We start from the raw sequence: 72,089 nt of genomic DNA, 5'->3' as shown, positions 1-72,089 counted from the left end.
AAAAAAATGTCGATCATGTAATGGTTATGGGCGACTTTAGCCTACACCTGCTGAATAAGGGCAAAAGAAAAAGAACGATAGAAGAGAGAAGATGGCTTACAGTAATGGAAGACATGCAGTTATTCATGCTAAATGGGTCTGTGGAGGGGGACACGCAGGCTGCAAGCAGGTGGCACAATGGTCCATTTGAAGCCACATTAGACTATATATTCGTGAACAGTGCAATGTTGAACAAAATCCAATCCATGACGGTAAAGTCAAAAAGGGAAAGTGATCATAGCCAACTCTGTTTAGTGTGGGAAAAAGAAGAACCTCACTGTAAAAGCATTTGTGACACCTACAAGGGCGTTATAACCGTCAATAACAGGAGGAACAAAATTAAATGGTCCAATGCCTCCTTGTGGGATTTTGACAAACATTTATCCCTATGTCCAGGCTTGGTATATTTTTTCAATAATGCAAAAATATGCATATTTGAAAAACAGCTCACAAGGACATGGCTATAAACATGCTCATGTCTTTGATAATGATGTCAAAACCAAAAAAGCTAACATGAGGAAACAGATACGGTTACTAAAAGATCTAACATTGGAAGAGAAACTCCCGCAAATAAGGCACATACGGACAGTCTATAAAAACTGGCTAAGAGGAAGAAAGGCCCAATGTTATCAAAGGGACAGTGAAGAAATGTTCAAAAAGACTGCCTCCAAATCCTCAGCGGAAATCTGAAAGGTCTTGAATAATGCTTCTTATAAAGATCAGTCTTCTGTTCAAGTTAACTCCATATCGGCTAAAACCTGGTGCGATTACGTCCTGAAAATATATCAGACACCAATGATGATCCACCAAATGCCTCTTAACGGTACAAATTGGGATCACATGATACAATTTGATCAAAGTGACATCATAGATTACATCTCAAAATTAAGCTCCTCAAGGGCTCCGGGCCCGGATGGGATTCACAATAAAACCATCAAAGAAGAGATAGAAGTGTGGTTTCTAATACTGATGAAAATATTTGCGGAAGTGATGCACACCGGGCAACTTCCAGCATCATGGAAAAAATCTATATTAATTCTGCTGTTTAAGAAAGGAGACAGACTCGACCCAGGATCTTATAGGCCAATAGCCCGTCTGGACTGTCCAGAGAAAATATTTGCACGCCTCGTCTTGCGTGAATTTAACAACTGGCTAGACAGGGAGAACTTGAGGGACCCTTGGCAGACAGGTTTCCTTAAAGGTCTAAGAACAGGTATTAATTTACTTACGACAAATGCCATTATCGCAAAGCAAGCAAGCAAGAACTTAGCATTGTATATTGCATTCATCGATTTCAAAACTGCGTTTGATTCTATCTTGAGGGAGCTACTTGTGGTGAAGCTTATGAGAAACAATTGCCCCTGGAACATCCTGAAGTGGATCATTGAGCTTCATCAGGGTACCTCACTACAGATAAGATTAAACAGCGATGGATTGCTGACTGACCCCATTGATACATCGAGAGGTCTCAAGCAAGGATGTATAAAGGCCTCAAGAATCTTTAATTTTTTCATTTCTGATATGGGTAAAGAGTTCCTTAACGTCATAACTGACTCCCCAAAACTAGGCCAGCATGAGATCAAATGGCTCTTGTGTGCCGATGACCTCCTTTTGCTATCCAAGACACCGATGGGTTTACACAATATACTCAAAGTATTGGAGAAATATGCCAAATCCAATGGTATGATCATAAACATAAAAAAAACAAAAGTGATTCAATTTGGAAACTTACGACAAAGAAACAAAGAACATAGGTGGGTTTTAGACAACCAGCAGCTTGAATCAGTGTGTGAATATATCTATTTAGGAGTGAATATTAATAACAACCCACAGGACACCCCATATGATACTACGGCAATGATGAAATGGAATAGTCTAATCTCCCAATCAAGAATCATCAGCGGCAAGTATTGTAAATTCACCATCGCTCCTCTGCTGACATATTATAAGCAAAAGGCCCTCCCAATACAACTATATGGGTCAGAGACAAGAATATGTAAAATACACAACTATTGGGATAAGAATGAAGGGGCGTACTGGAAAAGTCTCTTGAAACTCCCGAGATCCACACCCATAGCCCTTATAAGGCATGAATTAGGGTTTATATAAATGCAAGCCACCTACAAATGGTGAATATGTATGCTGTATAGAAAATGCGCCCTGGAAGATCATAAGAATGGTTTGGTAAAGCATTTAGCAAACTACGTGAAATGATCAAATGATAGTTTTGCTAAACTTTGGACAACCCAAGCACAGAGTTTCATGCAAGAAGCAGACGTAGGGGATGAGCTTTTGTTACAAAATTCTGACAAAGCAAAGCAAAAGATTTGGGAAACGGCATTGGATAAGGACCAGAGAACAATGCCGAGTCTATAAATGCTTTAGACAGAATCCTTTTGCCTTAAAATCCCTTGGCTCTCCTGAAGAGTATCTCTTAAAGTCACCAAGTGTCTCGCATCGAGCACGACTTCTGCGCTTGAGGTTAAACCAATGGAAAACCAGAGAAGTTACATCCAAATGGTTTCCTGATGTTGTAGAATGCAGCTTATGTCGATTCTGTAAAAAGCATGAGGAATCACTAGAACATCTGATCACTGATTGAACACTTCAAGAACCTCTTCAAACACCAATTACACATGGAGGCGAAAGATTTAGGGAAGTTTATTTTTCATGTGCATTCAAAATCAATAGGCTATGCGACTGCAAACTTCCCAAATGAACTAAAACTAGAAAATGATGATGAGCAAAAAAGTAAGAGATAAAAGCAAACTGATCAAATCGTGTGTTAAACTACATGACATGTTAAGTTGAGATCTGCCCAAAGTACCTTGATCTGTATGCTAAACAATTGCTAATTGACTGCAACTTGAGCATTTTATTTTCTTTATTTCTACACTCTTACATTTATTCTTTGCTGTTTATTTTTAGATTTTTACGTTTTGCACATTTTTTATCATGGATCTAAATGAATGTATGTTTAGAGTAGGTTATGAGAATTGTGATTAACTAGCTGAACATTATGTTCATACAGTGTTACATGTTTTAATGAAGTAAATGAATTTTGTATTGAAAGGTTGAATTTTTCAGCCAAATCAAATAATAAAAATAAAAATAAAAAATAAACATTTTTTTTTGTCTTAGGGGCCCTTCACAGGACATGGACAGGGTCCCCTGCATTGCAGGAGGTGCGGGGGCCCCAGTTACACCAGTGCTGACAGGCTAATGGTGCCACATAATGTTATGAACTAAACTTGGCTAGACAGGCCCCTGATCACCAACCCAAAGATGGGCAGGGAGGGTTGAAGTGGTCATGGAACAGACCAGAAGGACGGGCAATGTAACCTTATGCCTACATTGAAGGGATGTCATACATGGATGATGTGGAACTTTCCAAGCCTATGATGATGTGTGAAAAGCACACTCTTGAGTTCATAACCTGGCTGGCCCCGATGAGCAGGCACGTAAATGTAGGCTGGAAAAAGGCAGTGCAAGCACTTTGGCTAACCATACCTATGGATGAGTTTTAAGTACAATCAGAGAGCGGAAAACGCAAACGGATACGATAGTATACTGTTAAAGAAGAGGCTTGGTCATACATAAGGCAGTTGTTTGGTGAAGGGCCACAATGAATTTAAGGTGCTGGCAGCATGATTATAAATATTGCACGGGATTCAGTTATCTATATCTGCAGGATAAGAGTGGATTAGGTGAGCAGGGAGGCAGTGGGGAAAAAGCAGGCAAATAACATCTTAAAAGGAAACAAAAACAGAGAAAGGATTGCAGAGGGTTGAAAATGGTTAAGGTAAGTACGTTTTTGAGTTGACCAGAATAGTGGAGAAATTGCACAGTAAATATGGAAGTGTAATGAACATTTCAATGGCCCCACTTGCTGAACCAATTGCTCCCCCACGATAAAAGGTTGTGGAAACATGTCACTTTGAGCACGATTAGGGAGAGAATATTTATCCATCCTTCAGAGTTACACATAGCAAGCAAGGTTTTGCGAATCACAGTGGCAGAAGTCGACATCTAACTCCCCATAAAATCACGCGAGAGCCAGTAGCAGCCAGGATGGGGCAAGATGGTGTGGCTTGCAGTGACAACCCACATACAGTGTCCAGGATGTGAATAGCAGGGTTGGGCAAAAACAAGAGGAGAAAAGGTCTTAAGCAAGTTGACCCTTGCAAAGGAAAATAACAAAGCCCCAAATATGTACATTTACCTGAGGGTGATAGATGGTGATTGGTTCTGTGGACCACTAGCTAAAGGCAGCGCTGTGTGTCAGGTAATATGGTGGGGAGGGTAAGCCAGGCGAAGAGGTAAAGAGGTGTTTTTCTTTGCCCTACTTACTTTGCCTGGCTCCCTGACAGCTGGATGCCTTGGTTACGTGGCCTGTGTGCGGGACAAGCAGCAGGGGTGATCAAAGGGTGGGCACCCTGAAGTCTGGCAGTGATTGGGAGCAATGGAGCAGCAGTGGATTGAGAAAGGGTGGTCCATTGCCAGATGCTCTGACCAGCCTGTGTCTTGTAGAACGTGAAAATGAGAACACAGTGGCAAAACTGGAGTATATTGGGCACAGTTAGCAAGCAAATCCTATTACAGTGGCACTACTGGCACTTATTGTTGGGCACTGGAAGCGTTACATTGTGTTTTGCAGCCCGATGTTGGCATGTAGTGTTGGGACAATGCTTATGATTTGTATTGGACACAGCAGAGATAAAACAATGCGTTCGCAACATGCTTGTGTGTACTTTTCGGAGATTGCTTGAGTTTTTCCCTCTGTTACCTTATGGATCCAATTGTAAATGTCATGGCTTTTTACCCTTTTCCCTAAAATGTGTGCTGTAAAATGGAATTTCTCACGGGGAGGGAGGGCTTCTGGTTGCCGCTTGCTGGCTCCCTCAGCCCAAAACGAGGGAAATAATTACACACCTCCACTTAAAGAATTCACCAGTGGCCACTGTATGTCAATTTGGTTGAGATTGTCCATAACATTTGGCCGCCTGACAAGTCAGTGTATTTTACACTCCTGTATTTTGATTTAAACACAGGAATCTTTTAATGCCAAGGGGATGTATTGGGTGGAAACAAGACAGAACTTGGCTCTGTCAAAAAGTGTGTTGCTGAGCGCCGTTCCTACCCAAACCTCTCTCCCCAGGGCTAGGTTTGCAAAGTATGTCAAAGCAGCCCAGCAATGTCTCCAGTGTGCTTGTCTTTCATGAGGAGGCATGCTTCAGGAGACTCTCATGAGGGGCGCAGAGTGATTCATTTATAAGCTCTGTGAAGCATTTAGGGCATTAAGACCTCTTCCGTTGCGGAACAGCCCAAATCGCAAAGCAGTAAACAAACACTGTATATATACACTGTATATATGGCTTGTGGTTTACAGAGGTTTTACTGTTAATGTGAGCGTTGTGATCAATGTTTCTATTACTTGCTCAGAAGGGTTTAATCACGGAGCTTTTTCAAATATAACGTTCTGTGACCATTCTTATTGTCCCAAAATGCCCCTTGTTTTATGCAAATTGCCAATATCAGCGCCTTCCTCCAAGTGCACTTTATTCACTTCCTTGAGGAGTTTGGGTGCTGCTTGACCTAGGCTGGGGATCTACGCCTGAGCAGCACCATATCACTCTGACTGCCCCCTGCAGGAAAGGGGGGCCTCACTGTAAATGTGTCCGTTTGCAGCACCTATCATAGCATATTCTTTCACCTCACCTGCCCTCTTGTCCATGACACCCATGAGAGATGGATCTCTTTTTTGCACCCGGAGAAGGACGCTCCGCGCATTAGGTGGCTGGAACAGCAGGCGGGAACACAATGTGGACAGCCTGCTGTTTTCAGCCATCCAAGGCCCTTCACAGGGTGGTGCCTTCTTGATTTTTAGGAGGCAACAGGGAGCCTCTCACTGTTACCCTCCCATGTCCTAACCCTCTACAACCGATCAAAACAAAACATGGCCTTTCCTCACCACCCTTACTCCCTCCCCACTTACGTGCAGGAACAGAGCTTTTTGTTCCGGTCCGGGCACTCCTCCGCCTGACTAAGTCCCTTTTCTTATGGTGGTGGCCATCTTTTTTCCAGGAGTTTGGGCTTGTAAAACACACGTGCAATCCATCTCCTGTCATTTTTTTGGTTAATTAAACCATTCGTACGCCATGGTGCAAATATCTATCAACCCCTTGTCGATAGGCAGACATGGCCGGTAACGGGTATAAGCATTTGCTGAGGCCCTCACTTTGCTCGGGCCTGCCTAGACACAAGCTAGCAGCCAGTTACCAACCATCTCCACGCCCGGACGCAGGGGCGATTGCCATAAAAATCTACCTGAACTGCAGGTATATCAGCGGTGTTTGTAGTGTGAACATTTTACTAATGGAGCTCTTCCTAGACATATTGGTGGCGTTTGCTGCCTGTGCTTGGGGATAACCTGTAAGTCATTGGCGAGGATGAATGTTGATCATAGATGTATGTAAGAGTGTATCCAGTAGATTTGCAATGCTGCCCAATCTGAAGAGACTGTGGGAGTGGCATAAGTTAGATGCCCCCCATAGGTAGGTTTGCCCCTCCCCCACAGTCTCTGAATTTAACCCCTCTCTCAATATTTGATGGGTTACCCCCCACCGGAATGTTTGCCTAGTTGCACCCCTGGTCATTGTTACACTAAGGGCCCGATTCATGGAATTGTTTGCACGTTTCAAAGTGACTTTGCACTGCGGACACACACCCTGATTCATGGAACTGTGCAAAGTGTATTTTTGCAGTGAATAGTCATTTTTGCAGTACAAAATGACTTTGCACAGACTTTGCACTGCACAAATCCACTTTGCACAGTTCCATGAATCAGGGCTTGTGTCGGCAGTGCAAAGTCACGTTTCAGCAGTGCAAAGTCACGTCGAACCGTGCAAACAATTACATTATTTGGGCCCTTAGTGCACTGCTGGGTTAACTTGCATGGTGTATTTATAATGTGGCATATATTTTTGCTGTTGAGGTCGCATCATTTTCAGTTTTGCTATTCACCAATTTTGTTTCTGGACCTCTATCCTTTATTTATTTTGCCTAACAAAAATGGCTGTTTGATGTTTGCCCGACTTCTATTAGTTGATTCTTATGAGTGCATCCAGTTGCATGACTTAAAGATTGATCTCAGGGCATTCATTGCCTGATGATAAAATTGATAAAATGACAATAGCAGATTTGCGTGGGCTTATGTTTTTTTTCAGATTTTAAAAGTGTGCCATCTCACTGTGCCCAGACTGTAGGTCCAGCTGCTTCCTTCCACATTCTTCACCTTAATGCATGCACCATTAGATGCTACTTTGGTGGGGTGTTGCTAGGTCTGGAAAAGATCCGGGGCTACACTAATGTCGGGATTGTCAGGACTCAGGGCTAGATAGCCTTTTGGTTGTACACCCTGAGATTCTATCCGGGGCTACAACCAAAAGACCCGGGGCTATAGCCCCGTAAGCCCCCCCCCAGCAACGCCTCTCCTACTTAGAAACCATAAAAGTAGGCCTCCTTCCATTCAGCAGCTGCATATCAACACCAGACATCCATCCCACAACCCAACCAGCGCCCAAGCTCCACTCCTACCCTGCTGGAGCCAGAGACCAACGCGTCTCTGCACTCAGACACAACCCCAGGGCCTCCCCTGATTCCCAGGAATATCACTTCTCAGCACATGGTGCCTTTTCTGTTCAGCCATGTCTTGCACAAACCCAGAGCACTAGTCTGGGCAATAGGGTCCTGTGTTCTTCCACGACCCGACCACCACCCCCCCCCCATCACCAAAACAGGCTACTTGGGGATCATGGCCTAGCATTCTGGCAAGAAAATTCGTTTATATTTCTATTGAATGTTTGCTAAAAACGGCACAACTCTTCTTTCTGTATGAATAGGGGATTGGGTTGAATAGGCAATACATTTGCCATGATGCCACAAATGAGCATTTGGGAGAATTTTCCTGCTGATTATATATGGGCAAAACAGAATCATTTATTTTTCAACCATCTATTAATTGCTGTACATCTATTCATTTTTGTAACATGCCGATTCGTTTTTACCTTTTTAGGGTCCGCATTTTACACGAAATGGAAAACTCGCTTTTTGTAATCAAAGGGGATTTTTGGCCATAAACTGTCCATTGTGCTTTTGGGCAAATAGATTTGCACAATGCTAATCCGTACGTTTAGAGCATACACCTCTTTATTTTTGGAGTGATTACAAATAAGGATGGTTGTGCATGACTTAAATACTTAATCAAATTTAAAAAGATTTCCAGTCTCCAGTTACAGACTTTTCAAGTGCACTGCAGTCACCGCATTGAGTGAGGCATGCAGAGAAAATATGCCACTTCAGTGAGACGATGTCCCTCCAAATATCATTTTATATACTACTACCAAAAGGTACCCGTTCTCCTGAAGGGTTCAGTGGACAGACATGACAACACTCTCATCAATTGTTGAAAATCAATTATCCTGTGGGTCGTTGTTCTGATTCGCTTATCGCTTGATTTGCTTTGCACTCTGAAGTAAACTGCACTGAGAATGGGTGTGTGTGGCTGGCTGACATACCCCAGAGCAGATATTGGGGGAAGGTGAGAGTTGGTGTGCTGCTGCATACTGAGACCAACTGTGCTCCCTCCCCTCCTGTCACCTCACCTTGGTGTGGTGCAGTTTGTTGTGGTGCATTGTGGTGCAAATATCTCAGAAACTGTGCATTCTAGGGCCTTGAAATGTAGTCGTTTTGTTCCTCATGTCGAGACTGGTCAATCTATGACCATGTTGATGATTCACCGATTTCAGGCAACCGAGTGAAGGTGCTGAAATCCAGAGAAAGGGGTGGGATGCCCAAATGTCATGTAGCTAGTAATGTCCGGAGGGCCTAACAGGTATTATGCACAATTTGGTGCAGATTGGTGAAACTGTGTGGCATTGTATAAGGAACAACGCTTTGTCAAGCTACACACCCACAAGCACATTTTTACTTTTTCTGAAATCCAGGGAACTGGGTGGGGTGTCCAAATGCCATGTAGCCAGTATTGTCCGGAGGGTCCTAACAGGTAACTATGCAACATTTGATGCAGTTTGGTGAAATAGTGTGTTGTATAAGTAACAACGCTTCGCTATGCCACAAACAAACCCACCCATTTTCACTTTTATAAATATGGATAATGATACAGGAATTAAATTGGTGCTTTCTCCACTTGATTTGTTTTGCTGGTTTGTCATCAGTAATTATTGTCACAGGGTTTTCATACACTAATTCCTCTGTCTTCCAGCGCTATAGATGACCTGCTGCAAATAGAAACAACCAAGTAAGTCCTATTTGTCAAATAGTGTTCATCGATGAATATACGTATATTTAGAATAGGGAGATTCTATGGCTGTACACATTTCTACTATACATTTTCCTCTAGATATCTGCATATCTAGGCAAGAAAACACCTATGTGTAAGCGATATTCAATCAACAATACAGCTAAGTCAATGCCTAGTCTGGGATGCTGAGGAAAACCCTTATTGATGTATTTTATAACCAGTTCAGTACTCTGGATGACAACCCTTGTATAACACCCCCCTCTTAGAATCCCCCTGACCCCACTGAGCCAAGAACTAGGTTTGTTTTGCAAATTAAAAGGTGTATTTGAAAATTTAAACAATATATATATATATCACACTTCTATAAATAAATTGATAATGGATATTACACTTGTGAATATGAGCAGTAATCAGCAAGAGGTAACTTATGAATAGGAACAGAAGAATAAGGTGGGAAAGAATGCTTTATATGGTTCAAGGAAACGCAATGATGAATAAAATGCAGTACAGAAATAACTTGTTATGATTTTAGCAAAAGGTAATATGATCACTTTTTCTTTTGACAATTCACTCCCCCCATGCAATACAAGAAATGGAAGGAGAGCACACAATCTTCAAGAATCCCAACAAATCACACTTTATAATGCAATACACAGTTCCAGTTCTCCCAGCAAGCTTAGGGAAAACAGGGATGAGTTTTAAACACAGGCAAATTACTTTAATGTGGTTTGCAAGGAAGTGAAAAGGTGCTAAAATTGCTTTTAATTCCCTCTAGAGGTTCAGGGGAGGTGATGGCTACTTTATATTAGTTCAGGCTCACTTTAACAATACTCTATGAATGATTAGCAGATTGCAAACAAATTTTAGCAAAGAGAAGCAAAAAGCTGCTGATTTCTACAGATGAAGAAATCGGGCCAAATCGCAAATCGCGGTAAATTTCGCGAGTGCGTGTCTCGCGATTGCGGAAAAAGTATAGGGAGTAGGAAGTCGGTTCTAGGTTCGTTGGAAAGCCTAGATTCTAAGCTTTCAGATGAAAGTTACAAACGGTTCCAGAGATACGTATGATTTAATAAAGGTAGATTTTCGGATTTAAAGTAAAACTCAAAATGACAGGTGACAGCTTGCAGCTGCAGAATTGACAGGTGACAGTTGTGCAGCTTTAAAAATGACAGATGACACGATTTCTAGGAGGCTGTTCTAATTAGGTTAAAATAGCTTGAATTAGATTATTTTAACTAAGAGATTGGGTTCTGCACAGTTCTGGCGGATACTCACTCCTAATTTTGAAATGAATGGGCCTCGTCACGGATCTGGTCAACTGGACTGGACTTCGGTTCTCTCTGCTCGGCGGGTCAATCAGGAACCGGTTCTGCTCACAGCGGTCTGGATCTCTGGTTCTGCTCACAGCGGTCTGGGTCAGCTCTCTGGATACAGCGGCCTGTGGTTCTCTGGATCTCTGGTCTGATCTCTGGCAATTGTTCTTGGCAAAACAATTCAGACAGCTCGCCCGGCTGTGGAATAGTTTGCAGATGATTTTAAGGATGCTGAGGCCTGCTGAGAAGAGTTCTCAGTGTGTGGGTTTAGGCCCTTGCTTTAAGTTCTGAAGTAAAGTTCTGGTCTTTGGAGATTGATGGATGTGAAGTCTGGAGTCTCCCGGCAGAGCGTCCCGCAGAAAATGGAATTGAATGTCTCTACCTGTCCAAGCAGTCTCTTTTTATGTGTTTTGAAAAGTGGGTGGAGAGGCTAGCATCCCTAAGCCTGCCCCTCTCTTGATTTGATAGGTCAATAGATTCTTTGGTCCCTGATTTGGGAAGGGATAGTGTGTCAGAGTGATGTCATTTTTATGACCTGCAGAAATGACACTCCCCTGGTCAATGTGCACACAAATCGATTCCTGATCCAAATACATATTTCCCAGGTACACAGTTGTTTGACATCACATACACACATCATTTATTACTAAAGATAGTCCATGTCCCGACTCTGGCGTTTCTAGGAGCTTGCATTAAAAAATGGCAATTTATTTTCGATTTTAGTGGGTTTTGCAATATGGGATTTTCATCAAAAATTATACAAAGGTACATTTCCCTTCCACATATGTCTCTAGCTTAAACACATTGGCCCTCATTACGACCCTGGCGGAAAGTGACTGACCTGACCGCCATAGCGTAAATAGCGTTTCCGCCATTGCACGACGTAGCAAAGTGCGGCTAATTCCGACCCATCGTGCACGAGCACTACGCCATGGCGGAAGTGCAAAGTCCGCGATGGCGGAAATGTCCCCAAAACGCCCCTCACCGCCGTCGTACGGCGCCCTAGGTGCAATTCCGCCACCCATCTGAGCGGTCACCGTAATGAGCGGCAATCGGAAAGTACGGTGACCGTAAATATACGGAAACGGAAGTTAAAAAATGGTCCCGGAACGGGAAACAGCACGGCGTACACCTATAAAATCTGAATTCCCACACAACCATAAAAAATACTACCCTGAGACACATCCCAACCCGTCATCCACCCCAGTGAAAGCAATAAAAATGGGAAAAGTAGCGAAAAAAGCGTGCGACCGCAAGCGGCAGGTCCACTTCTCCCGTGAGGAACTCACCGTGCTCACAGAGACCCTCCAGGAGAATGCTGCCGTCGTCTTCTCGACGCAAATGACCAGGACGGCACTTGCGAACAAGAAGGCCATATGGGCACCGCACCCCGCAACCCACAGCAATGCAGAAAGCGATGGGACGACCTGCGGATACGCGTACGGAGCATACTATCCGCCAACCGTAACATTGCCACAGCTACCGGGGGAGGATCGGAATCACCCATCAAGTTGACCCCCTGGGAAGAAATCTGTGCCTCCACCATTGGAATGGAGAGTATAGAGGGAGTCGGAGGGATGGAGAAAGGAGTGCAGACATCCGAAGAATCAGGTAGGTGGGCCAAATAAAACAATGCTAAATCCACAATGTCCAATCATGTGAAGTACCATGTGTCCACATAGTGCAACAGTAACACATGTCCAGGAGAACGTCCACATACATTGGCCTGATAGCGCACTTTAAAACTCACATTAAATACAGAAATCATTAAAAATCCTAAAAACACCCTCTACACATGCAGCAGGCACACCCTAACTGCAGGCTGCAAAACAACTGCATCCTCAATCCACACAAAAATGAAACCACCTCCAAGGCCCCGACCCAAATCACCCTCAGGTACCACCCCAATGCATGTGATACATTGCCATTCCAATTTCCACAGACCCATTAATAACGCTCGCCCTCCTTTACTCCACCACAGGGTCCGATTCAAACGACGAGCTCCAGGACACCCCTACCAGCACACCTGCAAAGACGGCCAAGACCAACGGCCAAAGACCCTCCACCTCAGCTGCACGCATCAAGACACGGCAGCAGCACAAATCAAGTGGCAGCACACAGGAGGGAACTTCAACAGGCACCCCAGCAGCCAGCATGCCCACAACAGCACCACCACAGGTCCCCCCAATGGATGACACAGAAGGCACTGCTTCTGGTGGCAGCAGCACCATAGGTGACACTGCATTAATGGCAGCATGCTCCGACACAGAAAACGGGGATGTCGAAGTAAGATCCATCCATGACCTGTCTCAATCCCCCTGTTTGTTCCATCCCGTACACCATGAGGATACCACGCAGGGGCAGCCACAAGACGACGACTGGCCATCCCCCACAAGCCCTGTGGCAAGGCAACATGAGGTGTCCAGCCCCTCTGTGACACCACCGCAAATGGCCATGGCACAGCAGAGGCAACAGTCCCTCGACCAGGTGATCGTGCAACAGCAGCAACTGGCCACGCTCCTCAAGGACCATGCTGATGAATGTGGGGGTACTAAGGCAGCCATAGAAACATCAACTGAGACACTTAGGGCAGAAATGGAGAGAAGTACAGAGACACTAAGGGCACAAATGGAGAGAAGCACCGAGAGCCTGAGGGGGCATCTGCATGCGACGTCCAAAGACGTATGTGGTGAACTTGCCGCTGTGCGCCATGTGCTCACTGAGCTCTCACAAACCCTTAGGGACATGCATGGACGTGAGCAGGCAGAGACATCATCCGTTGCAAGTTCCGTCCAGGGCAGCCCCCAACGTAGATCTGGGAGGAACCTGCGCTCCACAGGCAGGGGTGCCCCTGATACCCGGAGAGGGGGCTTGCAATAGCGTCTGCCCACTGACAATGAGCATCTTCGGACACTGGTGTTCGGGGGGGAGGTAGGAGGGTGGAGGGGGTGTGTTGGGCTCACTTGGGTGGCAGGTCGATGGGGTGTGTAACATAATTTCACATATGCTATAAACATTTCATAATCATCCAATGAGATGTGTGGACATTGATCTTTGTGTACGAGGCCTTTATAGGCGTACAGTCCACATTGTGCATGTTCCAGACACACACAGTGCCACAAGTCCCGTGTCCATGTAACAGCCACCAGGCGTGAGTGCTAGAAGCATGCATCTATGATATTCTGATGAATCTCACGGCCCTCCTGTGCCTCGCGGACTCCTTGAGGTGCTGCCACATCCCCACCCTCATCATGACCATCTTCAGGTGCTTGCAGTTCTGCGTCAGGGGGCATGGGCACATTTCTACGTACGCACATGTTGTGTAGCATGACACATGCCATGACCATCTTTGCAACCTTCTCATGGCGGTACAGGAGTGCCCCGCCAGACCTGCTGAGGCAGCGGAAACGAGTCTTCAGTAGGCCGAATGCCTGTTCTATGACTACACGGGTACGTGAGTGGGCATGGTTGTAGTCCTCCTCAGGCTGGTTCTGTGGGTTCCGGAGTGGTGTAAGGAGCCATCTCTTCAGTGGATACCCGGCATCACCTGTATGTGGACAATAAAGGATGTTTGTGGAATGACATTGCTACGTACGCCCCCCCCCCTCCTGCCAGGTCATTGCCGCATCACATACCCCACATTATCATGCATGAAATGAGACTCACCGAGTAGCCAGGATCTATTCCCTGCGTGTCGCTCCATGTAGCGTGGTATTCTAGAGTTCCTCAAGACCATAGAATCATGGGTTGATCCAGGAAAGCGTGCACAACAATGTGTAATGATCCTGTTGGAGTCACACACCATTTGTACATTAAGAGAATGAAATTGTTTTCGGTTGCGGTACTGAGCCTCCATGGCATGTGGGACGACCAATTCAACATGGGTGCAGTCGATGGCACCAATGCAACCCGGTATGCCGCCAAGTGCATGGAATCCCACTTTTGTGATCGTAATTTCCTGCTCCGAGCGTGGTAGAGAGATGTAGTCGTCTGCGTGCTTCAGGAGGGCATCGAGCACTTGCAATAGTGTCCGTGAGAACACTGGATGTGAAATGCCATGCAACTGTCCGACTGTGTGCTGGTAGGTGCCTGTGGCCAGGAAGTGGAGTACAGACACCACCTTCAGTAGGGGTGGGATGGCGGTTGGGCTATCTATCATGCTGACAAGGTCAGCCTGTGTCATGTCCACAATGGCGGTTATGGTGTCCCGGTCCAAACGGTAGAGGGTGTGGATCTGCTCATCCGTGAGGTTGAACGGATGTGCTCGGAGGCGTGGGATTGCGGGCTGCCTGCGTGGTGGTAGTGGCTGTGCTGGCGGGCCTTGCTGGCCCTGCCTTGCCCTCCTCCTCCTCCTGCGTCTCCTCTGTGCGGCCGGTTGTTGTAGTAGTTGGTGTTCGTCTTCTTCTTGAAGTTGGAGTACTTGCAGTGCTATCAGGTCCCCCAGGGCCAACATCGCTAGTCCTGCCGGTAGCATTTTGGAGTGGGTGTGGTTGTGTGAGGGGGTTGGGTGTGCAATTTATGTGTTTTCAAGCTGTATTGCCTCCACCTGTGGTGATTCATTCCACCTGTGCAAGCTGCAATCCCCTTTGGGCGAGCACGTCCCGCACGCAACGCTGCAATTCGACGCATGGCATCTTGCTATTACAATCATGTATTTGATCCCGATGGCAGTGAAATATTGGTTCATATGTTCATTCTGCTATGGTCCCATTGTTTCACATACTATCTTTGCAGTCGCGAACAAAAAGGGTCAGTGGAATGTAGTACTCGATTAACGGTGGACCCTCATGCAGCACTGTACCGCGGTTCACCGACGGGCGGGGCGTCCCATTTGTGAGTGAAGCCACTTTGCATTTTCACACATTGCCGCACTACATGGATGGATTTGTTATTTCAAGCGGTCACAGATGCCTTTTCGACGTGATGTTGCAAATGAGGAATTCGAAGGACGGCGCTTTCGGTCTTCAGCTAGCGGCGAGGAGACGCCCACAGGTCTGACTGCAAATATAACGTTCTATTGTTTAATGTCCTTGGGACAGGGGCCATGGCGAGAATGCAATGATTGATATGAATAGTATGGGATGCGCAATAGCGTGGTGGACGATAAGTCAGGACGTTCCCAAATACATGTTACTTCACAACACTGGAATTCCGGCCTGGAGCACAGTGGATTTTGCAGACTGCATTACGCACAGACTCAATGGAAATTTCACATGTTATGTGAGTACATAATCAGGCGTTTTCATACCGGGATGAGGGAATGATGTATGGATGCATGGACAGATGATTTGATGGAGAGTTTGCCATGTACAGGGCTTTTTGGAATCTATCCACCTCCCCTGCACTATGTGATGCAGAGCTGCCATAGTGGGACCATCGTCTATCTGGCCTTGTTGAACCCTCCCTGTCTCGACGCGCCTTCAAACACTTGTGTCTATGCACGTTACTAATCCCATCGAATGGATTCTGTTTTGACAGACGCATGCACACAAACACTCGTTTGTAATAGTGTTTTCACCTCGATATTTATAGTTATGATTCGCAAGTGATATTTGGGTGGGAATAATCCTTTGGAGTGGGCTAGCATGCATATGGCTGTAGATTTAGTGTGATCATTGAAGTGAGTAATACAAATCAAGTTCTGATGGCCATACTATTCTTTTTCATTTCATTTGGGTGACAGGTATCTCCTCCCCTTTTGCCGCTGCCATCTGTATGCCACTCCTGCAGATGGCTTTTACTCCCGACACCTGCTGCTTCGAGTTAATCAGTGGAGCACCATTACGATCTTATGGGACGATCGCCAATGGGCCACATGCCCTTACGCAGTACTAGTGGCTAGGAGCAACATTTCGACCTTTCAGCTGGACTAGTGCCTACCTAATGGGACGGCCCTGGGGTTCTAGGCGCTTCCATGTTGCCTTTTTGAACGTGAATGTAGCCCCTGTGTACCATGAAGGAACAGGGCTTCACACAAGAAGAAGCTGGTCATTTATTGCGGATGCAGCCCACAATGATGAAATATATTTTGGGGTTCATGACCTAATGGCTGTATGGGCTTGGTGATTTTGTGGTGCATTAAATTTCTATTCTGATATTAACCGTGTAGCGTTATTCTTTGCAAGTAATGTAGCATATTCTTATTTGTGGAGCGATGTATTGTGAGTAGATCTGCATTGGGTTCCGGCTTCTGAGTATAGTTGCGTGGTACTGTACTGGCCGCGTTTGCCTACGAAGCCCAGTGTGGTCAGGGATAGGGGCTACCATTATGACTGTTTTGATGATGTCATGCTCAGGGGCGGGGGATTAGCTTTTGTGTAACAGATGCCGGTCAGCCAGGTGGATTGGTGGAATGATGTGATTATCAGTATATGGCTGGTCACAGGTGCCTGTGTTTGCGTGCGTTTCTTGGAGGGAGACTGAGGTCATGTCCATTGGAATAGCTTCTGTATTCGTGCCATCTGTGCCCTGCAGCTCCCATTGGCCCCTCTTGAGATGTGCCTGGCTGCTCAGTCACTCTGCCAACTTGTGTGGTACATGCTTATGCTGATGGTTGGTTTGTTTACTGGCAGGAGTACAGGGCTGGTGCAGTCTCACTCAGGATACTGCTTTGAATGTTGCCTTACACTGGTGTCAGTCGATGAGGGGGCCTGTTTTTGTTTGTCTCATTTTTCTGCTCATGTTGCTGTACTTGAACCTTCACATGCCTGTGCTGCATCAGTGCGGCAATGGTGCCATGGCAAATATGGATGGCCACTCACAAGGCACTTGGAGCCCCTAGATTCATTTGTTCGTTGGCATGCATGGGTGACTTGTACATTTGACTGGTTGCATTGTGTGACTTCATTGCACCTACGAGGAGTTGTGCAATATGGCCAGGGAGTGGTGTACAGGCACTCAGTAGGGCCGTTTACGGTTGATTCGCGATGCCGTACTTCTCACCATGGCGGAATGGTACTTTCCGCCATGCTTGATGGCGTTAGGTACATGTCCGCTAGGGTCAGAATTCGCGTACCATTGCCCCATGGTGGTAATTACGGTTTGGCATGGCGTGCGTGCGCGTACTTGGTGCAGTTAGCGTTGGCGTTCACTACGGTGTCGCTAATGGCATCGTACTTTACGGTGACGGGTCATAATCGCACCGAGCGCTATTCGATGGCGGTATTCCATTTCCGCCATCGTTTTTCGATTTCCGCCAGGGTCGTAATGAGGGCCATTGTCTACAATATTCATACTTAGCGGGGTTTTGCCCCAGAACATGGTACAAATTGGAGTTTGGACTCAAACCGTGAGGGCATTTTTCAAACTAAGACTCGCAAAGTTGTACATTCCTGTCTTGTGGTTACAATGAGTTATCACTATTTCTATAAAATATATATTTGTTGCAATTCAACTCCCCAAGTGTTTGGGTCCGCCTCCAGAAGTCTGGGTGGGTCAGTGATCACATGTCTCTCCTTGCTGGCAGAGGGCTGTTGACAGGAAACACTCAAAATTAACATACCCCATTCAAAAGAAAGAGCCTTTTGTGTGGGCTCCAGCAGGCTGCCTGGAAGTCTCTCCTCAATCAATCAACAGGGTCATGTGATATCCTGCCCCCTGGTGTGGGAATCTCTGAGGTGTTAAGGTTTCCCAGCCTCTTGGCCTCTGGGAACAGCAGGTGGCTAAGGTTTCCAATTAACCAACAAGATTTGAAGTCCCTGCCCCTCTTGCAACTCCTAAATACAGTTTCCCTGTCAGAGTTTAGACCGCTAGCGCCACCTTGGGGAATTTGTCGGTACTGCATCCATTTTTGAGTTGTCTTGAATTACTGCATTTCAATAGAATGGTCTTTTGCTTGATAGTATAGGACCCTTGCTTAACATTGTTTTGATGGCATCCTTACAGTAGAGTGGTGATGTGGAACCCCCCACAAGAAGGTTGTATCTTTGGAGTGGTCTCGTGCCAACTGCGCAGTTCTCCTATTCTGGCGTGAATGTGGACGGCGATAGCTCATCCCCACATCCACCCAGTCTATTGATTTAGTTTGTCCTGGGATAGAATAATGGGCGACGACAGCTCATCCCCACATCTACCCAGTCTATTGATTCAACATGGGTCAAAACCCTTGACATATGCTGGCACATAGCCCTAGGAAAGAAACCTCCAACACATCACATACACCCATGGATGTATAACTCATTATTATTGGGGACCTCTTAAGGATATACACAGCTATAGAATAAGGATCTCATATTACTGTAAAATGCTTTAGGAAATGGACCTTCTATGGATGTACATGTCTCTAGGAAGTGACTTATTATTGATATGCGTATGTATTTGTGTTTGTATTTTATTGATTTATAAGACTCTTTCCGCAAAGCGCCTGTGTTCTATTCTAAGTTATATTCTATGTCTAGAATATCAACCTTCCATGTATACACTCATCTCCAGGGCAAGGAACTCTTGTGGATGAATACATCTCTAGGATACAGACATCATGTTGATGTGCGTGTCTCTAGGCTGAGCATCTCCTATGGATATGCACATCCTTATGATAAAGACTTTATATGGATGGACATATCTCCAAGATAGGAATGGCACTGAGGCATGGGTGGGATGGTTTGTGTAAACCCTGAACCCCTAGATTCTCCAGGGGATTGCTTCTACCAAGTTCAACCTCACATCCTTGTTAAGGCAGGGAGTAATAAGTAACATTGGGTTTATTTTTCACAAAATAACTTATATTTCTTTTTATGTTGATTGCCACCTTGTTTATTTTTTTAAGTTTGCAAGTGTGTTTCCTTTGGGTGTCTTTCAAAGACCGATTCGCAGTAGCTCTCATTAAGGCCTAATCCGTTAGGAATGTCGGTGAGGGAGTGCCTGGCAAATCTGGGTCAGCAGCAGATGTTTGTCTTTTGCACAACACTGCTAGAAAATGTTGACGTGCAAACAATTAGCGGTTGGTGTTAGAAGGAGAACTACTGTGGAGCTCTGGATAGGTAGACACAGGAATTTGTGTAGTGAGGGCCTGGGGGTAGTTGGAATTAGTTGTAGTGTAGGTGTAGGTTAAAATAGTATTATATCAATAACTGGACCTAGGTTGAATTAGGGAATTAGGATAGTGGAGTTAGAGGCACATGATTTTGTAGATGTGGGAGTACGCCAAAGAAGTCTTTGGCAGATGTAAACATTTTAGGGATGAGAGCAAGCCAAAAACAGTCTTAGACACATGTTCATTGTTTTTTAAGGAGAGCATGCCAAAGCCGTCTTAAGGAAATATTAATTTTAGAGGTGGAGGAATATGCTAAAGCTGTTTTAGGAATATGTGTTCTTTGTAGGATTTTGTAGGTGAATTATGTAGGCTTGTTTTCTCAATTTTTCTCTGTTGCTTTTTAATGTTGCTCCTCTTACGCTCTTACTCCTTTTTTAGTTTCGAATTTGAATTGTGTATGCTTATTGACTCTGTGGCATTTTTTATATGTTTATGCCCCTATGTTCTTTTTCAGTTTTGCTTTAATCCTTCTGTTTTGATAAATCTTTATCGAGCAATAAATGAAGGCTTTTTTATATTTGTGCATAAATTCCCACATACCAGCAGGTCTTCTTAAGCTGGCAGTTTCATCGCCAGGCTGTGGGGGTAGACTAGGTGGTGCAACCTGTTTTGAATTTTGTATGGATATTTTCTTTTCTATGTTTCATCTCCTGTTCTTTTCTCTTTTGAATATACATTTTCTCTGCTGCTAATTCATGTTTCTAATCCTGTTCTTGCTTGCAGTTTTGACGTTAGTAGGTGAATTAGTATATTTTTGGGTGCAAGAAGATGACTACTTCTGTAGGGGAGTTTTGCATCAAATCTTTCTCTACTGCTTTTTTCATGTTTCCACTCCTTTGAAGGTGAATTTTCTCTGCTGTGTTTTTGTCGTTCTTTTTTCAGTCTGACATTTAGAGGTGCATTTTTTAGTTCTGCTTTTGATGTTCATCACCCTCACACTGCTATGACTGGTCTCCTGGGTCATGGTCTCGCGCACACAGTTCACCATGAGGTCAGCAGTCACAATGAACAGCAACACTAGAAAATTATCCTGTTTAGGTGAATTTTCTCTTTGTCTTCTGCTAATGTTTTATGTTTCTCCTGTTCTTTGTCGTTTTCAACTTTGTGTGTGAATTTACTCTGCTGGTCGTCTGTTTGTCCTTCTGTTATTCTTTCAGTTTGAAATTGTGTATGTGACTTTTCGACTTCTTCCTGTTCCAACTGATGCGTCACACTATTGACCGAGAGCCTGTATTTTTCAGTGTTTTGCTTTAGCAGATGACATTACAGTTACCTTTCTGAACCTCACAAATATTCAGTGATTCAATGAATATCTTGGCGTTTCCACAGCTGCTGAATCTGGCACAGGCACAGTTAAGGCCAATGAGGGATATCATGATGAAACTAAAAGTGTACCTTTATTTCCTAGACTTTCAAATGAGGGGTTCATTTGTCCTCGCAGATATTCTGAGGTAGCTTGTCGATAAACAGCTCTGGACAGGTGGAGAGGGGATAAGAGCACCAACGCAATGAGGTTGAGGTTCGTATTTACCTGGGTCCTGTTGTTTCCGGTTTCATTGACCAATGGCAACAGATAACCCTTCACTAGATTTATCAACATCTAGTCCTGCTGGTCATTGCCCTTCACTGCTACTCCTGGATCATGTTCACTGTCTGATCAGCAACGCTAATGTCGGTCACAATGTATAGCACACATGGAAAACTATGCTGTTTTAGAATGGCGCAAATCCTTTACTTGGATGATTGATCTCAACTCTCGAGTCTCAGGCCTCACGATTGGAATGTAGGATTTGAACCCCGACTTGAGACCAACGGTGAGGGTCATCCCTTGGTAAAAGCTGCTGGAATCCAGTGGGGTAGGTCAGTCGCAGCCAGAAAGTTTAGGCTTTCCAGTGGGCACGTTTTTGGGGGTTTGAAAACCGAGCATAGGGGCCACCTATCATGGACCTGCACATCTCTTACTCTAATACAAGCTTCATATATATGTACAGGTGTCTGTGTTAGGGACCGCCCATGGATGTACATTGGACCTTCTATGGATGTACATCCCCATATAACCCTCCTGTGGAAGCATGCATCACTATGGTTTGGACCTCCCATGGTGTTACATTTCTATTAGGCTATAGCCTTCTGATGGAAGTACACATCACTATTATTTATACCTCCCATGGATATCCATCTCTATTAGGATGTAGGCCTTTTATGGGAGTACATATCACTATGGTTTGGACCTCCCATGGATACACATCTCTATTAGGATATAGCCCTCTTATGGGACTACATATCACTATGGTTTGGACCTCCCATGGATATACATCTCTTTTAGGATATAGGCCTTTTATGGGAGTACATATCACTATGGTTTGGACCTCCCATGGATATACATCTCTATTAGGATATAGACCTTTTATGGGAGTACATATCACTATGATTTGGACCTCCCATGGATACACATCTCTATTAGGATATAGCCCTCTTATGGGACTACATATCATTATGGTTTGGACCTCCCATGGATGTACATCTCTATTAGGATATAGGCCTTTTATGGGAGTACATATCACTCTGGTTTGGACCTCCCATGGATGTACATTTCTATTAGGATATAGCCCTCTTATGGGAGTATGCATCACTATGGTTTGGACCTCACATGGATGTACATCTCTCGAGGATATCCTTCAGAGCATTTTGGCACAATTGCCTATTTCAAGATAAACTTGATGCATCTGACAAAATGAATCCCTCTTGTAAAATATTTCCTTCCTGAAACACTCATAGGGAGAAAAAGTTCAGTTTCTTCCAAGACAGAGCTCCTTTATTTTCCAAAACCACAAAAGTAAGAGTATAATTAAATATCAGTGGTTTTGGTTACATTACCCAGCAAGATGCAATGTTATGCTTCAAAAGCAACAACATAAAAATACATCCTTTGTAGTGTACAGTTGTATTTAAGTCTTTTTGTTTGGTATAAAAGTGCAAGTGGGCACTTATACAGTTGATTTTATAGCAGTGTAAGTATAAACAGTTCAGATGCCAAGCTTAGACTAATGGTGTGTTCAACGGGGCTCCAGCCCGCAGTTCCCACTGGTCACATAAATCCAGCAAATCACTTACATTTCGCTCCAAGTAAAAGCCAGTGGCAGTACATTTATGTCTGGGAGTTGGCAGCCGCCCAGAGAGAAAAGATGTACTTCTGTTCACTCCACAGTAGCCGCATTAGACGGGAGAGTGAGCAGACACTGTGAGTGCAGAAGAAGCATTAGAGGGAGCAGCAGCTACCTGTTGAGAGAAATGGGTGACATGTTCATTGAAAAGCGTTCCAACTGCGTGACCTGCTTCGCAGGCCGGGCCTCGCTGTTTGACTAGTGCTCGATTCTGCGCACTGTATGTATTCATCACTGCAGTATCAGACCAGGCTGCACAGGCCGGATTCAGTGGCGCAGGGGCACCGTGCATTTGAAGGGAATCTATCCCAGCCGCCAGGAAGCTGACCAGCTTGAAAGGAGACGCAACTAGGTAGTTAGACAATGGTTTAATTTCAACATAATGATAGGAAAAGCGGAAGTGAGGTCACAGCCCCATTAGTCCTGTAATGGCATGACCCAAATGACTGGAAATTCTAAACAATCTTTATTTGAAGCACACGGCCCAGTGGCGTTGCTAGGGGGGAGCTAAGGGGGCTATAGCCCCTGATCTTTTGGTTGTAGCCCCGGATAGAATCTCAGGAGCTACAGCCAAAAGACTAGCTAGCCCCCAGTCCCAACAGTTCCGACATCAGCGTAGCCCCGGGTCTTTTCCAGACCTAGCAACTCCCCTGACACGGCCGCAGTACGTTATACGCACTGGTTGATATACAGCAGGGGAAAAAGGAGGGTGGGCAACTTTACAAATGGTTTAGTGGAGACGGAGGCGCATCAGAAGCAGGAAGTGGTGCGCGCGGTTCCATATCCGTCATTCACGCACCTGTTTCACGTGTATGCATCGTTTTGGTACCGTTAGTGACAATTTAACACATACACTGCGCCACCAAAATAAATTAAACGGTTTATTGTTATGCATACAGGGCTCTGACCTGCCATTATGACAAACTTTGGTTAAGGGGTGAAACTGGGATTCCCGGGGCTCTTAGATTTCTCTCAGGCCTGTCCTGGGATTTCTGAGGCCCTGTTCAGCAAAAGACATGCACATGTATTGACACCTTCAGAAATGACATAACAGAACAGAACATTACAAAACATGCCACCCCTCATTGATACTTGAGGGCTCCGCATAGTGGCATTAAAACAAGTTGCCATCAGTTAGCCTATAGAAAATTTGTGCAATATATGAATGGTCACTATTATTATATATGGTGCAACTCTATATTCCAGTAAACCATGAGTGAGAGTTTTTTTAATAGCAAAAGCAAACTAAATCACTTCAAGGTATTCCCAATGATGATAAAGTAAGATTAAATGATGTTCCCATTATCATACACTTTGGTTAAGTGGTGAAACCGCGACTACAGGACCAGTCTAGGTTTAAGCACTTTACCACATATCTTCCCAGCTTTTAGTACATATAAATATTGGTTAAGGTTTGGGTTTCAAGAGTTTAAATAATGATAAGTTGTATAGGAATGGCTTGAAAAGTATACAAATCACATTTGAAACTAACCTGACAATATATAAATTGCATTAGAAACATGATGGTCAAAACGTCTATGGTTATAGATTTACTTTCCCCACCCTGAATGGAAATTGACAGTAGCATTGTGCAAAGGAATGTGAGCCTAAACAATGTTGCTGGGTACGAAAGCTGTGTTATCAAGACTTAAAGACAAGGTTAAAAAAATAATTATTGTGCATTATAATGGCAGCTCTTGTATTCATTATTTCACACAGCTTGCAGAGTTATGCACCCCCTCCCATTTCTCATCATCCACCACTCACACCTCCAACAGTCTATCCCAAGCGACAGCTCATTGTTGTGCCTGGGACATCCAGCCCCAATCCCATCCTTTGTAAAGCTCTGCTGTCACACAGCAAGATTTCAGGTGAGTCACTGTTCCACCCGTCCCTTGAAACATTATACAAAACAGTGAAAGGCCCAAGTGCTAGAAAGCATTCGAACAACCGATCCTGCTACAGAGTAGCAAGGCCAAGACTTCCCCCTTCGCCAGGCAGGCTCTGTGTGGCTAAGGGATACAGCCTATTAAATCTCTAGAATCCTGCCAAAATATGGGGCGGTTGGCCACCCTGGGGTGGCCACACTATCTGCTAAAATTATGCCATTGATGCTGTATTTAGGAAATGCTGCATATAGCAAAAACAATGTTTCTCACGGTGTTTGGCTGCTCCCACCCACATCTAGATTCGCAACAATTTAAAAACGTATTCACAATTCTTTGGACGGGATAGAAATACACGTGGATGTATTCTCCACATGAGACTAAAAGCATAGACGGTGGGGAAGGACCCTTCTGTGCATTGGACGTTTCGATTCATAAAGGGGTGATAATATTTTCATCTGGGAATCCTCTCATCACCTTTTTCAGGCAAGCAACTGGGACTCGCTAGCACATGCTTTGAATTATTGGACAACATGTATATTGACGCTACCTGCTAAAATACCTCCTGACTTTTGGTGCCAACAAATGATGGGGTAATGCCTCCAATATTCAGGAAGTATTAAAACCCCCAATCTTGTGGGTTGTACCACATGAGCCATTCTCATATTAGCAATTGGGAAAGTGGTGTCACCCAGTCAGTAGGCTGTCAACGTGGGTTACTTCTGTTAGTATAAGCCCATGGTCTTTCCTGCAGCTGCCATCTTGCTTCCTGCTGTTGCTGTTGGCCCTCAGTCTCACCACCCCACTGTAATCCCTTTAACATCCACCCCCCCGTGTATCCACCCACTCCCACTCCTTAACTGTTGCTGCTGCCACCAGCCCAGCTTTGGCTCCTTCTCTAGTCAACTTATTGGACGCCATGGAAAGAAAAAGGGGACATTTGCTGCATTTCTTTGACCAATCTGGCATTTGCATTTATAATGTATTAATGGGGGGCATGCGCTAAACGAGAAAAACAAATGTCTTGATATGATAAAAAAAAAGAAAGTGAACACCTCGGACATCAGCCCAGGGTGCTAATAGACTTTTCTACCTCAGTCTGGGGCAGGCCTCAGTGGTAACGACCTTGAGCCCTCACAAAGACCCTCACTTTGCTCAGGCCTACAAAGAGTCTGGCTGACTGGTCATTATCACAGAAACACACACAAAGAGAGGGAACCTCCTAATTTATGTAACCTAACAGCTAGGTAAATGTTCCTATCAACAGACACTAACCTCTCTCATAGAGTGGCTAAACCTATTCCGCGCTGTTGAGCCACCTATCTAGGTGAAAATAAGACATCATGGACTGTCTACTACCTCAATGTAAGTACTCAGAAACTCTTCATTTACACAATTTAAAACAATTGCAATTAGGACTTGTACTTTCACCCACTTTTATTCATATACTGCCCAGTCTATCTATTGCTAAAAAAGAGCTTGCCTCAAAAACCTTGTAACAGAATTGTGAAACGACAAACTATTGTCAGAACACCCTCTAAACAATGAGCTGCCACCATACAGCTCTCTTCCAAACGCCATACTACAAAGAACCAAGAGAGTGATTATTTTGTGGATGAGCACATCTATTTCTGCTCATTGTATTCAAGGTCAACCGGTTTCTGTGGCATTCAGCTTGTTAAACCACCTTCTTCAGGACAAAAACACACACATCTCTGGGATAATTACCAGACCTATGTTTTGTTTCATTGTGTTTCCTGTGGGATGTTTTTACCCATGCATCCGAGCCCTACCACAAAAACTGTGCAGTACTGGCATTGAAAACATCATGATGGCCAGAGCTTCCCAGAAAATGCCCAGGGAAATGCATGAAGAATAGGCTGCCACCCATTTTTGCCGATGTTATGGGCACCGAAGGGCACTGCCTAAAACCACCATTGGACTACCCACACAGTAGCCTGAAACCATTGGGAATGGCAATGCTGATTGCCAAAAGCAACCTAGAATTGTGGGGAATTCATTTTCTTAAATCCCAAAAATGGTTGCATTACCAGTACTCACCACTATCAGAAAGCCGGCGTTTTAAAACCACCAGACTTTTGTGTAAAACTGAATAAATTAACCCAAAGCAGGCCAAAGAAAGACTTACTGAGAGGTGGCTACAATGTAAAGTTATATTCTGAAGTGACTTGAAGGTTTATAACAAGACTGGCTGAGCTCTGCAGGTCTGCAGCGGCTTAAACTGAAACTGGATTTAAAATTACCAAAAATCGGAATGTGTAAATAAACTGAGAGACAGACTTGTGACTGCCACATAATTTGTCACTGTTAAAATGTCATAGTTTTGAACTTAGAATCAGCATTCTAGCTGCATATGTAAAAATTGTTAGTTTTAATTGAATGCAGAAAACTGGGTAACTAAAAGTGACATTAGCTGGGGCCTGGCTTAAGGAACTGGATTCTGCCGGACAACTTCCCCCCAATTGGAGTGAAACTGGATCCACAGCAGTTCTCAGGCCTGGCTGCATTCTGAGGGGAGGTTACCCCTCTCTGATTGAATTACCAAGGGACTGCTAGAGACTAAACAAAGGACCCAGGCAGAGGGTTTATTGGGGGGAGGCCATAATTGGCTTCCTCTTGAACAATGGGCCTTCCAGGACTCAGGCAGATGGTTTATTGGGGGGACCGTAAAACAGCTTCCTCTTGGCAGAAGCTGGGAGAGGCAGGGTCTCTGAGCTTGGCAGAAACTGGATAAACTGGTTTCTATACCATGTGACCTGAAAAGACACACCCCTTTTGGCCAGAATATGATTCTTTTTCGGTGCACGTTTTAAGACGCGTTGGGAATTTGTGTGATGTTCTGGGGCAAAACCCTGCTATTTATGTATACTACAGACTCTGTGTTTAAGCTAGAGACATGGGGATTTACTGGAGTATGTATGGACAGGCCATGTATATGTGTATAATTTTTTAATGAAAAACCAATATTGCAAAACCAGTTAAAAAACGCAAAATGTTGCCATTTCTGAATGCAAGCCCTCAGGAAGAGCAGATTTGGGACAGAGACTACCTCATGTGATAGGTAATATGTACATGCAATGACAAACCACTATGTATTTGAGAAATGTGTATTTTGATCAAATATAGATTTGTGTGTAATTTGACAGGGGAGTGTCCTTTCTGCAAGCCATTAAATGACATCATTCTGACACACAATCATGCTCTCCAGTGAGAACGCAAAGAATTCTCCAACCTATCAGAACTCTGAACGGGTTGGGCCTAGAAAGCTAGCCTCTCCCCCCACTTTCAAAACACATAAAAAGAGACTGCTGGGACAGGTAGGGACATTCAATTCCATTTGCTGCGGAGCATGCTGACCGACGACTTCACATCCAGAGATCCTACACTTAAACTTCCAAGCTAAACAGAGACTACAGAACTTTGAACCAAGAAGGCCCACTGCAAGCAAAAGTATTTGTCAGCAGGCCCAAAAATCATTTGCAGACTATTCACGGCCGGACCCAGGTGTTGATTCTGGCCTGAAACCCTGTGCCAGAAAGATCCAGAAGCAGTGCTGTACCCAGAGAAAGCAGAGCAGTATCCAGAACCAGAGACCAGAGATACAGAGTGACCCAGACCGCTGTTAGCAGAACCAGAGAGCTGATCCAGATCACTGTGAAGTGCCGAGACCAGAACCGGAGTCCAGTCCAAAACCTGACCAGATCTGTGGCGAGGCCTAATTCAAAAATATATTGTGTGTACCTAGCAGAACTGTGCAGAACCAATCTCTTAGTTAAAATAATATAATTCAATCTATTTTAAATCTAACCAGAACTGCCTCCTAACTGTCACCTGTCATTTGCAAAGCTGTCACCTGTCATTTTCTAGCTGCAAGCTGTAACCTGTCGCTTTGAACTTTTAAAATTTCAAATCCGAAAAACTACCTTTATTTAATCGTCCGTATCTCTGGAACCATTTGTGCTAGGAACTTGGTTTAACTTTCCTCTGAAAGCTTAGAATCTCAGCTTCTCAGCAAGCTTAGAACTTGCTACTCCTTATACTTTTGCCGTAATCACGATTCTCGCACTCGCGAATTTTGCTGCGATTTGCGATTTGGCCCGATTTCTTTACTTGTAAAAAGATGGCTGCTTTTGCCTGAACTGTTAAATTTCGTTTGCCTCTTAAGAACCATCCCTAGATCCTTGATAAAGTGAGCCTGAACTCATCCCAAGTATATTTCACTCACCCTGAACCTCCTAAAGGGAATTAAAACCATTTTCAGCATATTCCTCACTGCATTGTCACCATATTCAAAGCATTTTGCCTGTGTTTCAAAACTCCTATCTGTTGTATAAGCTGCTGGGGGGGAATTGAACTGAATTCTATTTGATTGCATTCCTAAGAACTGTGTGCTCCTCTTTTCATCTTCATCTCCTTACATTGCATAAAGGGGGGGGGGGGGTGAATTGTCCAAGAAAGTGATTACATTGTCTTTTGCTGAAATCCTATCAAGTTATTTTCTGTACTGCATTGTCATTCCACATTATATCTATTTGAAACCGAAAAGTATTGTTGCTATCTTATCCATCCTATAACCACTCATCATTGATTATAAAGAAGTGTGCTAGTGCCAGACTATCCATTATTGATTACTGCTCAGATTAAGTGTGATATTCAATTATTAATTCATTATTAAGTGTGATATATATATATTGTTTACATTCTCAAATAAACCGTTTAAACTTGCAAAACAGAACTACTTCTTGGCTCAGTGGGGTCAGGGGGATTCCAAGAGAGGGGTGTTATATAGGAGTAGTCATCCAGAATTCATGAACTGGACATAAAGATATATCAATAAGGGTTTCCATTCAGTATCCTAGACTAGGCATTGACCTAGCTGTAGTGCTGGATTGAATCCTCTTACATTCCAAAACAGTCCACAATCTTATTGTATGCTCTTGAGCTTAGGACCCTTTTAGGAGCATGCATGCAATGGATGGGATCATATATAATAACTCCAAGTCCAAATAACCGAACCAACTTGGGAAGATGGCAAAGTACTGTTTTATTAACGATTATCTAAAACAGGGAGTTACAACGAACATCAAAGGACGTGCGCTTGATTTCTCTCAGCGATCGTTTCACACAACATAGACTTTATACAAAAAATACATCAGAGGTGATTTCATACTATGTGACAAATAATGAAAAGCTTTCTGGGGATCAGAATAGGCTTAAGGGGAACATCTAAGTATACTATCTGTAGGAACTGGGATTGTACTTGGCTTCCCACTGTCAGGTGGACTACATACGCCTACTTCGAAAACATGTCATCTTCAAAAACATTAGGTACACAGTTTCTTTTTGGTTTGTCAAACTATAAGGTCCTTCATTATATGGACCTCTACAATTGGTTGGCATGCTTGTACCATGTCTGGAAAATTAGGTTCACTTAGCAGCACGTAAACTCTGACCCACGTGAAAGGAGGTGGGCTTGACTCTACCTCCCCACCCAATTAGCCCAACATCTCTCATTGCCCATGCCTTGTGCCATGAAGATTGTCTTTGACCTTGGCCTTGCAAAATATCCTTGTTTCTGAGAATACAGGGCAATGCAAGCAACTCACTATTGTTGTTCTAGGACTTTGAGTTCAAACTGTATTTTCATCCTTGGCTCACGTGACAGGAAATCATGATTTGTTCCATTTTGCAGCTTTTAAATGTCTTAAATGAATTCAACTTGGCACTCTTGATGTTCTTTCTTTGCACCTTAAAACGGTATGGTTCATCCTTTGTACATTTGCTCCTTTACAGAATAGATAGCTGATCTTGGCTGCTTCAATCTTGACTTCAGACCACACAGATTTGGCATGCAGCTCCACGATTCAACTTATTCTTGCTGCAACATAGTTTTTCTCTTTCCTCTTCATGGTTCCTGGTTTACTAAATTTGTGATACCGATGTCCAGCTTTTATAAATGGTGGCTTCTTCCTGCATTCAATTAATTAAGTATAGCAAGTTTCTATGATGACTTAATCTACTTGCATTTCAGCGTCGGAACAATTATTGAATGGTTGATTCTCTGAAGCACTTTATGCACATGTAATTTTCTTTTTTTTATTTAAAAGTTCACTTGATTCTTTACTTCATCATTAGTTTCTGTAGGATCCATACATCCATTTCCGCCAGTATCATGAGACGTTATTGATACTTTTTCATGACATCACAGGCTTCTTTTCTTTGCTCCTTCTCATATTCCTTCAGTGAGTTCTTCCCACAAATTGTCGTCCCTTCAGGGATACATTCGATAGGGTTGTCTCAATGAGTATCTTCTTTCGAACATACGTTGCGGTATTGGCACAACTGCTGGTGTCAAACACGGCACAATCTCAGGCTTCCAGCATATGGGAGGTGGGGGGTGGGGTTTCCTGCAGAGGCATGAAACTGCTCTACACTCCAGTTAATGTACTTGCCACCACTGTTTTCTTGTGTGGGTGGTGCACATGTAGACTTGTTTATAGGGTGTAAAAGATCTCCTGTCTCGTACTGCATATGTTCACAAAATGCAGCCAACTGTTCTCACATCTCAAACTCTTGCTAATGGGCTTCGAACATCTGCATGGGCGCTGTGTCACAGAAAACCACCCCTGACCTCGGCAGTTCAGGCTACAAAATGCATATGGTACATACCTCAAACTCATACTAAGAGTGGTCAGAAGAAATAGGCAGTTTTAAAAATAGTTTTATTTTAATTTGAAATACCCGTACGTCTTTGGAAAAAAAAGAGAAAAGAGGTGTTTTACATTGTTCTTAACACTTATCCTTGGGCCCATGCATGGAGCCGTAACAAATTGGTAGCACACGGGTGTGAAACCTTGGGCATGGACCATGAACTGGAGGCAAAATGAAAATACACAATGAAAATACACAATCAGAATCAGAAATACACAGAATCAGAAATACACAATCAGAAGAAACACAGGCAGTGAGCGAAGGCACTGCAGTCAGAAAAATAAATCACAGAGGCAACCACGGATCTCAAAACCTGGCGGCGTAGTTGCTGGGCCACAGGCCAAATTGTATTAGGAAAAAATACATAACACCTAGTGACAAACAAGATCAGCTACCACACAAATGCAGAGGTGGTGTACGCATTAGAGAGAGATACATATCACAAAGTATGATACCAATGGGAAAACAGACCAATAAATCAGATTACTCGTTGATACCATCATTCTAATAGCAGAGGCTCATGGCTTGGTGTATGGAGAGAAGGAGCGTCAGGTGAGAAGAACCAAATTCAGAAGGATATTTAGTGACAAGGAAACGGGGAAGGAGGTGGACATCCCAGATAAGCCAGAGCTTAAGAAGAGCCCATTCTAAAGGATAGGTTAGAAAAGGAGGTCTGCTGAGAACTAGAGCCCATAGAATGGCAGGAAAAGTATTTAGCGTGAAACTAGCTGGGGCTCCAGCCTAGACTATGGTGGCAGTTTCGCCACCACCAGCCTAAATTAAGAGGTATTTCTAACGTATTGAGGATCCAGGTTGCGGTAAATCCTACCCAGAAAAAAACATATGGATGGGATAATTCCGACCGTAACAGTAAAGAAATGGGGGAAAAATAGGCCTTGCACGGGTAGCAGCTGTGAGTCAGTCACTTTGTCCTTAGGTCAAGAACCAAAACAAAAGACACCTGAAAAGTTAAAGACCAAGACAGAGCTAAAGACCAGGGACCAGACAAAGGCCAAAGGAAAGACCAAGAAGCAAGACCAGGGTGAAAACAACATTAACACATGTTGCTGGCACAATGGGAAACTTAATACCCCAGTGGCTGTGAGTGAATTCAAGAACACTATCCTGGCTGGTCATGCAAGCGACTAACTTCAAATAGGAAATACAATCTAAGTATTAGGCCTTTTAGCTTAGACACTTCCATTGACTTTCATCTCATCCTTCTTCCTCCCACTGTTTTTCCTAGAGTCGTCCTTTTTGATTAGTATCCAAAATCCAGAGGCATTCCTCCCATCATTTCCCTGAAGCTCAGAAGGACATAACTTGGGTTGGAAGATGTATTGAGCAGACGGTAGCCTCCTGCAAAAAGCACTAGTGAATGGGGAAACCATTCCTTTGCAACAGATCTTGCAAGAAAAGGCTGTGGAGTTTAGGAGAGACATATGTGTTTACATGAAAGATCCCTGTGTCAGCTTGCTTGTTTTTGGTACATTGAGACAAAGCCAACTAGGTCATCCTGTTTGTGTCAACACCCACCTTTTCAATGTCTTATGATCCCGAGAATCTTAGTGCTCTGATTCTACCGCCTCATGAGAGTGGGCATAATAGATCCTGGCATGGTTGTCCAATATTGGCATGTGGAGAAAAAAAGCAATTGTATGCAAACTGCTGAAAGAATGTAGATGGGAAATGTAACAGTAAAAGAACTCAAATGGAAATGAAAAACGTATGTAAATACAAGATAACTATGCATTATATTCAGCACACAGGCCTAGTGTAGTTTAGAGAAGGTGCCATTTTGAATCATATGTTTGCAGTCAGAATGTAAAATAGAAATGTGGCACACTGAAGCAGTATTTGACTCATGCTTTTCAACATGTATATTTGTACCCTTGCTTACTTTGCCAACAGTTATCAATGTACAATATGAAACAGCTGGTGCATAAAATTGTCTGGGCACCAGTAAGTGGCCCACAGTCACGAATGGCAGTTCACTCCTTTAGTGACAGGCTGTTTAAAAAGTACACATGGGGGAGTTTTTAATATAAAGTGGTGCAAATTGTGCATTTTAAAAACATTTGTTCAGTAACACTGGTCAAAACAATTAGCGGCCCAGTAAGGTAACTCAAACTGGCCCACTTTGACAAAAAAGTGACCCACAATTGCATGTTGGGGCCTTCATTTCGGGCATTGCCCTATTGCCCTAACGGCCAGTCTGAGCCTGTGTATCAGCCTCAATTGAATTATAAAAACACATGTGTTGTTATCCTTTGAAGGCAGTAGGAGTGGCCTTGGAAAACCAGGCTTGCCATTTTCCTCATAGAAGTCCATTTCACCAATAGGAAGGATGAAAATATTCCCTATTGTAGTCATAACATCTTTCCTTGCTTGCATTAGAGTCTTTGTAGTCAGGAACCAATGTATGTTATTGGACAAGAGGTGGGGGAAACACTGTGTGGGGATCATTGGTGTTTGCCGTGCTGGCTGTAGTTGTGTTCACCTGCAGTGCTGCTAATAAAGAGTTACAGAACTGACCTCGCCAAAGATTTTAGTCCAGAGTCTGGTTTCTTCTATTGGCAGAATGAAAAGCTTAAACAATGCATATCCATCATAGAATAATGGAAATAATGGAAATAATGGAAACTGGCTCTGCTATGATGGTCTTAGTGTTGACAGTGGTGCAAGTACCTGGGCATTGAGATGACAATGGTCAGAGATCCTGGGGATATGATGGTAATACCTGCTAATGATGTGAATATCTGGTCTTTTGATAACAAAACCTGAAAAGTATGTGAGCACCTGGGTTTTTCTTGACAATGTCAACTATATCATTGCAAACATTGTCATATGATGTGAGTGCCATAGTTTAATGACACTACTTGACAAATAATGGTACTCCCAACATCATAGCGAACTAAGCCCAAACAAATGACAGATCAGTATTGTACCAACTGCAGTACCTCCCTTCCTATTATCAGATTGATAAGCAGATTGCCACTTTTCCACCTGAAGGTCCTCCTTACTCTCTTCCTTGGCTATTCCCATCATAGGGTTCTAAACCAAATATGTGATGTTAGCTTAATTTCTATTCATTTTTCTGTTGTTAGATAATTCACCACCAAACTTGTCATCCTCTTACAAATGTGTTTAGTATAGTTGCTGGTATTTGTGCTACTGGATGTCCTCCCAGGGGTCAACAACTGCCCATACCTCTACTCTGAATAACCCCAACCTACATTCCACTTTCCCGGAGACCTCCTACTCCCAATAACATCTAAATGAGTAACATCCCAGCACTGTTTTTCCTCCTCTTTAATAAAAGCTCTTAATATTCCCGTTTCTGGGAACTCCCACTGCCTATCCTTGAGGGCGTAGGCAAACAACCTGTCCTCATAGAGACCTAAGCTTGATCGCAGCATCTGCAGTCAACCTCACTGCTTTCAGATCCCCTCTGGATGGTCTCCTCTGACCCATAGATTGGAATCGGAATGCCAGGACCGACAAACTCGAGCAGCGGAACTGGATCACAACATACTGTCATCTGCTTGAATCATGCTAATTAATCCAAATACCTCACATCCCACCCTGCAGTACAAAAGTCTTGTGGTAATAAACCTGTTTGTTCCCTTTCACCAAAGATTAGATAATTCTGTTTCCTATGCTTTCTTTTATGTTCTATATCAGGGTTTGTTGTTCACATTCCTTGTTGTTCTGCACTCTATAGCCCTTATGGGCTTGGTTTGTGCTCGATAAAACTGAACATGTATTAAATAAGTAAAAGCACATGTGTACAACTTTGGGTTGATAACTTACCTAGCATTTGATGACAGTGCATGACAAAAACCTAAATAATACTTAGCAATCAGACACAACTATTGGCTTTGTCAATGTTTTTGTCCAATGTTTTCCTTTACCTTTGCAGGACTGCAGTGTACCAGGCAAACTCTATAGTTATGCTATGGAAAGCAATGACATAGTTGTGGCGGATGCCTTTACACATCTCCTGGGATTAGCAGTCAGCTGGATTGTAAAATGCCATTGAATGTGAACTATTTCACAGACTGAGTTTGTGCCTTTGTGAATTTAACTATGACACATAATTTATAAATCTACATGACATGTTCGGATTTCAAGTAATAGATTGAGAGGTTGTGTATGGACCAGGTTTAAGAATCTGGTGTGTCTTCTGTATGTTATGTCAATGGGATTTACACATGCACCGTTGCCATTTGCATGGTATCCAGGTCCTCAGCCGGATCTCATATTAAGAGAGGAATGGATGGGTTTGTTAGTGGTAGGAGAGAAAGAGGACATGGCTGCTTTTACTGTTGTGTTGGCAGTTTCAGTTCAGAAAACAACAGTCACTGTGTGTGGGTCTGCTTCAAGGTAGTGTGGCTTGATGGCCATGCAGGTGCTTGAGTCCATATGGGAGGTCTTGTGTGCCCGTGGAATAGGGGTGTTTCGTCTGTGTTGCAGTTGTGCTATTTAATTGGATGAGGCGTGGAGTTTTGCTGTCTGTGTGGGTGTTGTTTGGTGTCGTTGCCATAGTTGGTTGATGTGAGGTGTGTTTGCAGGAGTATGCAGGGTTTTAGTAGGGTTAGTGGGTAGAAGGGGGTGGTTCGTGTGTACTGGTTTAGGGATGAATCATTGTTGCATCAGTTATTTGTTGAATAAGCTGAAAGCCATTGTGTGGTGGTTAACAATGATGGGTCTCTCTTTCACTCTATTTCACTAACATGTCAATCCGCTTGGATCACATGACCCGGGAATCCTGAGCTAAGACTCACTACTTCTTGCTGTGCCTCTGTACATTAAAATTAAAGCAGCACAGTGTATCTTGGGTATAGGACCGGTGCCTGATTGACAGTAGTAGCTTGTCAATGGTTGTGGTGGTATTTATTGTGTGGACTCGGCAGATGTTTCAAGTTAAAGACAGTCAGTATGGGTTTGGATTCATAGTTGTGAGTTGATCTGTCAAGTTAAGTATTTTGTCTTGAAGGTATTAGAGTACCGCAGGCTGGTGGCCTTTCACAAGAAGGCTTCAACAGACATTTAGTCCCCCTGTGCTGGATATAGGAATTTACATGATGGGAAGGGAGGAGTAGGGAGAAGAAGGAATTTGAAAGCAAGTAATACAATAACTCTTCTGTTAGTACACAGCAGGGTTAAGAAAACTCTGCTCCGATTGCAATCCAAAATGATGCATTGGCCAGATGATGATTTGAAACGCTGCTTTACAAAACTAAAAGAGATTTTAGTTGTCTCTGGGAGCCACTGAGGATTTTAGGGGACTGAGGATTATTTCCAAAGGTTTGGAAAGTTACACTCATAGTGCCTTCATCCCCCACACACCATTATAATGACCTTCTTGTAATCACAGTACTTTTCATGCAGCAGTATAGAGACATGGAAAAGATGAAGAGTGACAGGATCATGAAAATACGGATTCCGCCACCCATCCTTTGGCCTGCTCCAATGGGCAGGCTCGGGCCGTGTCTTTGCCTCTAGGACTTCCTGTTTCATTGGCTTTGCTATGTATAGCACTTCCCAAAGCCTTCCCTTTTAGTGCCCTTCAGTCATTTAATCACGTGATGGTAAGCATTTTTGTTCAGTTTAGGAGGCCTATTAGTCTAAATATTGTATGTTTTTGTTGTAATAGCACACATAGAAACTTTGAACTCAGACTTTTAGAAGTAGTTATAGCTTTATTCTGACGTTGTTCATAATTGCTAGGCAGCAATCACACATGATTTAGTCGAGGCTCAATGTGCATGATCTAGCCAATGAGTATCTATCATTTGCTTGTGAATAAGTATGCACAACTGCATAACAGCATGTTTAGCATCGACTGTTATGTGCTTGTTTACCTATGTATGGGATTTAGTAAAGGGTGAAACCCCACCTTTCCACCGCTCTAGAGCACTGTGATGCGGGATTAGGGGGTAGAGGATGCAAAACGATTGGTTATGCAGGTCTTATTTAAGGACCACTTGCCACTGAAGGAAGAAGACAATATGACCGTCCAATCTCGAGGTGTCTTAACATTGCGGCCATGTGTTGGCAGGGGCTTGATGCTGAGTTCTGCCAGCTGGCTTCAATATTGAGGACTAGTGGTCAAGGCCATCATCCTATTGTAAACTGCACTGCTCTTAAAGTCCTCAGGATAATGTTAGTGCATGAATTCTTGAAGATGTATGATGATTGCAAATTCAGCATCATTATGCTCACTTTTAACTCACTCTCGAAATGGCATTGCATGCAGGGTGCCTGTGAGTCATGCGTAGGTCATGTGTGGCCAATATACAGAAAGTCACATGCTTATGCTTTGGCACCTTTAAGTGGGAAAGCAAGCTCTAGGCCCCACTACCACTCCTCGTCATGTTGTCAGACCAGCAACGGTCCTCTTCCATTTCAATTACTACTACTTACTCACTCTTTCTCGGAATACTGGACAGCACACTGCAGGCACTCTAGCTAATGTATAAGGCTTCCACAACATGGCATAAAAGCATGCCGGTCCCAAACTGCACAAGATGTTCTCCCTTCGTACACTTATGCATTACATCAAGGCTCCTCACACAGAGAAGTCTGTATACTTACCTAAGAAAACTGTCAGCAGTGGAAAAGGTTTTGGCCTGACAGAAACACAGCGGCCATGACAATATCTCCTCAAGTCGCAATCACCCAATCTATTAGGTGGTCTTTAAGGCACCTGTTCTTCGTTTCTGGGACACATTCCCACTGTCTACAACACACCTGATCTTCTTGAGTTCCAAACTCACCTGGATAGTGTTGTCATTCAACACCAACCATCCCCGGCCTGATAAGTCTCCAAGAATTCATAGTTTACTCCACACACTGCACTCTCCCCAGCAACAACTTGACTACCGCTGGTACGTGTGTAGCTCCGTGACACCAATCTGTGATGCTTCTTTCCATGTAATGTCCAATACTTGAACAAGTGTCACGTGGTGGAAAGTTTTTTCTACAGTCAGGTATTATTTTTCTCATTGTTACTTTGGTATTGCTGCGTTGGCATAATTTGCATTTTCCTGCTTAAGTAAGATCGACATTTTTGAGGTATATTTTCTAGCTCGCTATGAAAATGCAAAAACGACAAATGAACAGAAACATGTTCGCAGAAAAATAGGAATGACGCCTGTTATATTCGATGATGTGGAATTTTATAGCAGATCTCTTCCATGTACAACATCGTAACAGCGCATGTATGAAAATTAAGCAAACCACACTGACCCCGATGCGAGCATCTAAATTAAATGACCTTTCTTAATAAATGCAAATCACAAAATATATCTTGTATAGTCTGTGCTGCCCCATGCATCGCGCTTGAGGAATTTGGGAAGATGAATGCTGAACATTATTTGGTGTCCAACAAGGTAACTCGGAGTTTAAGGGACACTGATGGCCCAGAGCCAACCCAGAAGAGAAGTATTATTAGCCTCGTCGCTTTGCCTTCCTCTGGGAGATGAAATATGTGGGCAGGGATGCAGAGAGGAAGCCACGTGCAATGGACTGCGGCCATACCAAATTCCGTACCATTAACACTGCAAAAACAAGGAAAGACAATAAGATTTTAGGAAGAAACTGTTGATAAGGAATTCCACAACCTCCAAACCCCCCACCTGCTGGACCTTGGAGATGATCAGATGGGTAGTGAGCCAGCAGGCAGGCAGCCAGGGCCAGGCAGGAAAGAGGAAACCTTCCCAAAGAATGTGTGTCCTGCTGAAGTCATCATGAGGGCCGCTCCTCTATGCTGCAGGCACGTGTGCGGTGACCAGTCCATGAAGGCCGTTGGAGAATTTCCAGTGCAGAGTGTGAGCTGTCATCCCTTGCAGTACATATGAGGACAGCTGGCAATGAGCTTATCCTCAAAGTCTGGGTCTCCAGCACATTTCTCACGGTTCAATTATACACACGCCTTGGCTGCCCGTTGACATCCGTTGAAATAGGAAAATGGTGGAACAATGGAAACCCAAAGGCCTTGGAGATGCACTGCATTTCTAGAAGCGTAAGATGCTAAACACATAGGGCCCGTATTATAGAATATTTTGCGTGCTGAAAAGTGACTTTGTGCACTTTTCAGCACGCAAAACAAAAAGCATCAATTTATGGAATGGCCTTTACGTTCATTTCCGTGGCTATGCGTGGGCCGGTCAGGTCTTTGCGTGCAGTGGAGCGATGTGCGCGACACTCCACACAAAGTGTGGGACCTGCCTATGTATTAAAATAAATAGGGGCGGAACCTGCATATTTCTCAGTCCCCAAGCAAATTGAGGAAGAACAATGAATAACGTGGGCGTGTTGCGGAATGGGCCACGCAAATAAACAGCACGCCCATCTAAACTCCAACATAAACAAATTTATGGAGTTTGCAGTGCAAAGTCAAGTCGGGAAAAGTAATGCGCAAACCTCCAGATTGGACCACCACATGATATTGCACACAAAGTACAATGTGCACAGGAAACAACGCGTATAAAGCATGCAATGCACACCATTCCAACGTTGGTCACCCACAATAAATACAGGAATACTGGGAGCCATCATAGTTGGGCACAGAAGGAGGAGGAGGATGCAGAAACTCCGGATTTTCCCAACATGCACTATGCTGTTTGTGATGTCAGATGACCAGGTGTATGCAAGGTACTGTTTCCCACCTCATGTCATACTAGAACTGGTCAGGGAGTGGGAAGAAGACTGTGCATTCCCCACCACCTGCTCCGATGCCCTAACCCCACTGGAAAAGAGGCTAAGAGCTCTCCATTTCATAGCCACAGGCTCCTTGCAGGGCACCACAGCTATCGCTGGTGGTATATCTCAGGACACACAATCCTGCTGTCTCCACCAGGTGTTGGCCCCACATAACATCACATAGGTGTGTGCATAGGCACATATAGAGTGTGCCAGGAGTTCTATGCAGTAGCAAACTTCCCATCCATTGATTGCACACATGTTGCACTATGCCCCCCCCGCCCCATATTGATGGAGCACATTTCCCACAACCGGAAGCATTGGCATTCCATCAATGTGCATGTCATCTTTGAATCAAAAGGAGTCATCAAGCAAGTCAACGCCAATTTTCCGGATGCACACATGACAGTTACATCTATCACCAGTCATCACTCTATCAGGCTCTGGCATCGGGAACATTCGGCAACAGCTGGCTCCTAGGTGGGTATGAACTGTCATGCACATGCATGCAGTCATGTGACACAGTGAACAACTGACCATGACAATAAATGCCAATGAAAACAATCAACACATTTGCAAGGGATAGTGCCTACTCACTATCAAGATTCCTGCTCACACCATTCAGGAATCCTGCCACACCAGCCGAGATAATGTACAATTCAGCAGATATAGCCACTAGGGGCATAGTGGAATGCACCTTTGAAGTGCTCAAGCCACGTTTGTGCTCCCTGGACCACTCTAGTGGGGTATTGCTATATGCCACTACAACATGTGCCCCCCTGAATGCCATGCAATAAATGCAAGCAATCACTCTCTAGCCACCCATCAACATGTGTCCCTGCACCCAGGCAGCCAAACCTGCTCACCTCAACCCAATGGAATGAAAACACCCCACACAGTGACACCTTCCACACCCACAACACCTACACCAACTGCCCCCTCGCCCCTGAACGCCATGCAGTGAATGACCAGGTACCAACGACCCCTTGTTCTGGTGAGGGGCCATTTCGAACACTCAGATATGGCTGAAGTCAGAATGATGTTGAAAGGACTCCCAAATAGAGGTCACTGAGAGGTTGGAAACCCAGGAGCCCCTTTGAAGCCCTCCCAATGCCACAACATGACAACCCCTGTTTAACATGTCATCCGGACAGTGTAGAAAATACTGGCAGGGGAGCCGATGTTAGAATGTACAAGACGATGAAATGCAAACTTCTCATCAATTGCAGTGAAGACAAGATCTGGCAGAAGGCAGATGGGAAATGAGGCAGCAGTTATAGAGGAATACAGGGCACAGAGGCAACATGCAGAAAAGAGACAAGCAGACAAGAGAAATTAATGGGAATGGAGGTCATTGAGGTTGGCACACAAAAGGGAGCAGGGAACAGGCAAGAGGAAGGGAAGGCAGAGTTCAGAGGGACTGGACTGAACGAGGACCGATGAGCTGGGAGCTGAAGGGAGAATTGAGATGCAGTGAGCATCTGACAACAGGAATCAAAATATCTGCTGGTGTACCGTGCATGGTACATGTCCCCATGGCAAACAGCAGCACCAGGCCAATGGCGTGCGCCTGGTGTCTGGGTTGAACATGTCATCCCACAAATGTTCTGCAACGGTGTGCTGTGTGTGGGTTAATCCTGGGACAGCACCCCCAGAAGGGGCTGAAGTGCCATGAGTGGACTGCCATCGTGGGTAAGCATGCCATAAAAAGCTGAATTAATGGGATGCTATGTGGCAGGCAAGACACATGTACACATTGCAAGCAATCACCCGCCACACACCCCTCACCATGTGTCCCTACACCCATGCAGCCGGACCTGTTCACCTCAGCATAACTCAACAATAAACACCCCACAGTAACAGCCTCCCTCACAACAATAACTTTACAACCAGTGTCCCCCTGAATGCCATGCAAAAAATAGCAAGCATAGACTCACCAGCCTAACATTACCATGTGTCCCCCGCATCCATGAAGCTGGACCTGCTCACCTCAGACACCCTGCCACCAATGACACCACAACATGTGCCCCCCCTGAGTGCCTTGAACTTACCTGCACAAGATACCCACCTGTTTCGCATCTGCAGCATTCCACCTGAAACAACATTCTAACCTTGCAAATACATGAATTGCATTAAAGGAACTGGACAGCCATGGCAACTCCCACATGGAACAATGTAACGACCATAGACCACCCATTGTCATTTTCCAGAAGAACAAATAACATAGCGGGACCAACAATCATTCTTACAACATCTTAACTCATTGACAGTGCAACACTGCCAGTGAAGCAAACAGAATTCAAGCACAGCACCACATGCACTCTGGAAACAGGTGTCAGTCAGCCCACGGATGCAGGCACAAGTCAGGCCAGTGATTGCAGGCATACGAGTTCTGCACAACCACTGTCACTTTCATGTGTGCCTTTCGATCACCCATGGATGCAGGGAAGTAAAAGGACACCAAAAGGGAGTAGGTGAAGGCCTGGGGAGTGGAAGTACAAGTGAGTGAGCCCATTCGAAGGATGACACAGGGCAAGAGGGTGACAGGACACAGAGGGATGAATGTGTAGCTGTGAAGTGGAAGAGAGAGAGAGAGAGAGAAAGAGAGAGAGAGGGACAGGGGAATTGTGCTGCAAGGAGGAGTCTGGTACGAAGTTGAGAAGAGAGATGGTGGCCCTTATACAGTGGGTGGGCGCAGAGAGAAGGGAGTGAAGAGAGTAAGACAGATAAGAAGACAGGAAAAAAAGAGGAATGGTCGGAGAGCCTAGAAGGCACAGTGATGGAGATATAGCCCATATTGGGGTGCAAAAAGGACAGTAGGGGGTGAGGAAAAAGGGCAGAATGGTAACCAAAGCCTACCGGTGAAAGGGCAAACCTCAGTTCCTCATCACAAAAAAAAACATGCCCAAACCACCATGGAATGTAAACCAGAAAGAGACACATGCCTGAAAAATCGACGCAAATAAGTCCCTTAAACCATAACCCAGACAATGCACCTGCCACCAACCCCCTTGTCGGACACCACAGTAAATGGACATGACAGCTATCCCTAGCTGTTGTCTCATCCGCAAACAGACCACACACCCCGGATGAGACATTCCCAGGAAGGGGGTGGGGATCATAGGGTGCACTTACACCTACACCTACACCTACAGGGACAACAGATGAACAGAAGATGGGGGCAGCAGATGAAGTACCACATGCATGTGCCCACAATGTACACACACATACCATGCAATCACTCACAGTGCTGAATTGGAACAACAAGCAATAGAAATAAAAGTCATGCAATACATTCAGGAGGAGAGAACATACAGAAAACAACAATGAACTATAAGTGATGTGATTGTGGAACACAGATAAAAGTCTGTTAGGGGTCCACATGTGCAAATCAGTTCAACCTATATGCACAAAGTGTGCCAAACCGGTGCTGTGAAGTCAATGGAGAGAAATGGCCAGATTAAACAGAGCAAAGCATGAAGGGGAGCAGCCTATGTCGTGTAGACCTGTGAATGGACATGTGTGTAAGATGTGTACTCTAGTGAACAATCCCATGAGAGGGCAACAACACATCTCTTATGGTCCATCCTTGACAGGGGAAAACACAACATATGCCACCAACGCGGATGTGGGTATAAAAAAATCCAAACAATGTGTCCATTCCAGACAAGGGGGTACAAAATAAATGGTGACTACAATGGTTACACTGGTCAGGTGAAAAAATATGCACATCCGAGGCTGGGGGTAAAAAACATGTCCACCCTGGAGAGGGAAGGGGTAGGGTACATGTCCATATACACAAAAATATACAGCAAACATTTTTTTTAAAACCCTCCTTGGACTCAAAGACATCATGGCAGAGGTGGTTGAAGTGGCTTGGGTGTACTGGAACCGCCATCCTGCGTTGGAACATCAGGTGTTTGTGGGGGTGGCTGTGTATCCAATCCATGCAGTGCCAAAGCCTGGTCTTCATTGGCTAGGACCAGCCGTGACACGGATGCATGCACCAGCACTCCAAAGGTGGTAAGGTCATGATGTGCTTCTTCCTGAATGGCCATAGAGTCTGTGTGTGCACTCAGCGGTCAATCCTGAAGTAGCTGGGACAGTGTCTGCCTCAAGGCGTCCATCTCTTCATGGTGCTGGGTGCATGTGGCTGAGAGTTCATCATGCATTGAAGCCCCCAAGCTCTCCTTCTCATAGCGATTGGATTTACGAGATGTCAACATCTCCCACCTCAGGGCCTCTCTATGTGCCTTATCATCTTCATGCAGGGAGTCCTGCAGACACTTCAGATCAGCCTGTTAGCCCTTGATGTTGGCCGCAATGCGCAGTCTTTGGTAGAGACTTGAAGACTGCTTGATTCTCTGCTGTTGCGCATCCCGGGCGGCTGGAGTGGACATATTCTCGGCCAGGTGATCCATGACCGCTGCAACACAACACAACAGATCGCCATGCTGTATGGCGGCACTCAACATTTCCTGTTCCCAATCTTTCTCTCTGGCACAACAAAAAAGTTGATGGTTGGAAGGTTCTGAATTTTCATAACCACGGGCACTGCTCAGGGCAACACTCCAGACCATCGTTTTTCAGCCTGCCAAGCCAGTACATAAGGGGAAAAACTGTATTCAAATCAAGCTTGGTCCTACCCCAAAAGGGGCAGTCCAGCCCTAACTACTAGGTCACATCCCTTCCACACAAGACCACAAGCATCCCCAGACATGTTTCAGCCCTGTTGGACATCATCAATGAGGAGTAGTTTGGGTCTCTAGACCCAGCAGGCTAGGGACCCACGTCTGGACATACCTGTCCCACTCAGGGCGACTTTAGCAAAACAAAAAGGTGATGCCTGGAAGGTTTTGAATTAATCATAACCATGGGCACAGCTCTGGGCAACCCTCCAGACCATCGTTTTTCAGCCTGCCAAGCCATTACAGAAGGGGAAAATCATGTACAAATTAGGCTTGGTCCTACCCCAAAAGGTTTTGAATTAATCATAACCACGGGCACAGTTCTGGGGAAACCTCCAGACCATCATTTTCTGCCTGTCAAGCCATTTACAGAAGGGGAAAAACCTTATACAAATCAGGCTTGGTCCTACCCCAAAAGCGGCAGTCCAGCCCGAATTGCTAGATCACATCCCTTCTGCACGAGACCACAAGCATCCCCAGACATGTTTCAGCCTTATTGGGTGTCATCAGTGAGGAGTAGCTTGGGTCTCTAGGCCCGGCAGGCTTGGGACACACATCTGGGCATATCTGTCCCAATCAGGGTGACTTTATCAAAACAAAAAGGTGATGGCTGCAAGGTTTTGAATTAATCATAACCCCGGGCACAGCTCTGGGCAAACCTAAAGATTCTCATTTTTCAGCCTGTCAAGCCATTGCAGAAGGAGAAAAACTTTATGCAAATCAGGCTTGGTTCTACGCCAAAAGGGGCAGTCCAGCCCAAACTGCTAGGTCACATCCCTTCTGGCCGAGCACAAGCACCCCCGGACATGTTTCATCCCTGTTGGGCATCATCAGTGAGGAGTAGCTTGGGTCTCTAGGCCCGGCAGGCTTGGGACCCACGTTTCGGCATATCGTCCCACTCGGGGTGACTTTAGCAAAACAAAAAGGTGATGGCTGGAAGGTTTTTTAATTAATCATAACCATGAGCACAGCTCTGGGCAACCCTCCAGACCATCGTTTTTCAGGCTGATAAGCCTTTACAGAAGGAGAAAAACCATATGCAAATCAAGCTTGGTCCTACCCCAAAAGGGGCAGTCCAGCCCGAACTGCTAGGTCATATCCCTTCTGCATGAGACTACAAGCATCCCCAGATATTTTTCAGCCCTGTAGGGCATCATCAGTGAGGAGTAGCTTGAGTATCTAGGCCCGGCAGGCACGGGACCCATGACTGGGCATACCCATCCCACTCGGGGTGACTTTAGCAAAACAAAAGGTGATGCCTGGAAGGTTTTTTAATTAATCATAACCATGAGCACGGCTCTAGGCAACCCTCCAGACCATCGTTATTCAGGCTGCTAAGCCATTACGGAAGGGGAAAAACCATATGCAAATCAAGCTTGATCGTAGCCCAAAAGAGGCAGTCCAGCCCAAACTGCTAGGTCATATCCCTTCTGCATAAAACCACAAGCATCCCCAGATATTTTTCAGCCCTGTAGGGCACCATCAGTAAGGAGTAGCTTGAGTATCTAGGCCCGGCAGGCACGGGACCCACGACTGGGCATACCCATCCCACTCGGGGTGACTTTAGCAAAACAAAAAGGTGATGGCTGGAAAGTTTTGAATTAATTATAACCATGGAAACAGCTCTGGGTATCCCTCAAAACCATCGTTTTTCAGCCTGCCAAGCTATTACAGAAGGGGCTAAATATATGCAAATCAGGCTTGGTCCTACCCAAAAGGGGCAGTCCATCCCGAACTGTTAGGTCACATCTCTTCTGCACAAGACCACATGCATCCCCAGACATGTTTCAGCCTTGTTGGGCGTCATCATTGAGGAGTAGTTTGGGTCTCTAGGCCCGGCATGTTCGGGACCCATGTCTGGGTATACCCGTCCCACTCAGGGTGACTTTAACAAAACAAAAAGGTGATGGATGGAAGGTTTTGATTTAATCCTAGCATGCACCCATTGATCATAGCATGCCCACATCAACCTCATGTGTGCGGCCACTGGCAGTGTGATAGAAGGGACTAGGCCGGTTGCTATGGGGCCACTGTTGGACATCGCCCCAGAATCTGACAGCAACTCATAGGAGGGAGTTCTTGCATCCGTAACGACCGCAGACGTGGGGCACACCACTGACTGATCTTGTGAAGCCAGCTGCACTGCTGCAGACTCAGCAGCCCCATCTAATCTGGCCATTGGGGCACTCACCTTCTCCCTCAGTGAGTCATCCACTTCTGGTTCTTCATCTGAATCAGCAAAGTCCGAAGAAGCAGGAGCACGACTGATGATTGTCTGCAGCACCTGTGGATTTTCATGGAGAAGGACATCATGGCCTCCACTGGTGGACTGACACACCAACTCCACTTCTTCCTCCTTCTCCTCCTCTACTTCCACTGCATCATCACCTGCACATGGACAATGACATTTTGAGTCATGAAAATGTATTTGTGCATAAAAGTGCATACAGAGTGCATACAGAGTGAATATGGCTGTACACCCATATATCAGATATTGTGACTTGTCACACTTTGAACAGTATGCCACAGATGTATGTCTTTTATCAACCTATGCCCCCCCTCACCCCGTCTTGCCCATGCATTTAGTGTGGACATAGCTACACAAATGAGGCCTACATGAGGAATATGAGAGCGTCCTCACTTCTTTTCCCAAAATATGCTCCTCCCAGGGGGCCAGAGAAAGACCGTCAATAGTGGATCCTGACCCTGGGGGTGGATATGCGAGTGAGGATCACCTGGGTGGAGGAGACTTGGTGAGTGGGGATGAGGCAGCCTTGGGTGAGACACTGTATCCCCCATTTCCCTTTTGTAGGAAACTATCAATCCATTCCCTATTTTTTCCATAAAACATCTCCCAGTAAATATCAGCCAGGTACTGGGGTGAGGAAGAGACACACCAGAAACAAACATTCTCTCTTTGTAAATTCTAACACACATGAACACCACTTAGGTAATGGGATGGGGAGGCCACTATTAACACAGAAGACAGATTGGAAGAAGAAACACGAGCGGTCTAGCTGCTGGCCTCGCTGTAATGGAGCAGAGGACTTTAAAAATGGCTCAGCTGAGAAGCCTAGTGAGAAGTCTGGGGAGAGGCACAGAAAGGTGCCCGGAGAAGCACGCAAAGGAGATTTCCAGGGTGTGGAAGTTGTGGCAGCAAGAAAGTACCTTCCCGAGATGCTGGAAGGTTTGGAAAGTGTGGTCTGGTACAGCGAGCAAGAGGGGTTCGTTGGCAGTCTGAGGCAGAGCTCGGGAAGCAGTGCGGCACAAAGTGAAGGTACTGGGAGCATATGAAGCACTCTCGAATGCCCACAGGTGCAAGACCACTGACTGCAGACTACCGTAGCTCCAACAGAAGCAGCAGGAAAGCGAGGAAGCTGTGGAAGAAGACGTATGAGGGAACAAGCACAAGCAGACCGAGAGCAGAGAAGAGTCTCCGGAAAGCTTCAGGAAGCAGAAAGCAGTCCGTAACAAGACCGATAAGTCTGCATGGGTGAAAAGGGGGCACAGGTCATGATGGATTGCCGGCATAGTGGAAAAGACTTTGAACTTTTATCTCAATTGAAGATAAGCAAAACCCTGAAAACGTAATGAGAGCATTAAGAAACCATGAAAGTCTGCATAATTAAGAATTGACTAAGCAAGTATTGCCAAGAGTGGAATAAGAAAGCATTACCAAGAGTTGAATTATCAAGCATTACCAAGTGCCAAGAGATAGGAAAAAGCAAAGATACTTTATGATAATTAAGAACTAACACAGTGAGCACGTTTTCGGGCAGGAGAGTGTATTGGGAATCTTATGAGGAATTGTGCAAAAGAACTGTGACAAAAATTGGATTTCCCAGCAGGAAAGTGTACTGGGAAGCCTATGTTGGTTTTCAGGTGAAAGTTGTTGAACAAGTGATTGATGAGCTAACAAGTCATGAATCAAGCTTCAAGAACACTTGAAAGGAGATTAAATCAAGCCTCATGGTGAAGCTGAATTTGTGGCAAGATATTGATGAAGCAGATGAAAGTAAGATGTGGCGGTTGTATGACCTGTAATGGGTGGACTGTGTGGTCCGTCAACTGCGTCTAGACCGAACACATCCACCTGAGGAAAAGCCACTTTGTGATTGTTGTGACTGAATAAAGATGATGGAAGGAAACCTGTGTGAACTGCATTTGAGGAACTGAATGTTATGTTTTGGAACATTGAGGATCCCAAGGAATGGTGTTTTTGTGAACTCTTGAAAGACTTGAAAGCATGGGAAAGAGAACCCCTCTTTTGGAACCTGAAAAGTTTTAATCTTTGGTGGAAGAGAGAGCCCTTTTCTATTTAACAGCTGGAAGAAGCTCTGAACTTTTATTTTTGAACACTTTTTATTGAATGCTGAGATCCCTATATATTGTATACAATTAGATGTGAGGGCAAGTATAGGTTTTGAACACAGACAGATATTTGCTTTGGACTTCCCGACACAGACTATCCTTATGTTCATTTAGGTAGGGAAATGCCACCTTAGTATAGGGCAAGTTAGGCTTCTCCCAACCTTCTTTTAATTTGAAGAAAAGATTGTATCCCAAGCTTCAGTCAGCTGTCTGTGTCTGATTCATGATGCCTTCGCACCTACTCATGACTGATGGTCCATACAACAGATATTTGATTGAAAAACCCCAGGAGAAATATTGCACATGTTTCACTGTTATGCTGAAGGGCAGCACATGGCATTAGTTAGCCAGACAAATCCACATATACTACCAAGAACAAAATATGACAGACAGCATGTGTTCACAAGTATGTACTTGAGAACCATGTCATGTTGATATCCAAATGAAGACTGTTCACACATTTCACTACATTTCCACACACTCTGCATGCCTGAGCAATGCAAAATATGATGAACTTGCCAAAGAGCTCCAGTGAATGCATTGGGACATGGCCCACATGCATTCCCTCTCCATCTACTTCCTCTTCATCCTCCCAACATGGCAACCACTGTGAGATATCTCCTTGAAAAAGGTTTAGATACCACAGAGAGGCAGAAATGTAGCTGCCGTGTTGTTAAAATGAGAACAACTGTGGACATTTAGACTAAAAAGCCATATCATTGGCCTAAATGAAGGTATATGCTGGCAAACACTAGCAGTCCAGAAGTGAGCGAGCAGAGAGTAACCACTAGTGGAGGAGTAGAAAAATGTGAACACATGGGGGATACCGCCAAGGGTTAATATGCAAGTGGGCACCTAGACACCATAGACAACCATACTTGGAAACTTTAGGTTGCTTACAACATTATGAAAGAAACGCAGAACATCGTGAGAAACCGGAGTTAATTTGCCATAGTTCAACCAAACCGCATTTACGGTTAACAACACCACTTGGATAGCAGATTACTAGGCAAACATGTCACGTGTTAACATTGATAACAATCTAAGCTTTCTGTAATGACCACAAGGCCCTGTACGACGCATATCACAACAAATATGTCACGTGTTAGCATTGGCAACATTTTAATCGGACTGCAATGACCACATGGCCCCTCACGAGGCAAATTGTAAAAAGCTGCTGGTTTGTAAACAAACCACAATAGAAATGGAAGCAGGACTAGTGACTGTGATCACTATATAATGAAATCCCGTCCCAATATGGTGGTCGATATCGAAAAAGAAAGTAACCCGACCGGAGCAACGTGGGCACAGCTCTTGAGGTAAGAGTTTTATCACCGTTAGGACAAGAAGGGGTAGGCGCTCAGAGATGGAACGCTGAGCACGATACGCGAGAATCAGGAGAACATCAATAATAAAGCTCACGCGGCGCGCAGCGCTCTGCCTGCTTTTACTGATTATACAAGCAGCGGAGCGTATTGCCAAATGGCGGAGCATGTATTCTAATGACACGCGCACAACTAGCACACGGCAATCCCCGTCCAGTGAAGGAGACAACAGTAATAACGGCGCTTGCGACACACATCGCCGGTACTTAGCATTGTTAAAATGAACCCTGCAAACGTGTAATTCGTTACACACGAATACTAACACGCGACTATGCATCAATTGCGGGTTGACCAGGCATGGTGCAAACAACAACCTGGGTGCACCCATCACGAAATGATTCCTTGGCAGAGGATAGAACACCTCTTGCTCTGAATAACAAGTGTGGGGATTTACCTTTTTGAATACCGTGACTAGAATAACAAGAAGCTGCTCTGCTGCAGAGCAGGAATGTTATACCTACATAAAGAAGGGTGATAGCAATTGGAGCATTGAATGGAATACCAGAGATACATCAAACAACAGCTGATATACTTACCTTTTAAATCTTATAGGCACATCAACCCTTGGGAACTACTCCTGTAATAGGAAACAAGATAAGAAAACACGTGAATACAGTGCACTGATACAATCAAGGTGACGGTAAGTGTTTTGAGAAAATAGACACTAGACCCCTATAAAATAAAAACAAAAGCATTAAAGAGGATATAACATGATTTTGACCAATAGTCATTTATTTGACAGAGACCAGAGAACCTGAGAGAACTGGCACACAGACCGACCCGATGCTCTACCACAGTAGACAACGGATGGTGGTAAGAGGAACAAAAAAATTCGAGTTATAGAATGACCAGTAGTCAGATGCCTTCCAAGTCCCTGACTTATGCATTTTCCCTTACAGGGAGCCGATGTGCAGATGAGATGTCCCATCTATATGCAACACGCCACATCCAGACAAAGCAATTAGGGATCCAAATACATTCCCCTTAGGGACATTTAGTTAGAGTTAAGGATATAAGCCATAGGTATAATTTGTTCTACTAAAATAGATTCTGCAAGTGATGTGTTAAAATGCACTGGGGAGGAGACAGAATACAGTTTCCCATATAACTCCATTTGTATGGACAGCATCCTTCACATGACATTGTCTTTTGAAGTGTCATGCAATGTCTGTACGTGAGTGAGTGACTGACAGTCATTGAGTGTTGCGTTGAATGGCGTTGTCATGCAATGGATGTTGTCATGTCAATCAATGTGCAGTGACACTTCACATTGTGTGTGTTGGTTGGGGACCATATGTGCCCTGGCACAGTGTGACTGCACAAATCAGAAGTCCCTTGAGCCAGCTCTGTTTAACTTATACATACACCAGTGAACTGTAAACTTCAACATATGCAGCTACTATGAGTGTGTCATACTGTACCCACACTCAATCACATGAATCAATCACACAAATCACCACAAATGAAACACTCCACTGTACCAAACACGCATACCACTCTGCTACAACATGGTATGCACTATCTGCAGCCCAGCACTTACTAGAGTCCGGGCCCTAATGCCAGCACTGTCGGTCGAAGCATGGTCCAGGTTTGTTGGGCACGTATCACCCATGAGGCACGCATAATGGTGAGTTGAGAGTGTCACTGCAACGTTGGACCCCATACGACATGTCAAGAGCAGCTTTTGTCATTCATACTGCTAAAGACCATTAATGGAATGGAAATCGAATATATGTGCAACATCCTTACCCTTCTTTCATGCATCCTGTATGAGTGATTTTGTTGGGGCATCAGACCCTGTCTATGAGCAGCATCCTGTAAAAATGTGTCAGTATTGTTTACCAGGCATGATCAAACTGAGAACCAGCACTTCCTCAAATGCAAATCTCATGACACGCCGAACAGAGGCCTCATGCCACATCTGAGTGGGCGATGTTGCTGCCATGTCATTCCACATCAAAAGGAATCCACATATCAACATGAGTACGTATGTCAAGGAGACACACGGAAATGTTTGTGTGAGTGTGGTCAACAGTGATGCTAGCAACAATGCATGAGTCAGTCAGGCATCGACTGATAACCACATACAAGCACCCAGTTAAAAAGCCCATGGCCAACCAACCAACCATAGATCTATGCACGACTGCATGTCATGCACAGATGAATAAAATGTGTAGCCGCGCTGATCAGTATTCAAAGTTCGCCATACATCCATGAGGCCCATATCCTCAATCGATGCCAGAATAGTACGTGCTGCATTGGTCGGTGACCTGATTGATGAAGAGGTACGGTCTAATCGTGGGTCAAGTATAGTGTTAAAATCTCCGCCACAGATGATTAGAGCTGTTGGGTATTTAGCACATTCCCGAAACAAATTTATATAGAACTCTGGGTTGTCAGTGTTAGGGCCATATATATATTAAGTAGTAAAGCTTCATGGTTAGCTAGCTTCCCATGTACAAACACGCATCTAACCTGTTCATGACTCACTGTCCTGTAATGCACGAAGGGGATGGAGCGATGAATTCATATCATGATTCCCCATGCCCTAGTGGAGTATCCTGTGTAGTGTTTCTGGTTTCCCCAGCCCAGTGCCACATTGTTCACCTGCCCTTTAATCATGTGAGTTTCGTGAAGATACAGAATCTTAATGCCGAGCCTGATAGCATACAGAACAGACTTCCTCGATTTTATTGGTGACCCCAGGCCCTCAACGTTCCAACTCAACATATTAACAATTGAGTCTGCTTTTCTGGTAGATGTCATCTCATGTCTAATGCTTTGTTCAGTATCATCATTGTACCCCACCATGTAACCTTAGATTTGAACCTTTTCACCATGTGTATTTAATATATTTTACACTTTCCCTTCATTCCCTTCCCCCCTCCCTCATAGTCCCGCAAACTTGACTAAACTAACCCAATATTTATCTGCAGTCGCAAAGCGGGCAGCAGTCGCCGCTGGGAGTGGAGGACTATCTAAATGCTTAATTACAGACATTTTGCAAGTAACACATGGATAAGGATCAGATCGTTACCATTAACACATTTTGCAGAAGTAATCCAGGTTATTGTAGCCAGCAATATTATATAGACTCTGTGGTTCCTGAGCCAGATGGTAATGAAATATGAGTCTCAATGAACGCGGTTGCCTCCTCGGGATAGTGAAGAAATATGTTTTATTACGAAACTGCATAGGCAATCTAGCTGGATAGAGCATGGCGTAAGTAATGTCCCATTCCCTAAGGAGTTTTTTAACCCCAGCAAAGGTATGCCTTTCTTGCTGCACAGCTAAAGTGTAATCCTGGAAAAGATGCACAATACTGGATCCCATTTTCAGTTCCTGTTTCTTGCGTGCTGCCCATAATGCCAAGTCTCTGTCGTGATAATTCATCAAACAGGCTATTATTGGCCTAGGATAGCCGCTGCGTTTAGGTCTTGCTACCAGTGCCCTGTGCGCATGTTCAGTTACAAAGAGTGGGATCAACCAGGGTCCCCCAATAGTTCCCGTAGCAAATCTTCCACAGATTTCTCCATGGGCCCTGTGAGTGCGTCCTCCGGAACTCCTACTATATGCACATTCTTTTACCTTGATCTAGACTCTAGGTCCTCACACTTGGGCTTCTCAAGGCTTAGATCATTGGACAATGCCATCATGTGGCCTTGTAGAGACGTAATCGCATCCTCAGAGCTGCTGATGCAGTTCCTGGCTTCTGATATTCGAAGGATGGCCTTTTCCAGTTGGGTACGGATTGTCATGATGTTGGACGTTATCCCATCAAGCTTATCATTTATTGAGGCAAAGCCATGTTGCATTGAATCCATCACAGCCTGCAGGTCAATAGGGGGAGGCCTGATGTTCTGTCATTGGCATCTGGGTGCTCATGCCTTCACCCGCTGTTTCTGTGGACTTAGGGCGGGCTTTGTAAACTTGTCCATAATGCCACTTTTCTTGTGTCCAGACCATTTTGTCATAATGCCTGCGGTCGGGTCTGTGGAGGCTGTTGATACAGATATACAGGAAGTAGTATCTATTCAGCTTCTGTCTGGAGCTGGGAGAAATAACACTTCACTGGTTCTGCGCAGACACCCACTTGACCATATAGGATCACCAGACCGCAGACGATGAAAAAGTAATTATTGGTCCAAGATTCAATGTTGCTGTGTGACACTAGTGGTATACAGTCTCCTCACTAGCCCAATCCTCAGCTGCACCATTGTAATGCCTGCTATGCTCAGTGGGAACTCGGATTGAGAGGAAAGAGGGTGCAGGTGTTTACCAGTCCAGGCAGGGTGCGCCTCCACCTAAAGATAGGGCAGTAACACTTCAGTATTGGACTGCCCTTATGATCATACACATGGGGAAAGCAACTCTTCAAAACAGCCATGCTGCCCTAGTCAGCTCAATCCATATCATATCAGAAATCCGCATGTCACATTCACAAGCCATCCTCAAAGTTGCTCACCCCACCGGAGAGCTGTGCTAACTTAACTTTCCTTCCTTGCTGCTAATGTTGTAAGGATAATTGTATGTCAGGCAGTGCCAGATGAGGGACGTTAATGAACTGTTACACTCACCTGGCTCCCACAGGGGCGTCGATCTGAACTGGACAGCTGCGGTCTCCACCAATGTGACGCGTAGTGCCGAGATGACAGACTGGACTGGCCCACCTAGCTTCGTTTGCTTGGCCCGTAGGAGTATTCTTCTGCAAATGGAGAAAGGGAATTAACCACCCGTGGAGTTGAGTGTTAACCCCCACCCCCGTTGTTCTCCCCACTGATCACCTTTAATGTCCCCTCTTATAGTCCCACCTGATGGTTTGAAAAGATGAGCTCTCCATCCTGCATTGAGCGCAGGGGCGCGTAGATAACCAGTTGCTTCACTGGTTCGAAGGAATTGGTGAGTTCCAGAACAATATTGACTCTGAGATTTCCGGCGAGACGCTGTAAGTATATAGTTCGTAAGAGTTCAAATGTCTGACTTTCACTCTTGTCCGATTCCTTGCAGGTTGCAACTTGACCCTAGCGAAGAGTTCCTTGTGGCAACCGGTAACATTCAGGTAAGGATTTGTATTATCCAACAAAGTTCGATAAAATAATGTCAGCATGTAACCTGTTGCTTTCTCCCTTATTCAAGTGCTGAGAGAAATTATGAAGTCTCGGGGAATAATGCCTCCGGCGGTAAAATTAGGTAAGTCTATTGTGGTGAGAAGGATTCCCCTTGTTTGTCCCTTTGTTTCACCTTGCTGTCCTTTTGTTCCCCTTAGGGGCCGGGGTGCGGCGAAGATGCGGTGGAGGCTGCGCCGACCCGTGAAGAGGAATAGTACCCCCGGCGGTAAAATCAGGTAAGTCTATGGGGGGTAACTAATATTGCCTCTGTTTATTCCCTTGGCTCACCTTGCTGTTCTTGTGTTCCCCTTAGGTGCCGGAGTGCGGCGGGAACATGCAGAAGGATGCGGTGGATAGTGAAGATGCTGCGAAGGCCGGTGAGTTCAGCACGGCGCTGCAGCAGGCGAGGTGACGCGCATAAAATAACTTCTTTCTTCCAGCTCAAAGGCGCAGTGAATCAGGAATTCAGGTAAGGATTAAAGGTATTGCTCTTGTTCTAACCTTTTCTCCTTCTTTCTCCCTCTTTCTTGGAGCTCCAGACTCGAGGTGGGCGTGGCAGAAGACTGGATGCAGACTTGCAGGCACAGTGAGCGTTACGCAGCTGGATGCAAAATAACGCGAAGCGTGTGCTGCTCTTTGGGTGTGGTTTAAATAGCCCCAAAGTAGTCCCAGGTAAGTATTCCTCCTCGACCCCACCCATGTAAAAAATAGTCCCTAGGTAAAGTAGTCCCTTCCAAGCCTCCTTTGGCTTGGAGGTCTTGCAGCATGGTCTGCATCAGGTAGGTTTGCAGCATGGTCTGCATCAGGTAAGTTTTAATCTATGAGCCTGGCACCTATGGCGCCAGGACTGACTCTCCATATGAGCCTGGCGCCATAGACGCCAGGACTGCACCCAAATAGCCCCTAGCAGGGGTTGTTGGGCTTGCTTGGAATAACTTGATATCTGCTTCCGAGGTTGCTGGACTTGATCTGGATCCCCAGGGGTAGGCATCATGACATGAACGTACCTTTGCTGCACTTGCCCGCTGCAGGTCGGAGGTGGTTTTCCCCACTGGTGCTCCACGTTGCAGCTGGGCAGAGTTACAGCAGAGGCTCGGTCTTCACTATCACACGTGGCGGAGGCCGGGGCTCACGAAGCGTATCTCAGCATAAAGGTTGCGGACATGGCCAGGAAGCGCGCATGTTATGCACATGCCTTATGATAGTTGAAGCCTGGTTATTCTGTTCACTACGTCCACGCGGAATGTGCAAATTCAGATGCCCCTCCCCCACTCAAAGCGAAGCTCAAACTCAGTGCGCTGTAATGGCTTGCTGCGCAACAGCACCCCCTCAATGGTCATGAGTTGAATTGTAGCCTCTTAAATTGGAGGAGCTGTTCCTCCTCTGCTGACCCTCCACCAGTTGTAATTGGAGAGGCCAGGTTGACACTCAGCTTATGTATGGTCCTTCGCATGAGATCATTCATCCGCTTCTGGACCTGTTCAGCCATGTGCATCTCCACACCTAAGATGTTGATGAGTCCTATGACATTCTGCCAATGTAACATTCGTTGTGCAGGTGTATGGGTGCTCCTCGCATGCTGGTACATTATTAGCATAATTGTTCAATTTGAATTGGTTGAATGGTACATTTGACTGAATTTGGCCAGTACCATTCGACCAATTAAAAACAAAGATTTAGGCTAATACATACCGAACATGTGGAGTTGGGGTTGCGGGGGTGTCTGCCGTTCCCTATCATCGGTATGTATTAGCCTTAGGAGGTTGCGGGGGTGTCCCCGGGTGGGGGTGTACGGTCAGGGGGCTGCCTGGGCTAGTGTTGGAGGTGAGGGCGGCTGGTGGGTAATGTAGGGACTTTAGGGGGCTGCCTGGGGCAGTGGCAGAGGTGAGGGGGCTGGTGTGTGGTGCCAGGGCTTGAGGGGGCTGCCTGGGCTATTGGTGGAGGTCAGGGGTGTTTGGAAAGGAGGCTGTACTGTCAGGGGCTGCTTGGGGTTGTGACAAAGGTCAGGGGGGCTGGTGGGTTGTGGCGGGACTTGAGGGGCCTGCCTGTGGGTATTGGCAGAGGTGAGGGGGCTGCTGGGTGGGGTCAGGACTTGAGGGGTCTGCCTGGGGTAGTGGCAGAGGTGAGTGCTACTGGTGGGTGGTGCCTATATTTAAGGGGACTGTCTGTGGTGGTGGAGGTGAGGGGGGCTGGTCAGTGGGGTCAGGACTTGAGTTGGCTGCCTGTTGTAGTGTTGGAGGTGAGGGGACTTTTAGGAGGTGTCAGGACTTAAGGGGGCTGCCTGGGGTAGTGACGGAGGTCAGGGGTGTTTGAGGAGGGGGGTGCACTGTCAGGGGGCAGCCTGGGTTAGTGTCAGAGGTGAGAGGGGTTGTTGGGTGGAGCCGGGACCTGAGAGAGCTTCCTGGGGGTAGTTGTGGAGGTGAGGGGGCTGGTGGGTGGTGTCAGAACTTGAGTGGGGCTGCCTGGGGTAGTGGTGGAGGTGAGGTGGGCTGTTGGGTGGTGTCAGGACTTGACAGGACTGCCTGAGGTGGTGACGGAGGTGAGGGGTGCTGTTGGATGGTGTCAGGACTTGTAGGGGCTGCTATGAATTAGGGGTACATGGCAGTTGTTCGGGTGCCGTAGGAGCAGGGGGGATAGTTCTCCGAGGTTCAGCCCTTAGTTACGGGGGACTGCATGCAGTTTCACAGGGGTTAAGACATTACTTATGGGGTACCATGCGTAGTTTCGCTTGGGTGCAGCCATGACTTATGCGAGAACGCGTGCAGTTATTGATGAGGTGCAGCCATTACTTATGGGGGACCTAGCGCAGCTTTGCAGTGGTGCAGTCGTAACTTACGAGTTACCATGAGTAGTTTGTTAGGGCTGCAGCCATTGCTTATGGGGAACAACGCACAGTTTCTTTGGAATGCTGTCGTTGCTTACGGCATCTGCACACTGTTTTTTGCCGGGTTGCAGCCTTGACTTACTGGGACCACGTGCAGTTTTGCCGGGGTGATTGACATCGGGTCAGATGTGGACACGAATGTTTGAGCAAAGGTTGGTCTTTGACAATAGTTTTGGTTTGTTTGGTGGCGTGTTGTGGGCGTTCCTTGCGGAGCATGGTTTTCTTTGCATGTCGGGTTACTCTGCGCTTTTAATTCCATAAATACGCAGAACGCACAAAAACGACTTTCTCCTGCAGTTGCATGTCAAGTTATTTTATGCACATTGGTCCATATACTTTTTTTCCCATCAGTTTGGACCCAGCGCTTAACACTACTCCTTTGCACTTAACCCGAGTCAAAATATGGCTGGGCTTCCATTTTTATTCATTGTCCACACCGAATGCAATGATTGAAAACAGCTTCAAACCTGTGAAAGCTTTTGAAGCCACTTTTTTTTATTCAATTTTATTAGGATTTTAAGTTTTCTCAAAATGCAGTACAGCCAATTATAAGATACATGCCTATCAACAAACCAAACTCAACATTTCTCGCATTGGGCTAACACCAAGTGATGTGGCTGTTTCGCTCCCCCCTCACAAGACAACTCCTACACCCGATCCAAGTGGATTCACTACTATTGAGGTCAGCCCCGTCCACCCAGCCAGAAGCCCTATGTTTTTCTTCGAATGCTGTTTACATCGGATCATCTTTCCCCTGCTCCCTCCAGTTTTCTAACCCCTCTTCAGCCCTCTGCTCCTTCCAATCGATTTCTGGCCAGACCCTCACCTAACTGTCCCCTCCTGAAGAGCATGTACCTGGTCCAGAATTCCGTCCATTCCATCTCCATATTTCCGCCCCTACCATGTATGCCCATCGTAATACTTTCCCTTTCCCCCTGCACTTCCCCTTCCTCCCTTCCCATGCACTTGCACAATCTGAATGACACTTGGCCTAGTGGGATCGTTGTCTGTCCTCCCTCTGTTCCCCTTCCCTTGCCTCATCGCGCCTTGAAACACTTGTGTATAGGCGCGTTATAAATGCCATATCATATCATATCATATCATATCATATCATCACATCTATATTCTTCCCCGTGTTTATCCATTCCTTTTTACTCTGGAGATTCATCCTCTTCCAATGTGTTACCAGACATGCTCTCGCTGCTAGTAACAGAAAATGTGGGAGATGCGGCAGACTGCCGTATTCCCCCTCCCCACCTTCTAACCCAAATAGAACCAGTAGCAGAGCCTTTGTTCTGAGGACACATTCCAACTCCTTAATCCAGCCCAACACCTCGTCCCAGTACATTTGGACTTTTGTGCATCCCCACCACATGTGCCAATAGTCCACCCTTTCCCCGCATTCATGCCAGGCTCGCCTCTGAGAACATCTTGGGGAGGCACACTGGGTCATACTGACATCCGTGGAGTAGCTTCATCGCCTGTAGTTTGTATTGGGGTGAGATTGAGACTATATATACCCTACACCACATATTCTGCCATAGTGCTTCATCTACCTAAACACCTAAATCCCCTTGCCACCTTCCCCATAGCCTCTCCGTGCCCCCCCCCGAGCCTTGACCAGAGCCCTGTATAGGAAGGAAATCACCCCCCTCATATCCTGTCTAAATCAAGGACTTTTTTGATGGGGTTAGCTCCCTCTTTAGCAATTCCCTCCAGTGCCTAGCCGTAACTACCCCCTTTAGCTGAAGTAACAAGAATACTGACACCCTCCCAATGCCTAGTGCCTACTCTAGAAATCTTTCCACATTTAGGATGTGCTCCCTCACCCCTGGGGCCCATAGATGGCTCAGAGGAGAGGGCCAGGTTGTCACACCCTTCATCTCTGTTCCCTGTAGCCAGATACTCCAAATAACTCCCTGGGTAGGGTGCTCCCTTATCCTTCTCGAGATTAAAGATGGAAATTGTCCCACATACCCATGGGCAGTCCCTCTGATCCCTCAGGTATGGGATCAGGAACATAAATTGTGTCACCTTATAATATACATAAATGTCTGGGAACCCTACTCTGCCCCTTTCCTTTGGAAGTACTAGAGACTCATAATCCACCCTTGCCTTCTTTCCCTCCAACAAGAAGCTCAAGAGTTGACATTTAACCTCGTGGAACATAGAGTATGGCACTCGAATTGGGAGCATCTGGAAGAAATAAAGAATCCTGGGGAGGAAGTTCATTTTTATGGTGTTCAGTCGACCCAGCCACAAGATTTTCAATTTTCCCAATTTCTCCAAATCTTTTAATAACTTTTGTAGGAGGGGTGGAAAGTTTGCTTAAAAGAAAATCTCCCATTTCTCTCATTAGGTTTATGCCCAGATACCATAACTGATCCTCCCCGGCCTGCGTCCCCAGCATCGCTAGTTCCCTAAGCTCCTTGTCACTGATTCTGTCCAGCGGGAACAATATGGACTTCCCTTTGTTGGTCCTAAAGCCTGAGAGCTCTCCATATTGCTCCACAATTTCCACTACGACTAGAACAGATGACATTGGGTATCGAAGATGTAGCAAAACATTGTCCGCATATAGAACCAATTTGTATTCCACTCCCCCCACAAGAATGGCCATCACTCTGGAATCCTCCCGCAACCTCTGGGCTAGAGGTTCCATTGAAAAAGCAAAAAGTAATGGCGAGAGGGGACAGCCCTGTCTCGTCCTTCTACCCAGTCCAAATGACTGTGAGATTTGTCCGTTCATCACTAAGCAGGCCTGTGGTACACAGTACAGTGCCATAATACTGTGTCACAACTTAACCCCAAACCGAAATTTGACTAAAATTACCTCTAGAAACTCCCAGTCTACTCCGTCAAATGCTTTTTCTGCATCCACGGAGAGAAGCATGTGAACCCCCCCTCTACCACAGGCCTCTTCAATTAAATGTAGGGTTCTTACGCATCATATCTGCTCCCTGTCTCCAGCGTATAAAACCCACCTGGTCGAGGTGGATCAGTCATGACATATGCACGTCAAGTCTTGAGGCGAGAACTCACGTAAAAAGTTTTGCCTCCATATTTAGAAGCAAGATAAGTTGGTAGCAGCCACAGACCCATGGATCCCTGCCCTCTTTGTGAATCACAGATATAAGGGCCTGTACAAATGTTTTGGGCACCCGACCAGTGTCTAGGATGCTATTAAACAACTTAGTCAGGTGGGGGATCAGGATGCCCGCAAATGTCTTATTGTACCCTGCAGAATAACCGTCCTATCCCGATGCCTTTACTAGCTGTAATTTACGAATTGCCGCCATGACCTCATCTCCTGTAATGGGGGACTCAATTTTTAGGGCTTCCTCTGGGGCCAGTGCCAGTAACAAAACCTCTTTCAGGTGGCCCTCTAACACTTCTCTGTCTGGTCGGTCTCTTCCCTTATATAATTTTTCATAGAAGGATGCAAATGACTCCCCAATTCCCCCTGAAGATTCTCCACAGTACCCTACGGCCCCTCTACCTCACATACCCACCTGCAGCGCGCTGGCCTGGCAGCCGTGTCGCCGGGAAGGCATCCGCCTTATACCCTATCCACCTTATACCCTTTTTCATGGTATTTCTGTTTCAGGAACTACAGTTTCCTGGTAAGGTTTTCCTCCTTCAGAAGCCTCAGTTCCTCCCTCTTCCCCCTGACTTCCTCGACCCATGCTCCCGCGTCCTTTCTGTCCCTCAATATTTTACTGTTATAGATTTTAAAAAATGCATTTTTTTCAATTCCCTTTCATGAGGACTCACAAGATTTGACTTTGTTTTCGTATATAAACCAGCGCTGGAAACATACAAGATTATGTCAGGGGTACTGTGTCCCCACATCTATCTTTATTAAGGATCTTCTGATGAACCGAGGAAATATCCAACTTGAGAGCACAATAATTCAGTATACAGACGATATATTAGTGTTCAGTGAGACAGAAGAAAGATGTAGAGAAGATTCAGTTCAACTAATGACAATATTAGCAGAGAAAGGATACAAAGTGGACAAAGAGAAATTACAATATTGTCAGGAAAAGGTCCTGTTCATAGGACAGTTAATCTCTAAAGAGGGAATCAGAGTTACACCTGAAAGAGCAGAAGCGATATGAAAACTCCAAAACCTGAGACAGAGAAGTGCAACCATTTTTAGGCCTATGTAATTATTGCAGGACCTGTTTTTTCTTTTATGGTTCATATATTCAACCACTTTAAAAGGATCAGGGAAAGAACAGATAGGTAAAAGTAAAATAACATGGACAGATGAGATCACTGAATTATTCAAAGAATTAAAAAGGGCGATGTGTACAGCCCCTATGTTAGGTATTCTGACTATAATGAGGAGTTTTTACTTGTTCTTACATTCAAATGGAGAAGGGATGATGGCAGTCTTCATATAGAAGACAACATTAGGACATGAATATGAACCATTAGCTTACTATAGTAGTATCTTAGACACAGGGCCTCATCACGAGTTTGGTGGTAACCCTTAAATGCGGCAGTAACACTATTACCCCCGCATTTAAGGGTCTGCCAGATCAACTTTTGCCCATTGGGTCCAATGGGGAATGAGGAATTCCCAAATGGGCCCAATGGGGAATGGGCAGTAACCGTTCCACCAAACCCGTGATCCGGCGCTAATTGCGCTGGGTGGTTTGGCCATAGGGCTATTTGCGTCGGCGCTAATAGCGCCGGACTTACCGCCCAACTCGTGATGATACCCACAGTAATGAAAGGGCATTACCCTTGAGAACAAGCGTTAGCTGCTGCTACTTTCGGGATTATAAAAGCTGCAAGTACTACAATGGGGTGTTCAATGAAGTATGAAGTTATTCGTCGAGCATCCATTATCCACCATTTTTGAGAAACCCAAAAGCACATTAACTATTCAAAGAGCATTAGGGTATGAAGTGATTATTTCGAACCAAGAAATCAAAATTGTTAAATGTAGAGCAGTGAACCCAGCGACATTCATAGCAGAACCAGCAGATATATGACGATTTTCCCCGTGTTAGAGCGAATGCTTTGTGAGGGGCAGATTCTACTTATTGTTGGCTCTTCAAAAATGGAACAAACGACAGTAGAAAGACATACAGGATCAGCATTAGCAAAGGCAAAATGTGATGGTGAATTTGAAGTAGTGTCAAGTGCAAAATTGCCTTCACGTTGCTCAGCAGATGCTGCAGATTTAGTAGTGCTTATCGCTGCACTCCAGAGATATGAGGATGAGGGAGTGACAGTGTACACTGACCCTGCCTATTTGACGTCAACTGTACATGCAGGGTATTCAAGTTGGAAAAGGAGTGACTTGCTCCACGCAGACGACACATGAGTGAAACATGCGCCACTATTTGACAAGCTTATTAAAGTACTAAATCTCCCATTGTCTATTGCCGTGGTGAAGTGAGCAACCAATACTAAGATGGGACACATGATTTCTCACAGTAACAAAGCTGCAGATGTTGAAGCCAAAAGAGCAGCACCTTTTCCAAATATTTCTGATTTTGAAGTAGAAGATGTTAAGCAAATGTCAGAACATTGCATGCTGGTGAATTAAGGTTTTAATATGTTTTCCATTGGAAAGTTAATCAAGCTGCAGGGTCACTCTCCACAGGAATAGCAGGATTTATGGAAGAGAACAGGGTGTTAATTATCCTCCACAGAAGCTATATGGAGACAAGATAGCACTGGAAAGCCAGTCATGCCTCTAGCATTATTGAGAGTTGCGCTGGATCAGCTTCACTGTCCTGGGCATATAACCAGAGAGAGTCTTTCTGACATGATTGCAGAAGACTGTTTTTCACCGCATTTGTTAGAACACAATTCACAGTTTATTGTGAACGGCATCATCTGCCAGAAGTTCAGAGCAGGGCATACCTTGAGGAGAAATTCCCAGACCCAATGGTCCCTTTAGGCATTTACATATAGATTATGTGGACATGTTGCAAACATGCAATAGCTGCAGATACATGTTAGTGGTACTATGTCCCTTTTGCAGATGGATTGAGGCAGGTCCATTTACACACCCCAATGCCACATGTGCTGCCAAATTTCCCTAGATGGGGTGTGTGCGAAGTTCTGCGGCCTGACAATGGGGCACATTGTGTAAATTAATTATTCAAACTGGTAGCGCTTTTATTAGGCATAAAGCACAGGTTTTTGTCTACTTATCACCCACAGTCAAATGGTATCTGGAGCAATTAAATAGACTCCTTAAATAAATGATAGCTGAGATCAAGATGACTTTGAAGAACAGGTGGCTACATTGCCTACCCTTTGCTTTGTTTACTTTGAGGAAAAAGCCAGGCTCATATCACCAACTAACTCCTCATGAGTTGGTGACTAGATGCCACATGAGAGTGCTCCTTGCTCATCCCACTCAAATAAAACTGATGCTCATAGTGTATCAAAAACATTAGGGGATGAGATGCTTGATTATTTGACAAATATGACTGCTACTTCTCAACAGATCAAAAATCGGAGCGAAGGGTCTAAGAAGATTGAAAAAGACAGCCAAACAATTGATCCTATAGATTTGCTGAAGCCTACTGGGGTGTACCCTGGTGACCAAGTGCTTGTTAGGAGTTTTACCCACAATTGGAATAAGCCCCGTTTTGAAGGACCATACTTAATGTTAATGTTAAAGGACATTTGTACCGCGCACTATCACCACCGAAGTGGTCCCCTGGCGCACTGGTGGATCTGAAAGAGGAAGGGAAGGTGGGTTAGTGGGAGAAAGCAGGAAAAGTGCAAGAGAGCAGTGATGTGCTGTTGGCGGTCTCAGCTCGGTGGGTCCGTCGGCTGGTCCTAGGGTGTTTGCTGCCGGTATTCATCATATACTGTTGTGGAAGTCTATGTGTGATTTTTGTTGTGTTGTTGCAATGTAGTGAAGTTTGTGCAGTTTGTTGTGCTGTAGGTTTGTGGTTGTGTTTGTTCGGAGTTTAAGAGGTGTGTGCAGAGGAGGGAAATTGTTAGGGGAATTGGTTATTTGGCATCTCTATCCTGAATTGAGGCGCAGGGCTTGTGCAGTCTCTCCTGATGTGCCACTGATCTGATCTGGGCCCATCTTGCATTCAATGTCCCTTTCACATCTGACTTAGTAGAGGGGGGTCAATCCTCCTGCTGTGAAGCTCGAAGGAAGAAGAGGTGGCTGCACCTGAACAACATAAAGATTTACAAATCAACTAACAGTGAAGCAAGAGAATACGTTCCACGAATGCAGATGAAATCAGCTACCAATAGCCAACAAAGAACAGATGAAATAAAATCAGTTTGAACTGGTAATTATTCCCATGTTTGAAGGTAAATTAATAAGACTTTGCAGTGTTCAACAAACTACTCCTGATAGGCTAAAGAGACAATGCTTTGAAGCAAAACCACAAAGGATGCGCACAACACTTTATGCTGCCTGTAACGTTGTACACCGTTTGATATGCTGTGTTTGTATACATACTTCGATCTTATCCAGCTCTAGTGAAAAGGCACGTTGATATTGTTGAATTTTTTGGAAACCCTAAAAACAGTCCTGTTATTTTCAGGATCAATATTGCAATCATATTACTTTTTCTATTATATAAAAGTGTCATTTACATAAATGACAGAAGCTGATCGATTGATAAAGAAAAAAGGAATTTTCCATTATGTATGATACACATTACTAGCAAGAAGGCTGCTTAGTGTACAGGAATTATTTTTCAATACTTCTTTTAGATTCATTTTGTACAATGTGTTCTCTTTACTTCCTTATGCTTATAGCATTTCGGGAACTGATGTTTTATAATTTAAATGAAGTATCCAACAATGAGACATCTCTTTCTATCCCTAATAAAAAGCACACGTGGTATTTTCCCAGAGATTTCCAAACAAATTAACCAAGTAAAGAGGGATGTTGAAGAAGATCATCAGGATATAAATACAAACCTTGATTATTTGTCTCATTTAAGGAATAACACTCATGTGTTACGTGATAATAACAAGCTTATCACGTAACACATGAGTGAGGTGGGGAGCAGAACATCAGATGAGAGCTGCTATGGGTTTTGTCTCATTCCTTATGCAAAGAGTACAGTTGGAACATTTATTAAAAGAGAAATACAAGTATATGAAGTGTCTCAGCCATCTAGCAGCATGCATGACAAAAGGACAATTGGAAGGAAAATGGGCAACCCTACGATGAATGTCAAAGACAATGCTACCATATGAAGATGCATACATAAAGACACAAAAGATGGAAAAGGACCTGAATCGGAGGAGCAGAATGCTCCTGTATTCATTTGGTGGTTTGACTGGAGGAGAGAAAAGGATTGTTGAACAAATCAGACTGAATTGTGCAGACAACCTGGAAACACCAGCATTGCCAGGAGGCTGGCAGAGACCTCCGCTATTGGCATATGGACAAGTATCCACCAGTACAGGATGGGAAGCAGGAATGTTGGCATGTAGTGCACACATATTGATGACATCACCAGTGAAGGTAGTGCAAATAGTGAATGATGACTGTCTTAAGGACTGGGCCAAGTATGCGAAGTTACACACATGGGTTGACGATGAAGCAGTACCTGTATCTATACTGCCCATGAAGAATATGTCACTCTGTTTCAGAAACAGGGCTCTTATCAAAGTTGGAGAGAATAAACTATTGATGTGCCAGGAATGACAGAAGGAACTGCCATGATAATGAACCACTATTGGGCCTGTGGATCCAAAGCTTACATGAAGCTACCTAAAAGATGGGGAGGAAAATGCTCTATAGTAATAATACAATTTCCTGCATTGGTGATTCCCCAAAGGGATCTACATATCAACGACTTTCCGAAAATTGATGCACATCAAAGGAAGAAGAGGTCGCTCAAACACATCCAACAGAAGAGAGAGAAATATTTTTTGGCAAAATCCGTAGAAGCTTATCACGTAATTCCAGATGAGCTCAAGTTGTTTAGTAGAACGGCAGTGATATTTACAGCTATGTTCATGCCAGGAATTCAAACTGCGATGAATGCCAAGTGGTTACAAATCACCAGGTTGGAGCTTCTACAAACAATTAACACACAATAGAAGGATTCAATGTGATGAGAGAAGAATTGAGGACCGTCAGACTCATGACCCTCCAGAACAGGTATGTCTTGGACCTAATTAAAGCAATGGAAGGCGGTGTGTGCGCCAAGATTGGGCCTTATTGCTGTACTTACCTATCTGCCTATGAAGGAGAAAATGGAACCCTGACAGAAGCAATAAATATGCTGTCAACTCTGCATACAAAAATGGTGGAAGAAGTAGATGAGACCGAAGATGAAGATTTGTTTTCATCTCTATTCTCGTGGGTTTCAACATGGATGGCAAATGCCTTCAAGCTATTAGCAGTAATACTAGTGTTGGTGTTGCTGGGATTCTGTCTTATAAGAATAATTATAGGACAATGCAAGAAGACAGCGAAGAAAGCTATTGGGATGAAGATAATGATCGACGTGAATGCTGTGACTGATGAACACACAAAGATGGAAAGCACCACCCATGAGCATTTCAAAGGAAGTCCCCTGTAACAAAGTTTTATTATTCCAAGGATCATAAGAAATTTGTGAAGAGTTGGGTATACTGTCAACCAACTGGAGACTGTTGCCATACGACCTGGAATGTGATGAACACATAAAGAATGCAGGTGACCTGAGGGGGGTGACAAAGATATGGATTTTGAAGAAACCACAGTATGAAGAGAAGGTGAAGAAGATTGGGGAGGTGGTCAAGCACTCAACCAGAGGGGGGAATGTAGAGAAGCAGATGTACATGTCACTCATGGAGCCCACCCCATAAACACCGTCATATTGGAAGTAAAGCAAGAAAGCACTCTGCATGAAACCTGGCATTATCCCAATACCGCATTGAAGATATGAAAGACACCATCATATCCCCTCGCAGGGTAAGCCGCACCTCCCCTTTTTAACTTGCACTCTGCAGCTTATATCGTGAACCACTACCCATTGCCAAGAACTAATATACTGCTGCCCTCACTCCTACAACTGACCGGTGCCGCATCTATGACCCAATTGGTTGCCGCCATGTTATAATTGACTAATGCCGCCGTTATAATTAATTGTTGATGACTATGCCCCAATTGATTGCTGCCTCCCTCTGCCATAACTGATTGTTGATGACTATGCCCCTATTGATTGCTGCCGCCATGTTATAATTGATTGCTAAGACTTTGCCCCAATTGATTGCTGCCGCCATATTATAATTGGGTGTTGATGACTCTATGCCCCAATTGACTGCTGCCGCCCTATGCCCAGAATCAACTGCAGCCACCCACACTCTCACAAGTGATTACTGCCGGGCCTATACTCCAAGCTGATTGGCTGCCCCCACGAACACTATTGCTACTGCTCCCATGTCCAAAAATAGTCACTGCTGCTGCCCTGCACCACAGGCTGTTAACATGACTAACGTGGCATCATGCCCCCCATCCGTGCTCATCCTTCCCACCCCGTTCCTCCCATCCTTCTTCACTCAACCCAACCCCCAAGTCACCCACACAAAACCTACTACTCACACAACACTACCCAGAAACACCAGTTCCAGAAACCAAATACTTGGCCTCCACTCTAGGCATTGGAACAAAACCTCACAGGCCAACCATGGTAATGCACAGAACTCAAGCCAGAATGCACACAGCCCACCTAAGTTCATACCCCCCTCCACCACAAGGAAAGCACCCAAAATATAAAACGGTAAACCGACCTTATTACCACCACCAAACCTACAATGTGCCCTGATCAATGCTAGATCCCTACCAGCTCATGCATTAGAAATCTGCGACCTCCTTACCAACCTCGACCTTGACATTTTAGCCATCACCGAAACCTGGCTTCACTCTGCTGCTGGGGCTGCTATCTCCCTAGCCATACCACCAGGATACACCATCCTCAGACAGGACAGACCGCTAACCACAGGCGGGGGAGCAGCCCTCATAGTCAAGGATCACCTAGATATAAGACAATCCCCTGCTGAACCAGTAAACAACACTGACTCCCTCACCGCTAAGATCTCACTATCCTCCAACACTACCATTACCATCAACCTAGTTTACCATACACCAGGTCCCATGGCGGACTTCCATGAAAACCTTATGCACCTCCTAACCACTACCAAAACCATCCTCCTAGGCAATCTCAATCTGGGATTCAATGACCAGAAGGACTGACCTTCCTCTGCTCTAGCTCAAGCACTTCAAGAACTAGGCTTTGACCAAAAAATACACTCACCTACACACTGCAAAGGACACACTCTTGACTGGGTAGCGGACCACAACTGTGGCATAGACATCGGCTCTATCACGCCTACCACATGGTCTGACCACTCACTCATTCACTTCCTCATCCCCACCCCTACCAGCACAGCCAAATACAACCCCACGCCACCGGCCCTGGCCAGAAGCACCAAGGACCTTACCAAAGAAAGGATCCTACCACACCTAGACACACTAATCAGCAACCTCCCTACCACCCTTGACCCAGCAATACTGGCTGATATCTACAAATCCACCATCAGCACAGCAATAGACACTTTCGCCCCTCTCCAAAAGAAAAAATCCAAAAATATCAAACACTCCAACTCCTGGTTCTCCGCAGATCTAAAAGAACTATGCACCAAAAATTGTAAAGCATTGAACATTTGGCTAAGCTCCCCTAGCGCCTCTTGACTATCCTCTTATAAATCACTTGCCAAAGAATACAAAAAGGCCATCATTGCAGCCAAGTCTACATTTTACAATAACAGAATCTCCAGCTCAGAATCAAAAGAACTCTTTGCCATATTCAGGGAACTATCCATACCAGCCACTAAATCTAAAGAGATCGTTAACGATGAAGCTTGTTGTAACATCATACAGTCCGCCCTCCTGAACAAAATTGAGCTCCTTCAAAAAAAAATCCTAACTCACCATAAAAACCTCACTCAGCACATCCAATCAGCCTCACACGCTGAAACAATGTCTGAGGCCAGAGTAAAACCTACCACACCTTTCAAATTCAGAGAAGTCACTGAATTAGAGGTAATAGAAATCGTGAACAAAATCAAGTCGCCCAACTGCAAAGGCAACGCTTGCCCGGCCAAAGTAATCAAAGACTGCATGGAAACTCTCGCACCATTCCTCAAATCATTCATCAAAGCCTCCTTCAACTCCAACTCAGTCCCTGACAGCCTAAAAGAAGCCTGGGTGCACCCACTGCTCAAAAAACCAACCCTAGACCCTGAAAATGCCAATAACTATAGACCTATCACCACCGTCCCCTTCCTGCTTAAGATTCTGGACAAGGTGGCTTACACTCAAATCCAGCAGTACCTTGAAGAAAATCACATTCTAGGTAAAAGACAATCCAGTTTCTGCCCTGGACACGGGACCGAGTCTGCATTACTCGACCTCAAAATCCAATTTAACGACATCATGGACAAAGGCAAACCAGTTCTCCTGCTCCTGTTGGACCTATCCGCTGCCTTCGATCTGGTCAACCATGACATCCTAGACATGCAACTAAAAAACGAAGCCCACTTCTCGACGCAAGCCATCTCCTGGGTCACTTCCTTCCTCGAAGGTCGACTCATGAAAGTCTTCTTTGACCCAGTATGCGCCACCCCTACCACCATCCATTGTGGAGTCCCACAAGGCTCATGCACAGCCCCTACACTATACAATATCTTCACCCTCCCGCTCTTCAATGACCTGGATCGTTGGGACATAGCTTACACCAACTATGCCGACGATACCCAAGTCCTACTCCCCCTCACAGGCATCTATCAACAAGATGCTGCGGCACTAACGAAGATCTACACAGCCATCCAAACCTGGATGGCAGCCAAAGGCCTCTGCCTAAACGGAGATAAAACAGAGATCCTCATAGGTGGCACCAAAGAAACGCTAAACAAACTCCCATCCCAATACAAAACCTTTATCATAGACAACTCCACCATTCCAGTCTCAGCTGCAGTAAAAACTCTAAGAGTTTACCTTGACTCCACGATGTCTATGTCAGAGCAGGTCAATGCCATAGCATCCTCCGCTGCACTCACCACCAAAATAATCAATGCTGTGAAACCATTTCTCTCCACGAAAAACTGCTTGTCAATAGCCATGGTAGGCACCACATTGGATTATTGTAATGCCTTCTTCCTAGGCACCTCTACAAAAAATCTAAGAAAAATGCAAGTCACCCAGAACAATGCCCTCAGAACAACTCTGAGCATTCCAAAAAGGCAACACATTTCCCAGGCCAGGAAAGACGCCCACTGGCTGCCAATAAAAGAACGCATACTCTTCAAATCCATAGCCATCATCCACAGATGCCACTCCTCAGGCGCCCCGCCCTATCTATCCGAAAGGATCACCCTCAATGCTTCCACCAGACCGATTAGATCTCACCTGACAAATCAGACATTTGTACCCACATTCAAAAGATGCA

At 45.0% G+C, this 72,089-nt stretch overlaps 1 long non-coding RNA gene across 1 annotated transcript; it reads left to right on the top strand.

The window, feature by feature from the left end:
- The first annotated feature begins 51,201 nt into the window (after nt 1-51,201).
- Nucleotides 51,202-51,714, top strand: LOC138481681 (uncharacterized). The gene is made up of 3 exons (XR_011274328.1): nt 51,202-51,280; nt 51,383-51,453; nt 51,540-51,714. It is a non-coding gene; the product is annotated as an uncharacterized lncRNA (long non-coding RNA).
- Nucleotides 51,715-72,089: the final 20,375 nt, after the last annotated feature.

This window comes from Ambystoma mexicanum, chromosome 5p (assembly GCF_040938575.1).
Source record: "Ambystoma mexicanum isolate Mex_15411 chromosome 5p, UKY_AmexF1_1, whole genome shotgun sequence".
NCBI classification, from domain to species: domain Eukaryota; kingdom Metazoa; phylum Chordata; class Amphibia; order Caudata; family Ambystomatidae; genus Ambystoma; species Ambystoma mexicanum.
The sequence above is the reverse complement of the archived record's forward strand: the minus strand, read 5'-3'. Positions and strand labels throughout refer to the sequence as shown.